The sequence below is a fragment of the Vulpes vulpes genome, chromosome 11 (assembly GCF_048418805.1).
Source record: "Vulpes vulpes isolate BD-2025 chromosome 11, VulVul3, whole genome shotgun sequence".
Taxonomy (NCBI): Eukaryota; Metazoa; Chordata; class Mammalia; order Carnivora; family Canidae; genus Vulpes; species Vulpes vulpes.
Genome location: NC_132790.1, coordinates 20829620 through 20899160, shown reverse-complemented (window position 1 = coordinate 20899160; position 69541 = coordinate 20829620). Strand labels below are relative to the sequence as shown.

At 37.4% G+C, this 69541-nt stretch overlaps 6 protein-coding genes across 6 annotated transcripts; 3 read left to right on the top strand and 3 right to left on the bottom strand.

Moving 5' to 3' along the window:
• Positions 1 to 10580: 10580 nt before the first annotated feature.
• Positions 10581 to 11534, bottom strand: LOC112910892 (olfactory receptor 52E8-like). Its single transcript, XM_025987211.2, has one exon. It carries the CDS (start codon positions 11532 to 11534, stop codon positions 10581 to 10583), a length of 954 nt encoding a protein of 317 aa, XP_025842996.2.
• Positions 11535 to 23578: 12044 nt separating this feature from the next.
• On the bottom strand, positions 23579 to 24523 carry LOC112910895 (olfactory receptor 52E8). Its single transcript, XM_025987214.2, has one exon. The coding sequence runs from the start codon at positions 24518 to 24520 to the stop codon at positions 23579 to 23581; it is 942 nt and encodes a 313-aa protein (XP_025842999.2). The 5' UTR covers positions 24521 to 24523.
• A 6481-nt stretch (positions 24524 to 31004) lies between these two features.
• LOC112910920 (olfactory receptor 52E4-like) lies at positions 31005 to 32065 on the bottom strand. Its single transcript, XM_072725315.1, has 2 exons — positions 31704 to 32065; positions 31005 to 31644 (listed from the first exon to the last, which is right to left on the bottom strand). The coding sequence occupies exons 1-2, from the start codon at positions 32063 to 32065 to the stop codon at positions 31005 to 31007; spliced, it is 1002 nt and encodes a 333-aa protein (XP_072581416.1).
• A 4667-nt stretch (positions 32066 to 36732) lies between these two features.
• Positions 36733 to 37677, top strand: LOC112910919 (olfactory receptor 52E8-like). The gene has a single exon (XM_025987233.1). It carries the CDS (start codon positions 36733 to 36735, stop codon positions 37675 to 37677), a length of 945 nt encoding a protein of 314 aa, XP_025843018.1.
• A 6681-nt stretch (positions 37678 to 44358) lies between these two features.
• LOC112910941 (olfactory receptor 52E4) lies at positions 44359 to 45294 on the top strand. Its single transcript, XM_025987254.2, has one exon. The coding sequence runs from the start codon at positions 44359 to 44361 to the stop codon at positions 45292 to 45294; it is 936 nt and encodes a 311-aa protein (XP_025843039.2).
• Positions 45295 to 57016: 11722 nt separating this feature from the next.
• On the top strand, positions 57017 to 57958 carry LOC112910944 (olfactory receptor 52E5). Its single transcript, XM_025987258.2, has one exon. The coding sequence runs from the start codon at positions 57017 to 57019 to the stop codon at positions 57956 to 57958; it is 942 nt and encodes a 313-aa protein (XP_025843043.2).
• Positions 57959 to 69541: the final 11583 nt, after the last annotated feature.

Genomic DNA, 69541 nt, shown 5'->3' with positions numbered 1-69541 from the left:
ATTTGCTTCAACGTGGGTGGAACTGGAGGGTATTATGCTGAGTGAAATGAGTCAATCAGAGAAGGAAAAACATTATATGTTCTCATTATTTGGGGAATATAAATAATAGTGAAAAGAAATAGAAGGGAAGAGAGAAGAAATGGGTAGGAAATATCAGAAAGGGAGACAGAACATGAAGACTCCTAACTCTAGGAAATGAACTAGGGGTGGTGGAAGGGGAGGAGGGCGTGGGGTGGGGGTGACTGGGTGACGGGCACTGAGGGGGGCACTTGACGGGATGAGCACTGGGTGTTATTCTGTATGTTGACAAATTGAACACCAATAAAAAATAAATTTATTCTTAAAAAAATATGTGAACATAATAAAATATATATCTGTTGCCTGTATACCATTAAGTTTCAGGATGATATATACAAAAGAATAGAAAACCAGAAGAAACTTGGCTACCTTAAACCTAGTTCCATCTTATTAAAACCTAAAACATGTGTCATTGATTTGAGAGCTGTGCATAGAGATGAAGAAGGATGGGCCTTAATAGGACTGCCAATGGGGGCAGAAGAAAGGTGAGGAAGACAGAATTGCAAGCTTAGGTAAAAAGGATCTTTTCTATATAGAGATATAAAATTTGGCCAAGCTATTGCATTCAATAACTGGAAAAAAAAATACTTATAATGAACTGGTGGATTTGGCCAAAGAGATTTCCAGGCAGGGTGTCAGAAGTACAAGGTAGTTTCTTTTAGCTATGTATAATAAAATTTGGAAAGATAAAGAAGAGTTAAAGATGAGATTATTTGGCTTTCAAACAAAATTTAGAGAAAATAGAGATGTACTGCTTTTTTTTTAAATTTTTTTATTTATTTATGATAGTCATACAGAGAGAGAGAGGCAGAGACACAGGCAGAGGGAGAAGCAGGCTCCATGCACCGGGAGCCTGATGTGGGATTCGATCCCGGGTCTCCAGGATCGCGCCCTGGTCCAAAGGCAGGCGCCAAACCGCTGCGCCACCCAGGGATCCCCGATGTACTGCTTTTTAAAATCAAGTCTATTTCCATTCTCATCTTCTCTTCACGGCAAACCATTCTCAAAACAAGAAACAGCTCCAAGGCTAAGATCATACCAAGAGTGTGACTATAAAATCTTTAAGATCTCAAAGACTTAAGGTACTTTCTCATACATCATGTCTGACAGAAAGTTAAGGGCATGCCTCACAAACTCTATTAATCTAAAGCTACTAGGAATCTTTTTTAAAATAAATTAATTTTTATTGGTGTTCAATTTACCAACATACAGAATAACACCCAGTGCTCATCCTGTCAAGTGTCCCCCTCAGTGCCCGTCACCAGTTCCCCCCCCACCCACCGCCCTCCTCCCCTTCCACCACCCCTAGTTCGTTTCCCAGAGTTAGGAGTCTTCATGTTCTGTCTCCCTTGCTGATATTTACCAGACATGTATTCTCCCTTCCTTTATATTCCCTTTCACTATTATTTATATTCCCCAAATGAATGAGAACATACACTGTTTGTCCTTCTCTGATAGACTTACTGCACTCAGCATAATACCCTCCAGTTCCATCCACGTTGAAGCAAATGGTGGGTATTTGTCGTCTCTAATTGCTGAGTAATATTCCATTGTATACATAAACCACATCTTCTTTATCCATTCATCTTTTGATGGACACCAAGGCTCCTTCCACAGTTTGGCTATTGTGGCCATTGCTGATAGAAACATCGGGGTGCAGGTGTCCCGGCGTTTCATTGCATCTGAATCTTTGGGGTAAATCCCCAACAGTGCAATTGCTGGGTCATAGGGCAGGTCTATTTTTAACTCTTTGAGAAACCTCCACACAGTTTTCCAGAGTGGCTGCACCATTTCACATTCTCACCAACAGTGTAAGAGGGTTCCCTTTTCTCCGCATCCTCTCCAACATTTGTGGATTACTGCCTTGTTAATTTTCCCCATTCTCACTGGTGTGAGGTGGTAACTCATTGTGGTTTTGATTTGTATTTCCCTGATGGCAAGTGATGCAGAGCATTTTCTCATGTGCATGTTGGCCATGTCCATGTCTTCCTCTGTGAGATTTCTGTTCATGTCTTTTGCCCATTTCATGATTGGATTGTTTGTTTCTTGGGTGTTGAGTTTAATAAGTTCTTTATAGATTTTGGAAACTAGCCCTTTATCTGATATGTCATTTGCAAATATCTTCTCCCATTCTGTAGGTTGTCTTTTAGTTTTGTTGACTGTATCCTTTGCTGTGCAAAAGCTTCTTATCTTGATGAAGTCCCAATAGTTCATTTTTGCTTTTGTTTCTTTTGCCTTTGTGGATGTATCTTGCAAGAAGTTACTGTGGCCGAGTTCAAAGAGGGTGTTTGTTACCTGTGTTCTCTTCTATGATTTTGATGGACTCTTGTCTCACATTTAGATCTCTCATTCATTTTGAGTTTATCGTTGTGTATGGTGAAAGAGAATGGTCCGTTTCATTCTTTTGCATGTGGATGTCCTATTTTCCCAGCACCATTTATTGAAGAGACTATCTTTCTTCCAGTGGATAGTCTTTCCTCCTTTATCAAATATTAGTTGACCATAAAGTTGAGGGTCCACTTCTGGATTCTCTATTCTGTTCCATTGATCTATGTGTCTGTTTTTGTGCCAGTAGCACACTCTCTTGGTGACCACAGCTTTGTACTACAACCTGAAATCTGGCATTGTGATGCCCCCAACTATGGTTTTCTTTTTTAAAATTCCCCTGGCTATTCGGAGTCTTTTCTGATTCCACACAAATCTTAAAATAATTTGTTCTAACTCTCTGAAGAAAGTCCATGGTATATTGATAGGGATTGCATTAAACGTGTAAATTGCCCTGGGTAACATTGACATTTTCACAATATTAATTCTGCCAATCCATGAGCATGGAATAGTTTTCCATCTCTTTGTGTCTTCCTCAATTTCTTTCAGAAGTGTAATATAGCTTTTAGGGTATAGATCCTTTACCTCTTTGGTTAGGTTTATTCCTAGGTATCTTATGCTTTGGGGTGCAATTGTAAATGGGATTGACTCCTTAATTTCTCTTTCTTCAGTCTCATTGTTAGTGTATAGAAATGCCATTGATTTCTGGGCATTGATTTTGTATCCTGCCACGCTACCAAATTGCTGTATGAGTTCTTTCAACCTTGGGGTGGAGGCTTTTGGGTTTTCTATGTAGAGTATCATGTCATCGGCAAAGAGGGAGAGTTTGACTTCTTCTTTGCCAATTTGAATGCCTTTAATGTCTTTTTGTTGTCTGAATGCTGAGGCGAGGACTTCCAGAACTATGTTGAATAGCAGTGGTGAGAGTGGACATCCCTGTCATGTTCCTAATCTTAGGGGAAAGGCTCCCAGTGCTTCCCCATTGAGAATGATATTTGCTGTGGGCTTTTCGTAAATGGCTTTTAAGATGTCGAGGAAAGTTCCCTTTATCCGAACACTCTGAAGAGTTTTGATTCAGAATGGATGCTGTATTTTGTCAAATGCTTTCTCTGCATCTAATGAGAGGATCATACGGTTCTTGGTTTTTCTCTTGCTGATATGATGAATCACACTGATTGTTTTACGAGTGTTGAACCAGACTTGTGTCCCGGGGATAAATCCTACTTGGTCATGGTGAATAATTTTCTTAAGGTACTGTTGGATGCTATTGGCTAGTATCTTGTTGAGAATTTTTGCATCCATGTTCATCAGGGATATTGGTCTGCAATTCTCCTTTTTGGTGGGGTCTTTGTCTGGTTTCAGAAATAAGGTGATGCTGGCCTCATAGAATGAATTTGGAAGTACTCCATCTCTTTCTATCTTTCCAAACAGCTTTAGTAGAATAGGTATGATTTCTTCTTTAAATGTTTGATAGAATTCCCCTGAGAAGCCATCGGGCCCTGGACTCTTGTGTCTTGGGAGGTTTTTGATGACTGCTTCAATTTCCTCCCTGGTTATTGGCCTGTTCAGGTTTTCTATTTCTTCCTGCTCCAGTTTTGGTAGTTTGTGGCTTTCCAGGAATGTGTCCATTTCTTCTAGATTGCCTAATTTATTGGCGTATAGCTGTTCATAATATGTTTTTAAAGTATTTTGTATTTCCTTGGTGTTGGGAGTGATGTCTTCTTACTCATTCATGATTTTATTAACTTGAGTCTTCTCTCTCTTCTCTTTAATAAGGTTGGCTAATGGTTTATCTATCTTATTAATTCTTTCAAAGAACCAACTCCTGGTTCTGTTGATCTGTTCACAGTTCTTCTGGTCTCGATTTCATTTATTTCTGCTCGAATTTTAATTAACTCTCTTCTTCGGCTGGGCGTGGGGTCCATTTGCTGCTTTTTCTCTAGCTCCTTTATGTGTAAGTTGAGCTTTTGTATTTGAGTTCTTTCCATTTTTTGAATGGATGCTTGTATTGCGATGTATTTCCCCCTCAGGACTGCTTTTGCTGCATCCCCAAGATTTTGAACGGTTGTATCTTCATTCTCATTAGTTTCCATGAATCTTTTTAATTCTTCCTTAATTTCCTGGTTGACCTTTTCATCTTTTAGCAGGATGGTCCTTAACCTCCAAGTGTTTGTGGTCCTTAAACTTCTTGTTGTGGCTTAGTTCTAATTTCAAGGCATTATCGTCTGAGAATATACAGGGGACTATCCTGATCTTTTGGTATCGGTTCAGACCCGATTTGTGACCCAATATGTGGTCTATTCTGGAGAAAGTTCCATGTGCACTTGAGAAGAATGTGTATTCAGTTGAGTTTGGATGTAAAGTTCTGTAGATATCTGTGAAATCCATCTGGTCCAGTGTATCATTTAAAGCTCTCGTTTCTTTGGAGATGTTGTGCTTAGAAGACCTATCTAGTATAGAAAGAGCTAGATTGAAGTCACCAAGTATAAGTGTATTATTATCAAAGTATTTCTTCAGTTTGGTTATTAATTGGTTTAAATATTTGGCAGCTCCCACATTCGGGGCATATATATTGAGGACTGTTAAGTCCTCTTGTTGGATAGATCCTTTGAGTATGATATAGTGTCCCTCTTCAGCTCTCAGTATAGCCTTCGGGGTAAATTTTAGTTTATCTGATATGAGGATGGCTACCCCTGCTTTCTTTTGAGGACCATTTGAAAGGTAAATGGTTCTCCAACCTTTTATTTTCAGGCTGTAGGTGTCCTTCTGTCTATAATGAGTCTCTTGTAGACAGCAAATAGATGGGTCCTGCTTTTTTTTTTTTATGATAGTCACAGAGAGAGACAGAGGCAGAGACATAGGCAGAGGGAGAAGCAGGCTCCATGCACCGGGAGCCCGATGTGGGATTTGATCCCGGGTCTCCAGGATCGCGCCCTGGGCCAAAGGCAGGCGCCAAACCACTGCGCCACCCAGGGATCCCGGGTCCTGCTTTTTTATCCAGTCTGAAACCCTGCGCCTTTTGATGGGGTCATTAAGCCCATTCACGTTCAGAGTTACTATTGACAGATATGAGTTTAGTGTCATCATGATATCTATTCAGTCCTTGTTTTTGTGGATTGTTCCACTGAACTTCTTCTTAAAGGGGAATTTTAAGAGTCCCCCTTAAAACTTCTTGCACAGCTGGTTTGGAGGTCACATATTCTTTCAGTTGCTGCCTGTCTTGGAAGCTCTTTATCTCTCCTTCCATTTTGAATGAGAGCCTTGCTGGATAAAGTATTCTTGGTTGCATGTTCTTCTCATTTAGGACCCTGAATATATCCTGCCAGCCCTTTCTGGCCTGCCAGTTCTCTGTGGAGAGGTCTGCTGTTACCCTAATATTCCTCCCCATAAAAGTCAGGTACTTTTTTTCTCTTGCTGCTTTAAGGATCTTCTCCTTATCTTTGGAATTTGCAAGCTTCACTATTAAATGGTTAGGTGTTGAAGGGTTTTTATTGATTTTAGGGGGGGATCTCTCTATTTCCTGGATCTGAATGCCTGTTTCCCTTCCCAGATTAGGAAAGTTTTCAGCTAGGATTTGTTCAAATACATATTCTGGCCCTCTGGCCCTTTCGGCGCCCTTGGGAACCCCAATTAAACGTAGTTTTTTCTTCCTCAGGCTGTCGTTTATTTCCCTTAATCTGTCTTCATGGTCTCTTAATTGTCTGTCTCTTTTTCCTCAGTTTCCCTCTTTGCCATCAACTTGTCTTCTATGTCACTCACTCGTTCTTCCACCTCGTTAACCCTCGTCGTTAGGACTTCTAGTTTGGATTGCATCTCATTCAATTGATATTTAATTTCTGCCTGATTGGATCTAAATTCTGCAGTCATGAAGTCTCTTGAGTCCTTTATGCTTTTTCCTAGAGCCACCAGTAGCTGTATAATAGTGCTTCTGAATTGGCTTTCTGACATTGAATTGTAATCCAGATTTTGTAACTCTGTGGGAGAGAGGACTGTTTCTGATTCTTTCTTTTGAGGTGAGGTTTTCCTTCTAGTCATTTTGCTCAGTGCAGAGTGGCCAAAAACAAGTTGTATTGGGAAAAGGAGAAAAAGAGAGAGAGAGAAGGAAGGAAAAGAGAAAGAAGAAAAAAAGGGAAAAAAGAGTAGAAAAAGAAAGAGAGGTGGAAAAAAGGGGGTGGGGGAAGCAATCAGAAATCAAAAAGAAAGAAAAACACACACGCACACGCACAAAATACGTGGGAGTATCTTCTGATTCTGTATACTTTAAGTCCCTTGACTTCCCCTGGAACTGGTCCGTCTCCTTGTTCTTCTGGGGGAGGGGCCTGCTGTGCTGATTCTCAGGTGTTAGCCCTTGGGGGAGCTGCTCTGCCCCTGCCTGGTGCAGGGTTCAGTGGGGGTTGTTCACCCCGTGAGGCCCCAGGAGGAACAACCCCAGTGGCGGGGGCAGCTCTGGAGCCCTGGAGTCAGCTCCCGCAGTAACTCCGGGGCTCTCCGTCTGCAGGGCCTGGAGGCTCCGGGGCAAGGCCGCTGATCTGCTCAGCTCGGGGCAGGAGCGTCCTCACTGTCCTGGGCCCTCGAGGCCTCTGTCTGTCCCGGGGGGAGGCCGCATCCTGGGCTGTGTCCCCGCGCCCTGTGCTCCGGGGCCTGCGCTGTTGGATTCCTGCTCCCGCCCCGCAGCCCCTTCAGCAGAGCCGCCGCCCGAGCCCCTCCGAGCTGCTCCGGGGTCAATGGGTGCGCGCTGCAGCCCTTAAGGAGCTCCGCCGTGGGGTGTGGCGCTCTCCCCAAGGGGCAGGTGCCTGTTAGTGTCCCAGGGAGCCCAAGGGTTCCACGCCCTCCGGGGTCCTGCTCCAACTCCCTGCGAGCCCCTTTCCGCCCGGGAAGGTTGGTGCAGCTCCTGCAAGATCTAGGTTTCTATTTCTGCAAAGTCTATTGAAATTTTAATAACAATTGCATTAAATCTATAGAATGCCATGGAGAATATTGCCATTTTAGCAATATTAAGTCTTCAATCTATGGACAAAGGATGTATTTTCATTTACTTAGTTCTTTCAAAATATCATCAATGTTTTATAATTTTTGTTGTGCAAATTTTGTTTAAATGTGTTTCTGAGTATGTTATTCATTTAAGATAGTATAAAGAGAATTGTTTTAACTTACTTTTCATATTTTCATTGAGAGTTTATAGAAATATATTGTTGTTGTGTGTTTCCTTTTTTCCCTGCAACTTTGCTGAATATTTTATTATAAATAAATATGAAAATATTAATATGTTCATTAACTCCAATAGTTTGTTTATGTGTATTGCTAATTCCTCTGGTTAGAACTTTCAATACTGTGTTGAATACCAAGAATGAGAACAGGAAGTATTGTCCTATTCCTTATTTTAGGGGAAAACTGTTCAGTCTTTTATCATTAAATATAATGTTAGTGTGGATTTTTCAAAAATGTCCTTTGTGGTGAGAAGTTCTCTTCCATTCCTAATTTGCTGAGTGTTTTATTTTGAAAACTCTTTCAAAGAGTTGTAGCTTGTATTCTTTAAAAAGTATTGACACTTCACTCATCAAAAAGTGTGGTTTTTCTGTGTGTTTGAGGAGGCAAGTGGCTATTTAAAACAGGACAGTATGGTCAAAGTAGTGCTATATAATTTCCAAGAATTGGTTTTAATAGACCATGCAACTCCCATCTTATACTGCTGGGATGAATATTTGTTAGGGCCTTTGTAAGAAGCTTGATCCTAAGACCACCATACTGGAAAAATCACATGCAGATTCCAGATAAGGGTCAGAGGTCAGTCCTTCAGCTATGCCTAGAAACTAGACATGAAAGTAGAAATTAGTTAAATGCCCACTAGTTACAGCCACCAGTCATACGGGTCACTCTCAGCAATTTGAATGATTATACCTCAGATCTTAAACATTATGAAGCAGAGAAAAGTAGTTTTTGCTTAACCTTTCTAAATTTCCAGTCAATAAAATTTATGAGATGAATTAGTTTGTTTTATGCCTTCATGCCCCTAAACAACAAGTTGACAAAACAGTAATAAATAATCAAGCCACTTACATTTAACTAGAATTTAACATGAGCAAGGAGATAGAAAATGACATAGAAGCAATATTTTAAAGGATTTCTGCTCTTTATATTTTTTATAAAACTGCAGAAAGACATAATTTCATCTAAAAAGAAATACATTTCACTATATAAGAGCTTTTTATTTTGATGCAGCATTTTGTTTTTGCTTTTGTTTCTCTTCTCTTAAGAGACATACCTAGAAAAATGCTGCTATAGCCAATGTCAAAAAAATTATTGCATATGTTATGGTTTCAAGTCTCACATTTACGTGTTTATCTATTTTGAGTTCAAAAGAAACCATGAACAAAACAAAAGGCAACCTACTGGATGGGAGAATATATTTGCAAATGACATATCCAATAAGGAGTTAATATCCAAAATATAAAGAATTTATGCAATTCAACACCAAAAATAATCCAATTAAAAATGGATAGAAGACACAAGTACATTTCTTCAAAGAGGAAGATATACAAATGGCCAAGCACCACGTGAAAAGATGCTCACTATAACTAATCATCAGAAAAATTCAAAGGAAAACCACAAGGAGATGTCACCTCACACCTGTCACAATGGTTAGAATAAAAAAGACAAGAAATACAAGTGTTAGCAAGGATGTAAGGAAAAAGAAACCTTCATGCATTGTTGATGGGAATGTAAATTGGTGCAGCCATGTGGAAAACAGCACAGAGTTTTCTCAAAAAATTAAAAATAGAAATAGCATATGATGCAATAATTCCACTACTGAGTATTTGCCCAAAGAAAATGAAAACATTAATTTGAAAATATATATGTATCCCTATGTTTATTGAGTATTATTTACAATAACCAAGATATGGAAGTGTTAAATCACTATATTGTATACCTGAAACTAATATTAGACTGTATGTTAACTAATATAATTTAAGTAAAAACATATAAACATATAAATAAAATAACTTTACCAAAAAAATGATACGAGGTTTTGTAAACTTTTGTGTAGTAACATGTGGGAGTAGCCTTATGCTTACCTCTGTAAAACTGCAGTGTGTATTAAAAAAGAAGAAAAAAGGACACCTGGGTGACTCAGTGGTTGAGCCCCTGCCTTCAACTCAGGTTGTGATCCCAGGGTCCTGTGATTGAGTCTCGCATTGGGCTCTCTACAGGGAGCCCACTTCTCCCTTTGCCTATTTTTCTGTCTCTTTCTGTGTCTCTCATGAATAAACAAATAAAATCTTTTAAAAAATAAAAAAGTCCAGAAACAAACAAACAAAAAACCTTAAAGTAAAAATATAAAGCATGACACAAAAATGGTGAAAATACATCATAAAGAGAGGAAACCATTGTCAACTTTGTTCTATAGAAATAGTTTCTGAGATAGAGAGGTTCATGTAGAAGATAAACTGAGAAGTATTCTCAGTAAGTAGACATTTAAGGAAGTTTGTACTGGACAGAGAGAGGGGCTGACATTCAACACTATAGTTTTAATATGCGTATCCATAGTGATGAATTATAAAGATCATTTATATGCTCCTAATGACTAGTTATTTAGGTTTTAACAAATGTATGTATGTTACTTTTCTATTTTAATTAATTTGACTCTTCATAATTGTATTACAAGAATTCTTTATTTTTTATATAACCCCTTTATTGTACACATGAGGTATATTTTCTCTCAGATTATGACTTCCTTTTTCATTTTATTACTAGTATCTCCTGAAGAAAAAATATATATATTAATTTTAGTGAAGTCCAATCAATCATTTAAATATATTTCTTGCTATTATTGTCATAAATATAAAATTTTATGTGAGAAATATTACAAATAATCTTAATACTGGGTTTTATACTTTACCAGAGATCTAGTCCATTGCAGGTTAATTTTTTCTATGATGTGAAGTAAGGATCTAAATTAACTTATTTTGCAAGTGGATATCAAATTCTCCCAATCTGATATCATCAATGATACATAACTTTAAATATAAAACTCCACTCAAAGATAATTAATATTACTGGTCACAATATTCCCCCTCTCAATTCTTCCTCTTTTCTTTTGGGTTAGATATAAGGTAACTCTACCTTTCATAATGCAGGGAACATAAAATCTAGCATAGACTTCCAAGACCTCTGACTGATTAGCTATCTGTCCTAAAGAAAACCCTCAGGACTCGCTCCCTGATCTGCTTGGTCCTGACCCCATAAATTACAGGATTGAAAGCTGGTGGAACAACTACATACAGATTAGCCAAGAAAATGTGGATATATTGAGGAATATTGTGGCCAAATCGATGTGTCAAGAAAGAGAAAAAGGCTGGAGTGAAAAAGGCTAAGATAACACCAATGTGGGAGCCACAGGTGTTGAGAGCCTTGAGTCGAGCCTCCTTGGAGGGCAAACAGAAGACAGCATGGAGGATCCTGACATAGGAGAGAATTATAAGAAGCACATCCAATAATAAGAGAGAAATGTTGCCAAGGCCAAATAGAATGTTGACTTTGATGCTGGCACAAGCCAGACGGGCAATGCCCATGTGTTCACAATAGGTATGAGGGATGATATGGTGCCCACAGAAGGGCAGCCTCAGGAGGAGAAACACCAGTGGGATCACCATGCAAAGACTCCTCAGAATAGCAATGCCTGCAATGATGATGATAATTTTGCTGGTGAGGATCATGGTGTACCGAAGAGGTTTACAAATGGCAATGTAGCGGTCAAAGGCCATGGCCACCAACACAATGCTCTCCATGACAGTGAAGAAATGGATGAAGAACATCTGGGAAAGACAGCTTTCAAAAGATATATCTCTGAGGCTGAACCAGAAGATGCCCAACATTTTTGGGATGGTGGCTGTGGACAAGCCCAGGTCAATGCAGTCCAACATGGCCAGAAAGTAGTACATGGGCTCATGGAGATTATGCTCAGTCTGGATCACAAACAGGACAGCAGTATTCCCCAGGAGTGCAACAAGATACACAAATAAAAAGGGAAATCCGATCCAGAACTGCACATCTTCTAGCCCTGGAATACCCAGGAGGAGGAACGAAGAGGGATGGAACTGGGTGTCATTAGGTGTAGCCATTCTTTCTGGCATAACTTTTGCACAATTCTGTTGTGCATATAATCATTGACTTCTCATTGGTGAATTCTTCTCCTCTTTTCCCTTTATTCAGATTCCTGGTAAAATGTAAAATAGCAAGGTAACCTTTCTTTGTTTCTACTCAGAATTAACATAAACTATTTTCCTCATATTCTGCTAGCCCTGCTTAAGTGTAAAACAGCCTCAGAATCAAACTGACTCTGCAGCCACTTCCCGTACTAGAAAATGTTAGACATGAAGAAGGAATAGGAGAAAACCATCTCTCTGCTATACAGAAGTTCATAATCAGAAATTTATATAAAATCAGGTTGGAAAATAAAGTTCCAGGCTCTGCATATCTGGTACTTTTAAACACACTTAAAGTGCATGGTGATTTTTTTTAGTATTTATAATCTCAACTATTCCCTTATTAGGTACAGGCAAACAATAAAGGTAAAATGTTTAACTGTGTATATACATGTACGTAAGCATTTTCGCATATGCTAGTGAAACTAGTGTCTGATTTTGAGAACAAAAACAAAGATCCATGCTTCTTTATTCACATGTATTATAAATGGTCAGCCACATAAAATTCTTAATTATAAAAGTTCTTTAAATGAAGAAATTAAATAAGAAGCAGACCAGCAACTAATTTCAATAGTGTTTCAGAAAACACCCTCCCATTCAATCATAATTGGTTTTGAAATAAAAGAAATTGTAACAATCACTTTGAAAAATGAGAAAGAAATAATTGTCAGAGTATTTTCACTTATATTTAAATGAATTCAAAAAATACATTAATATAAAGTTATTATTTGGAGAGTCCAAACAATGAAACTCATTAAATAAATTCTATAAGGATGGGCCACCTGGAGACTGGACAGTTTGTGTTAGACAATTTTCAAATATTATATCAAACTTACATAGAAAGGGAGAACTCAGAAAAACTTTACCAATTTATCTGGGATATTAGTGTCTTTATAGATGCTTCCCTGTTCATTGCACAGAAGAATTTCAAGGGACTTTGTTTTGAGTACTCTTAACTATGGGAAAGCTATAAACTCATTTATAATAAATTAAAGATTTGGAGCAATCAGTATAAGAAACAGTTATTGGGATACCTGGTTGGCTCAACGGTTGAACATCTGCCTCAGCTCAGTGTGTGATCCTGCAGTCCTGGGATCGAGTCCCACATCAGGCTCCCTGCATGGAGCCTGCTTTTCCCTCTGCCTGTGTCTCTGCCTCTCTTTCTCTCTCTTTTTCATCTCTCATGAATAAACAAATAAAATCTTTTTTTTAAAAAAAAACAATTATTACTGAGCAAATTAAGTGATTGACTGTGATGTGTACAATGCACAGAAAAATTCCATTTAAATTTAGGGAAGATGTGGGCACTGAGGGAATTCAGAGCTGAATGGCACTCATCAGAGATAAATACATATGAAAGTTAGTACACTCTGCTTTAAACCCAAAACAAAACAAGTACCTGGAAAACAACTGCAGCCATTTGAAGATAATCACATTTAGCAAAATAAAATAATTTGGGAAATCCTTTCTGGAAAGAGAATATATATGTAAATTTGGCTTACTGAGGCTGAGGAAGGATATCTTCGAAATTCTCAGTTGGTTAATGAGAGAGTCAAAGATAAAAATGTAATTCTGTTTTTCACTGGAGAATACACAAGGGAGGTGGAAGAGTACATTTCACAATTTATCCCATCAAATACCTCACAGGTCAAATATATGTCAGCCATGATTAGGCAATTAAAATGGTAATTTGAATAAGACCTGTCACATACTCTCAAGAAGACCACGGGGTATCTAGATGGCTCAGTCAGTTAAGCATCTGACTCTTGATTTCAGTTCGGGTCATGATCTTAGGGTCATGAGATCAAGCCTTGTGTAAGACTCCACACTCAGCACAGAGTCTGCTTGTCCCTCTCCCTCTGCTCTTCCCCCCTGATGGTGCGCTTTCTCTCTCTCTCTCTCTCTCTCTCTCTCTCTCTCTCTCTCTCTCTCATATAAATATATACATACATAAAATATTCAAAGAAAAAAGAAGACCCCCATGTAATGAGGAAGATACATTTCCAAAGAAAAAAATTGAAAATTGCATGGCTAATGTTATGACAGGAAAATAGGTACACTGGTGAATCACTGACCTCTTCTTTTGAAACTAATAATGCATTATATGTTAATTAGTTGAATGTAAATTTTTTAAAAAAGGAATATGGGTACAGTGCTGTAAGTTTAGTGATGGGTCAATAAAAGCTCCATAGAGAGGTTAGAGTATGCTAAGACTTGCACAACCATTTAAGACAAAGGGGAAGGAAAAAGAGAAGAGGGAGGGGAAAAGGGAGGAGGAAGAGGGAAAAGAAGAAATTTTCTTCAAAATGGAAAGAACGGGAACACATGGGTGGCTCAGCAGTTGAGTGTCTGCTTTCGGTTCTGGGCATGATCCTGGAGTTCCAGGATGGGGATTGAGTCCCACATCGGGCTCCCTGAAGAGGGTCTGCTCTCCTTCTGCCTATGTCTCTGCCTCTCTCTCTCTCTGTCTCTCACGAATGAATAAATAAAGTCTTTTTTGTTTTTTTAAAAAGGAAAGAAAGCATAGTGGCCTGCCAGAACATAATCCTATAATCTTTGTCCTCTTTATGACTTTTTACAGAGATTAAGTAGATTTATAGGGGTGTATGTGATGGGGAACAGAGGGCTAGCTGAGGACAAAGGACAAGCTGATATCCCACTAACTACCCCACCCAGGGTGGGATATTTGTGACATTATTTAGGAAGTTTCCAATTGTCTAAATGTTAATGCCTTGCTAGAGAGAAAAGCAAGCTTTAACTTGATAATAGCAAGGCCTCCAGTACCTTGTAAATCCTTCCTAGCATATGAAAATCCTTTTGAAATCTCCCTTTCCCTTATCTCCCCCATCTCCCAGGTATATAATCAGCCACTTCTAACAAGCCCAGGGCAGCAGCTCTTCCAGCCCATGGGTCCTGTCGCCATGCTTTAGTAAAACCACTATTTTTCACCAAAGACGTCTCAAGAATTCTTTCTTGGTCATTATTGGCTCCAGACCTCACCTATATTCCCAAACTTCATCATATGGACTCTTCAGTGCTCATTATCTCTTAGTTACTTTTAGAGCTGCATAAAATACAAACAAAAAATAAATTATACCATATCCCAGATCCCTAGAAAATCAATTTATTCCACTTACAATTGTGGATTTTCCAAAAGATTTTTTAAATATTTATATGAGAGAGAGAGAGAGGGAGGCGCAGAGGAAGAGAATCCTCAAGCAGACTCCTGCTGAGTGCAGAGCCTGATGACTTGGGCTTGATCTTATAACCGTGAGAGATCATGATCTGAGCCAAAACCAAGAGTCAGATGTTTAACCAACTGAGCCCCCCAAAAGATTCCTTGTAAATGGACCTTCTTTTCTTCAGAGAAAACATAATTTCTAAGTCTACAAATATTTCTGAAAGCACCCAGTCACTTAATTCTACAACTGTGTACAGATCTATTATTTCAACGTTTATTTATATAACCTACAGCCTGGATTATGTTCAGAAAGAAGACTAGATTCCAGTCCTTCCTCTCCTATTTTTTTTTAATCATGAGAGATACACAGAGAGAGAGGCAGAGACACAGACAGAGGGAGAAGGAGGCCCCATGAAGGAAGCCGGACGTGGGACTCTATCCCTGGGTCTCAGAATCATGCCCTGGGCCAAAGGCGGTGCTAAACCGCTGAGCCACCAAGGCTGCCCTTCCTCTATAAATTCTTAATTCTAAGGCCCTCCCTGGAATTCTCCAGCAGTCATTTCCTCAACCTTAAATCTTCTTTCTCTGCCATATTCCAGTTATCTCCACCACAGTCCACATAAACGGCTCATTCCTTGTCACGTATCTGAAGAGGGTGAGAAGAGATAATATGGATGCTCTCATTTAATCTCTACTAAACCCTTAATCTCATGGTTTTTACAAAAGTACCCCTTAAGTCCATGCTTCATAAATAACTTCACAAATTTTTGCATTCAAAAATATATTTGATATTCTTTAGTTACTTAGTACTTTTTAGAAGAAATATAGTCATCCCTTTCCCTTTTGCTATCATATTTGACATTTATAGATGGATTCAGAAACAATAGCTAAATGGACACAGGATATATCAGTTCATTTTATTCCTCATTGGCTTTGCAGTCGTATTGGTTTTGCCTATGAGACTTTAGTTGGTCATAGGTATACACATATTTAGGAAAACTATTTTATTTATTTAGAAAATCATGAGCGTAGTCCTGGGAAGTCATGAGTGTGATTGTGCTTTACCTCTTCATACTTTGACCTGACTTCCATCTATCTATACAGATTTGGCATAGCCCTTTACCCATCTCTTCCACTGTATTCCACACTTTAATCTTGATATGACTTACCTTGATGTCTAAATCTCTAAGAAGCAACACTTTGTAACACCACATGGTGTCTTTGTGGAGCACACTACTTAATATGCTGAAGAGAAAGTATTTATGTTTTTTTAAAGCCCTGCTTCCCTCGTGATAGCTATTATTGTATCTTTGAGACTTTAACATGGTTTAATTAATAGCCACTAGGGAATCTCTTTTGCAAACTCTTTATCCCTACATTGAGACTACAGGACAAGGTTTTTCCATTGATTCTGTATTTTCCTAACTAATCAATCCTTTTGCCAAGATGATATAATTGTATGATTTCTTCTTTCAAAATTACATTTTCTGCTGAGTGAAATAAGTCAATTGGAGAAGGACAAACATTATATGGTCTCATTCATTTGGGGAATATAAAAAATAGTGAAAGGGAATAAAGGGAAAAGGAGAAAAAATGAGTGAGAAATATCAGAAAGGGAGACAGAACATGAAAGACTCCTAACTCTGGGAAACTAACTAGGGGTGGTGGAAGGGGAGGTGGGCGGGGGTGGGGGTGACTGGGTGATGGGCACTGAGGTGGGCACTTGATGGGATGAGCACTGGGTGTTATTCTATATGTTGGAAAATTGAACACCAATAAAAAATAAATTTATTAAAAAAAAGAAAAAAAATTACATTTTCAGAGCCACTATTAGAAATCTAGTTTATTAGCCTTGATCTTTTCTTATATTTTTCATTATCATGTCCACCAATCCTTTCTCTCTCTCCTCCTCAGTTCATCAGTCTCTCTCTTTCCTTTGCTCTCTCACTCCTCCTTATAATAATATTCATGTTTTTACCATTTAAACAATCTTCCTGATACAGTTACTCCATTGGATGAAACTCTGCTAATCTATTCATCCTCTTCCTTCTTTATTCACATAACCCAATTTAGACTTCTTCAGATGGCCAGTTGGCCTTTGAAGTGTTCTTCAAAGCCACCTCCCACCACTCACTCCTTCCTTCATTTCATTCTAGCCACAGGATACTTGGTACCTTTTCTCAAATATTATTAGGTCATTTTCATCCCAGTTTTTTTTTTCTTTTCTGTTTACACAACCTGGAACACCCTTTTCTAATGCTTTCAAAAGTCTTATTCTCTCTTTTCATTCCATTTTTCCTCAAATACACCTGCCTCAAAGAAGCCCTTCATGAAATTTGTATTTAGAACTCTATTTCTTTACTTAGCCTGCTAATTTTGCTAGAATACATTTGTACCTATGTAAGACTATATTTTATTCATTCCTTTTTTTCTCATTCTCACAAGGTTATTGGTTCCTAGAAGGCAGAGACCATGAATATCATCATAGTTGTATGCTCAGTCACTAGAGGAGTATCTGGAACATAGTGATTACAAAATAATATTCCTCAATGAATAAATAATAAAACAATGCCAAAGAGGGGAATGTTAACATATTGGAATATACTCTTACTACTTGCTGTCTTCTCAATGTCTTAATGGGCCACCTATTCTCATAACTGAGTATGAAGTGATCCTTTATTCTTCTCACTCTTTTTCATGACTTCTCTTGCATGTCACAATATTGATCACTCTCTCCTTCATAATATTACATCCTCACCAAATTTCTGAAAGGAAATTTTATAAGATGGACAGTGTTAAGGAGATAGATGGTGGTGTTGGTTGCAAAACATTAAAAATGTATTTAGTAACACTAAATTGTACACTTAAAAATGGTTATGTGCATTTTGCCAAAATAAAAATGAAGGGATAAAAGGTAAGAAGTATGAGATAGTGAGAGCCATAGTCATCTCAGTGTTCATTGGGGGACACACACCACAAAGAAGCCACATGGCCATTGAAAAGCCTCATGCACTCTCAAGCTATTGGTCCATATGTACTTTCCTTTCCTTGTGGGTATATCTAGGAAACAGCTCATTGTTAGCCCCTCTCAGGGGGAGTGGACTAGAGGGAGCAAAATAAGTTGCTCAAAATAAAAGCTGTCACATTAATAAACAAACTTGGATTTTATAAGAAGCAGATAACCATGTCCAGAATCAGGTGCAGCTAAAATGAGCTTTACAAAGAAGTCACACTGTCACTTTATCATTAATCAAATCTATCATCATTAATAAGGGAATAATGAAATTTTCTGTATATCCTAATGTGACTCAATATTGAGCTCAGAGCACCACTTATAGAGTATTCTTAATAAGAGGTCCTTAATCCATATATAATAAAAAATATAAAAATATGATTTAATACATAGAAAACTACCTAGTGCCTTCAACAATTTCACATAGATACACAAAGACACATACATATACAGAGGCACATATAGAGGAATAATAGCTATATTGCAAAAATACGTTTTATAGATAAGTCTACCAAAGTATTTAGGGGTGCAGTATCATAATATTATTTACTTTAAAAAGTTTCAGAAATTACATGAATATTTACATGTGCATGTGTGAAACATACATGTGAAAATACTAATAACTCTTGAATGTGGGTATATGGTTGTTTGACTCCCTATTTTTCAACTCTGTATGTATGACAAATGTTTTATAAAACATTTTTATTTAAAACAATTTTTAATTATTTATTCATGAGAGACACATAGAGAGAAAGGCAAAGACACAAGCAGAGGGAGAAGCAAGTTCCCTGTGGGGAGCCTAATATGGGACTTGATACCAGGACCTTGGGATCATGACCTGAGCCAAAGGCAGATGCTCAACCACTGAGCCACCCAAGTGCCCTTTTTTTCTTTTTAAAGATTTTGTTTATTTATTCATGAGAGACATACACAGAGAGAAGCAGAGACATAGGCAGAGGGAGATATAAAACATTTTTAAATGACAAAGCACTACTAATTTTTTTTGAGATACTGAGAAAATAAAATAAGAAAAATTGTGTATTAGTAGACCTGTTATGAAACAACGGAATCAAGTTAACAATTATTAAAAGGAAGAGACATAAGATACATACAAATCAAGAATATCCACTTCAAAATATAACTTCAAAAACATTTGAAGCAAAAAGTAATCAACAGGCAGAATGACTAAAACAAGTGTGGATAAGGATGCTGAGAAAGGGGAACACTCTTGCAGTGTGGTGGGAATGCAAACTGGTTCAACCACTCTGGAAAACAGTATGGTGGTTCCTTAAAATGTTAAAAATAGAGAGCACCGGAATGGCAGAGTCGGTTGAGCATCTGACTCTTGGTTTTTGGCTCAGGTCTTGATTTGAGGGTCATGAGATCCTGCCCTAGATTAGATCTTAAGACTTTTCCTCTTTCTCTGCCCCTCCCTCTGGGCATGTGCTCTCTCTCTCTTTCCCTCTTGCTCTAAAATAAATAAATAAATAAATCTTTTTTAAAAATTGAAACTTGGACTACCTTACAATCCAGCAATTGCACTACTGGGTATTTAACCTAAAGAATACAAAAATACAAAAAATAAATTAATTTAAAAAAATAATACAAAAATACTAATTCAAAGGGATACATACATCCTGATGTTTATAGCAGCATTATCAACAATAGTCAAATTGTGGAAAGAGCACAAGTGTCCCTTAACAAATGAATGGATACAATGGAATATAACCCATAAAAAAGAATGAAATCTTGCATTTACAACAACATGGATGGAGCTAGAGAACATAATGCTAAGTTAAATAAGAGAGACAAACACCATATGATTTCACTTATATGTGGAATTTAAGAAATAAAACAAACAAAGGGGAAAAAGAGAGGCAAACCAAGAAATGGACTTTCAACTACAGAGAACAGATCGATGGTTAACAGAGAGGAGGTAGGTGAGGGAGTTGGGTTAAATAGGTGATGGAGATTAAGGAGTGCACTTGTGATGAGTACCGGTTGATGTATGGAATTGCTGAATCTCTATATTGTACACCTGAAAGTAGTACTATTACACTGTATGGTAAATAATGAATTTAAATAAAAACTTAAAATAAATCAATAAATAACAAATTTAAAACAAAATAGATGAAAAATAATAAATATGAAATTCACCTTAATGAAATCGAAAATACAAAATAATCTGTGGATTGAGATTAAATATACAAAGTATTATAAAAAATGAAGATCTCAGAAATATGTTTTTCTTTCTTCCACCCATTTCTATACAACTAATCTCTTCTTGCACTCTAAAATTCACTTGAAGATATAAAATAATGTCAATTTCTGAGGAAGAAGAGTTTTATGTTCATCTTCAGAGACACTGTAGTGAGGAGACAGATGATTGTTTCAGATGAAAGCACAAAATGCAAAGGATAAGGTACCTGATCTCACATAAATAAATGAATAATTAAGGAATTTCTTCACAGTCAGGGGTTTCCCAAATAGAAAAACACTGCCAGAATTCTGGAACTGACAGTAGTAATTCAGGCTCAAGTATCTGAGTATCAATCCCTCTCTAGCCCATTCGTTACGATGCCAAAATAATTTTCTAAAATTTAGGTCAAATTACCTTTGCTCTCTGCTTAAAGGGATAGTTAGGTCTATATCATCCACAGGGATAGGTACAGTTCAAATTTATCAGCTTTGCTTGTAAAGGTATCTATCCTTTGGCCAATGCCAGCATCTAAAAACTCACCTGAGAGAATCTATCTTTACATCAATCAATCCATCAGAAAAATCCTTGAACCTGCAGTGTTATTTCATATTTCCTCAGCCTGGAGCACCCCTCTCCTGCCAAATTTTCTCTGTTCCTCATTACCACCATTAGAATGTTTAGTGACCATTTATTTATAATTTTACCAGAATGGTCATAATGTCCAAGAATGCTTCTCAATGATTCCTAATAAACTCTGCATACCACACCTAGCCTGACACATATTCTATTTATATTTCTGGTTAATATATGTTATTTGCCTCTTCCCCATTAATAAATGTTGTGCCCCAATAAATCCCATGGGTTTAGAATTATTTTGGAGAAATAATTCATTCAGAGAAAAATCTTGTCGTCACAATTGAGATGTGCTGGTTGAATGGCTGAGACATAATTAATATACATTCAATCCACACCAATTTAAACACCATCTGCTCTTTCTATGAACACATCAACAGAATCATACTTAAAGACACACATAAGCACTCATACATGTACAGCGAACACACATTTTTAAACTGTTATAACTAGCAATTCTGAGACAGAAAGACAAAACAAAACCAGAGGAAGATACAGAGACAAAAACAATAATGAAAATGTATTTGGGATCTCTGGGACTTTTCTCTGAATGTGATTCAGAAAGAACATGTATCTACCAATTCATTCTTGCAATCCTTTTTATTTATCCATTTTACTTTTCACCAGGTGATTTCTTTCTCTTTTTTAATAATAAATTTATTTTTTATTGGTGTTCAATTTGCCAACATACAGAATAACACCCAGCGCTCATCCCGTCAAGTGCCCCCCTCAGTGCCCGCCACCCAGTCACCCCCACCCCCCACCCACCTCCCCTTCCACCACCCCTAGTTCGTTTCCCAGAGTTAGGAATCTCTCATGTTCTGTCTCCATTTCTGATATTTCCCACCCATTTCTTCTCCCTTCCCCTCTATTCCCTTTCACTATTATTTATATTCCCCAATGAATGAGACCATATAATGTTTGTCCTTCTCTGATTGACTTATTTCACTCAGCATAATACCCTCCAGTTCCATCCACTTCGAAGCAAATGGTGGGTATTTGTCATTTCTAATGGCTGAGTAATATTCCATTGTATACATAAACCACATCTTCTTTATCCATTTACTATCCACATGCCTTGATAACCCTTCTCCCTGTACCCTCCCCGACCAGGCTGAGCTCTATCTTTCTCCAAATTCTTCTGTAGCTGCCACTTCCACATAGGTTCTTTTAGAGTAGACTCAGTCACATTACCATGGTCTGAGAATATTCTCTAAGAATGGAACCATCAAGTACTTCCACAATCTCCCAGCCTAAACTTCATCAATAACTGCCTGTTCTGTGTCACTGATCCAGCTCTAAGGAGAGAAGATTCACATAACACTTAGAGCCAAAGGAGTGAGATGTTCCATGTCATCGCTCCCTGAAACCTACCACAGGAAAAGGACAGAAACTGAGCCTAAATACTCACAAGTATTTGGACAGAGGACAGGGATGCAATGATCTAAAAATGCCTTCTAGTCCCCCTGTTCCTCACACTAGCCTCAGCATTGGTCTCTGCCAATTCCATTAGTGTTTATCTTACTTCCCCCTCAGGTAGCCAATTTGTGATTTGGAATTTTTGACAACTGTACCAAGTCTGGTTTGGCACACATTCCTATTAAGGACACTCAAAAGCAAAGAGACATAAATGAAGCTGTTTTCAACTTCCCATTTGTGAATTAAAGCCTTGTGGCTTCTGTGTTTCCAGGGCAGAGAGTGCTCTACTATTTTATAGTGTCTATGGTTAAAAGGCATAGATATTTCTGCACAGTGCATCCTGCTTTCATCTGGTCATCTAATAATTTACATAATGACTGACTGCTTCAGGAGATCACTGAATCATAGTTGAATTAAGTATTTTACTTTATATATTCCTCAGCATGCCACCAGTATAGTCTACTGCCTGTTTCTTTATCTTAACTATATAAAAGGCATAGAAAGTAGATATAAAGAGCATTTACTCAAGATATTCTTAAAACAGTCTTCCTCCAAAATCTTACAGCCTTCCATGAATGGAACAGTTAATGGCCACACCTTTCAAAAAGTTTATTCCTCTGAAATTTTTATTTCTCTAAACTAATTCAGAACTAACTTTCCTAATATAAGTACTTAAAGACAATAGATTGTGTCTTTAACTGTTTTAATGGTTTAAAATAGACACATGTAACATTCCAAAATTTAATATAGATGGATAGATTATATTAACTAAATATAATTTATAGAAATAGTTCAATAAATTAAATATATTAATTTCAGAATGCATAAGCCAGTCTAAGTCTCCATTATTTTCTTTTTCTTTTATTTAATTTCTAAGTTCATGATTATGCTGGCTTCTCTATATACATGAGGAGAATGATATAACTACTGAGGATTGTAGTGAGCACTATATGCATATACGTTTATAAAATAATGTATTGACATCTACCTCTATATATACTGCATTCACAATGCATAGGTATGTTATATTAGTGTAAGATATTATTTTTATACTTCTAGCTACCACATTACTTCTTTATAACCTATTAGATATTATCAATGGTAACCTACATTTTGTTCAATTAATAAACCCCTTGGAATATAGGAGGGTTGAAACTTGAAAACATCTCTTTGGCTTATATGACAACTTCCTACTAATGATGGAATGCATTTGAATAAATCATTTATGGTTTTTAAACATAAATATATCCATCTCAAAAGTGGAGGAAGTGCTATATATTTTAAAGTAGTATCTTGAGAATCCAAAAAATATAAATGGAAATACTTATAAACTAGATTTGTATAAATTTTAATATCATCACCAACATTCTATTATTTCTATTAAAGTTTCAGTTTCTGGGTAAATAATATTATTGGTCTTAATATTCCCCTATATCTCTTTCCTACTGGGTTAGACATAAGGTAACTCTACTTTTTATAATGCAGGACACATGAAATATAACAGACCTTCCAAGATCTCTGACTGATTAGCTATCTGTCCTAAAGAAAACCCTCAGGACTCGCTCCCTGATCTGCTTGGTCCTGACTCCATAAATTACAGGATTGAAAGCTGGTGGAACAACTACATACAGATTAGCCAAGAAAATGTGGATATATTGAGGAATATTGTGGCCAAATCGATGTGTCAAGAAAGAGAAAAAGGCTGGAGTGAAAAAGGCTAAGATAACACCAATGTGGGAGCCACAGGTGCTGAGAGCCTTGAGTCGAGCCTCCTTGGAGGGCAAACAGAAGACAGCATGGAGGATCCTGACATAGGAGAGAATTATAAGGAGCACATCCAATAATAAGAGAGAAATGTTGCCAAGGCCAAATAGAATGTTGACTTTGATGCTGGCACAAGCCAGACGGGCAATGCCCATGTGTTCACAATAGGTGTGAGGGATGATATGGTGCCCACAGAAGGGCAGCCTCAGGAGGAGAAACACCAGTGGGATCACCATGCAAAGACTCCTCAGAATAGCAATGCCTGCAATGATGATGATAATTTTGCTGGTGAGGATCATGGTGTACTGAAGAGGTTTACAAATGGCAATGTAGCGGTCAAAGGCCATGGCCACCAACACAATGCTCTCCATGGCAGTGAAGAAATGGATGAAGAACATCTGGGAAAGGCAGCTTTCAAAAGATATATCTCTGAGGCTGAACCAGAAGATGCCCAACATTTTGGGGATGGTAGCTGTGGACAAGCCCAAGTCAATGGAGTCCAACATGGCCAGAAAGTAGTACATGGGCTCATGGAGATTATGCTCAGTCTGGATCACAAACAGGACAGCAGTATTCCCCAGGAGCGCAACAAGATACACAAAGAAAAAGGGAAATCCGATCCAGAAATGCACATCTTCTAGCCCTGGAATACCCAGGAGAAGGAACGAAGAGGGATGGAACTGGGTGTCATTAGGTGTAGCCATTCTTTCTGGTGAACTTTTGCACAATTCTGTTGTACATATAATTATTGACTTCTCATTAGTGAATTATTCTCCTCTTATTCCTTTGACTAGATTATGGCAAAATGCAAAAGAACATTTTGATCTTCTCCCATTCTAATTCAGAAAGGAATTAAGTAATTATTTTAGTCAATGATACCATATTATATACTTCAAAATTGCTTAAAGACTATATCTTAAATGTTCTCACCAAAACAAGCAATTGATAATTAAGTGATATGATAGAAGTGATAGCTAAATCTATGGTTGTAATCATACTGCAATATATAAATCCATTGAATCAACACACTATGCACCTTGAATTTAGTTTTTTTATGTCAGTTATATTTCAATTCTTTTAAGAATGAAAGGAGATTAAAGACACTCTTCACTTTGTGCTCTTCTCTCCTGAGCATCACACATTACCAGGAACAAAATGAGTCTTAATCTGCTGCCCCTATCCCTAATAAGAAAAGCAACATAAAGACAAGAGGGCAGAAGAACATCCTCTGTACAGTTGAAATTCAAACTCTGGAGTGTAACCAGAAATAAACAGGAAAGGTTAAATTCCATAGATTATGTATTTGATTGAGTCCACATATTTTTACTTAATGTAGATAGTGCTTTCTTTGGTAATTATAATCCCAATCATTCCCCTATTTGGGAATCTAAAAACCCGAAAATGTAGTGTACATGATTCTGTGTTTATGTGTGCATATGTGTGTTTATACATTTTATGGGTGCTTGTGAATATTAGGTGGTCTGGTTTTTAGAGCATAAGAAACCATTTGTTTATTCATATGCTTGAAAAAATTCTACCACATAAAAGTTCTTAATTTAAGAAATTCATAAAAGAGGAACTAATTAAGAAGAGACAGGACAAAAAAAGAAGAGACAGGACAGCAAATAATTTCAATGTCATATTTTAGAAAACAACTCAGTTCCCATCATAATTTGTTGTTGAAAAAAAAGTTACCTATTGGATTTAAAACATAAACAATGACTAAGAGGAGATATTTGACAAAAAGTGTTTTGTAATGATGATGAAACTAAATTGGGAGATTATTTTGATCTAGAAAAACTTATCATAAGTAAAAGTATTCAATAAATAACATGTCTAGATATAAGCCATCTGGGGGAAGGAAGATGAAATATTCTGGGCTGGAGAACTTTCAAATTATCTCTCCCATATATCCATGGGGGGAGAGCAGGAGCATCTTAGACATCCTAAAATTCAGTTTCTACCAAGATTCTACCCTGCCACTCATGTCTTTACAGATGTCTCCCTTAAAGTAACATTGAAAGAGGAAGTATCAAGTGATTTTGTTTTATAGCACTCATTCAGAATATGTGGGAATTCTGAATTTATTTATAGTAAATTAAAAATTTTAAACAAACAAGGAAGAGTTTCATTACTTCACAGTTTATTTGGGAAAAACTAGTCATATAGAAAATTTAGAACTGATTGTGACGTGTCTAACTGTGCAGAAAGCTTTGATTCAACTTTAGGATTACTTGGGTGTTGGTATAGGTCAGAAATGACAGACATCCATTACAGACAAATGCATATAAAAGTCAGTACATTCTATTTTAAACCCATGCCAAGATAAATACCTTTCTAACTGCGCCTAATTGAAATCTATGAAGAGTAGTAAAGAAAGAGAGAGAGAGAGAGAATTTCAAAACTGGGGAAGTTTTCTCAGGAAATAGATATTTGTATGTGCATACATGTGTAAGTAAACATAGGGCTAGGGAGGAGATAATTGAAGTTCTCAATTTTGTAATGTGTAACTATCAGAAGCAATTTTCTGTCTTTCATTAGTGGAGAATATACAGGTTAAGTGAAGAAGCGTTCTTCACAGTTTATTCCAACAAATATTTAGGAGATCCTTTATGCACCAGCATTGATTAGGAAACTTGTCACAAGCCCTCAAGGAGGCCATTAAGTGGTAAGGGAGATAAAATTCTAAAGATGAAATTTAAAAATTGGATAGCAAGTGCTATGTTAGAAGTGTGTACAGAATGTTGTGGGTGTGGAGGTGGACCAAGAAAAATTCCATAAAGAAGATTAGACTAATGCTAAGACTCACAGAACAATTATTCAGCTAACAAAGAACATAAATTTTGTTCTAGATGGGGTGAAGATCAAGGAAAAAGTGAAAATACAACCAGAGTGGCCAGTGGGGGCACAAAAAAAGGAATCTGTTATCATCTTGATGACCTTTTCCAGAAATTCAGTAGGTTGATGAGCAAACTCTGAATTGTCTGTTGTCTCTATCAGTCCTGGGGCTCCCTACAACAGAAACTAAGAATATAAAATAGGGCTACATCCCTAGGAAAACCTATCCCAAGTATTTCGTTAGATTTTCTAGGAAAGCTTGAAAATTAGTCCTTCTGAGAAAACCTCATTTTCAGTCAGTAAACATTGATCAAAGCAATCAATCACTTATCATTCTGTAACTATTTCATTATCTATCCATATATCTTCCAATTTCTCCTGGATTTAGAAATAAGACTCCATTTCAGTCCCTCATTTAACCTCTTAACTCTAAGGTGCTACATGGCATTATATCCACCTAACCAGCAGCCATTTCCTCCATGTGTCATCTTCTTACTTGATGTTATTCCATCAAGCTCCACCACATCCTAGTACCCACATTACCATTTCCTGGAATTGTCAGCAGAAGGAGAAGAGATGGTGGACACCTGCTTCCCTATCCTTGCCTAATCTTGCAGTCTCGTGGCCATCCTGCTTTCCTGCACCTTATCCTTCTTTCCTTAGACACTTCATATTCCTAGGTGTTATTTTCAAAAAAAAAAAAAAGTCTATCCTTCAGGGCCATTCTTCATTATTCACTTATTCACAAATTTATTAATTCAAAAACACTTATTAGTCACCTTTACTATACCTGACAGAGCTTTAGAAATAGAGAAAGCAAGTCCTCAACCTCTTTATACTTGAGGTATAAATAATTAAGGCATATTTCTGCACCTGTATGAAGATTCAAAAATGACAAGTAAATTGATATAGGATACATTTATGCATCTACTTCCACATTTCACCCTTTAGAATGTGAGATTTTGCAGACTCATAAATACAAACATATGCAGGTAAAAGCATAGCCGCAGGAGGTCGAGAGTATGAGTGTGCACTCTCTTGTTTTCATTTTCACCTCTCCTCCATCTCCCTATACTACCTTGTCACAAGCTCTTTCCCCATCCCTCTTGCAGTTTCTCTCAATTTAATCATGATATTACTTACATTGGTCTTTAAATCTCTAAGTAACATTCCAAGGTATCTTCTTAGGACATGTCTCTTATTATGCTGAATAGAAGATATTTATATTTTTCTTACAGCCCTACTTCCTCTGGGGAGGGGATAAATAATATCCTGGAGATCTACTCCCAGAGGACTGTAATTATTTGACCAGCCTGGTAGTTGCAGGAAGCATCCCCTTAGAGGGTGCATATTTATTTGACCTGAATTGAAGCTCTTTTCCTATGAACAGTCTTTTCCCCGGGCTATTAGTCAAAAAGAAGAAATAGAAATTATTTAACACTGCAGCTTCCTGAAGCAAAAATATTAGTTTGAGCTAAAAGGAGACTGACTTAAAAGGAAAAGGTGGGGAATGAATTGACCTACAGAGTTTTTTCAAAGTTCTGAAATATTCCTAAACAATAAAGCCACGAACATGTACATGACTATGCACATGCCCAGGAAGAAATCCCTAATCTGTCATCTTTGGGTGACTGAGGAAATAATATTAAAATGCAGAATGCAGTTCATTACAATAGAAAATATCTGGTATACTCAAGAAGTCATTTCTCTCTCTCTCTCTCTCTCTCTCTCTCTCTCTCTCTCTCAGACACACACACACACACACACACACACACGATGGGTGAGGTTGTTGTTACTTTGCAGATTGTACATATTTTTAATTTAAAAAATTATAGAAAAATATCCCTATGAATATAGATTTTAAAATCTGGGGATCCCTGGGTGGCGCAGCGGTTTGGCGCCTGCCTTTGGCCCAGGGCGCGATCTTGGAGACCCGGGATCGAATCCCACGTCGGGCTCCCGGTGCATGGAGCCTGCTTCTCCCTCTGCCTGTGTCTCTGCCTCTCTCTCTCTCTCTGTGACTATCATAAATAAATAAATTTAAAAAAATAAAATAAAATCTTCAACAAACTACAGCAAACCAAATGCAACAGCATAATAAAAGGATAACCTAGCTTGGTTTATCACAAAAATGCAAGGTGATTCAAGATAAGAGAAGCAATAAATATATTACCTAACATTAATGGTATAAAGGAAAAAGAAACATGACTCTCTCAATGATGCAGAAAGAACATTTGATAAAATCTAGAAACCTTTCATAATAAAATTCCTCAGCAAACTAAGAATATAAGGAAATTCCTCGTCATGAAAAAGGGTATTCATGGGGAGGAAAAAACCAGAAAACTATAGTTTGTATCATACTCAATGGTGAAAGACTAAAAACATTCTCCCTAAGTTCATACACAGGACAAGAATGCTTCCTTTCAACATTGCTATCTAAAAATGTTCTGGGAGTTCTAACTACAGCAATTAGGCAAGAAAAACTCATTAAAATATAAAAGGAAAGAGTAAACTATCTCTACTCGTGATATAATCTTATGTAAAGGATTTTATTAAAGCTAATAAATGAATTCAGCAAAGTTACACAATACAATTTCAACATACAGGAATCAGATATATTTCCATATACTAGCAATGAATAATCTAAAAAAAGATATTGAGAATAAAATTCCATTTACAACAGCAATTAAAAATAATAACATACATACTTAGGAAAATTGAAACCAAGGAAGTATAATATGTTTTTTGGTCTGGGTTTTTTTTAAGATTTTATTTACTTATTCATGGCAGACACACAGAGAGAGGCAGAGACATAGGCAGAGGAAGAAGCAGGCTGCCTACAAGGAGAATGATGAGGGACTCCATCCCAGGACCCAGATCACTCCCTGAGCCCAAGGCAGATGCTCAACCACTGAGCCATCCAGATATTGTGTATGTATGATATTTATATATTAAAAGCTATAAAACCCTGCTAAAGGAGGAAACTGTATTCTCTAGCTATATCCAGAGTTTAGGAATAGGACTACAATTTGGAAATCTACAGGATTAATATTACACTGAGATTATTCTGAGTTTAATATCAAGACTGCCTTTGTGTTTAAACCATGTAATGATCCTAATTTCCTTTTCCAAACTTTCCAAAATCTTGAATATAAATTGGAATATAAATTGTGGCAAACAAGGGAAATTTCAGGTAGAATTCAATTGGAACTAGACACAGAACTCATACAATTATTCAAATTTAAAATGACCTAGCTTCAAGTGAGAAAATAATATTATGTATCCTTAATCCTAAACTGTAGTCTCTTACATTCCTTGATCCAAAAGGCTGAATATATTGGATAGAGTGAGGAAAAGAAAGAAAGAAAGAAGAAGAAAGAAGAAAGAAAAGAAAAAGAAAGAAAGAAAGAAAGAAAGAAAGAAAGAAAGAAAGAAAAAGAAAGAAGAAAGAAAGAAAGAAAGAAAGAAAGAAAGAAAGAAAGAAAGAAGAAAGAAAGAAAGAAGAAGGAAAGAAAGAAAGAAAGACAGAAAGAAAGAAAGAAGAGAAAGAAAGAAAGAAGAAAGAAAGAAAGAAAGAAAGAAAGAAAGAAAGAAAGAGGGAGAAAAAGACAGAGAAAGAGGAAAATTGGAAGAATCATATTACGAAGAAAAAAGGGAGCAAGAATGCCAATAAGAACAAGATGGGAGCATTTAAATAAAAATGAGGAATGATATTTTTAAAAATTAGTAATGACTAAAGAAGACAAAAATTGAGGACTAATATACAGAATATAAATCTATGGAACAGATGCTCTAATTTAAATATCGTCACTGAGCCAAGGCTTACACTTTATTTTTTTTTTTCACCTACAAAATGACATTATTAGATCAGGTTTTCTTCAGGGTCTAAACTTACCTGAAGAAGAGACACATGGTGAAATGGGAGAGTTCTCACCCTTTCTCACCAGTCATTCTACTCCCAAACCTCTGCTGCCTCCAGGACATCTTCTCTTCCCATCAGTGCTTGCCTTTGTCTGGTTTCATGGGGTTTCATGGGAGCAGAGTGGGCAGCAGAGGTAGCTTTGGCTTATCTCCTTTTTTTTTTAATTTTTTTTTAATTTATTTATTTATGATAGTCACAGAGAGAGAGAGAGAGAGAGAGAGGCAGAGACATAGGCAGAGGGAGAAGCAGGCTCCATGCACTGGGAGCCCGACGTGGGATTCGATCCTGGGTCTCCAGGATCGCGCCCTGGGCCAAAGGCAGGCGCTAAACCGCTGCGCCACCCAGGGATCCCTTTATCTCCTAACTCTAAATGAATTTCCAATAAAAAATAAAAAATCTGGCTGCCACTGTCTACTCTAATAGGAAATCTAAAACAGGGGTGAGGTGAGACTATTAAAATGTGGGTGGTAGGTGGCTATGCTTTCCAATGTTGACACAGAGCTCTTATTTCTGTACAAATATGTCTCTCGGATCTGCTTGGTCCTGACTCCATAGATGACTGGGTTGAGGGCAGGTGGGACAACCACATATAGATTAGCTAAAAGGATATGGATATAGCAGGGGATGTTTCGACCAAAACGGTGTGTCATGAAAGAAAAAAATGCCGGTGTGTAAAAGCACAGCATGACACAGACATGAGAACCACAGGTATTGAGAGCCTTTAGTCGGGCATCCCGAGAAGGAAGGCGGAAAACAGCTTGAAGGATAAGCACATAGGAGGAAGCAATCAGGATCACATCCACAATGATATTGGAAATCACCATGAGCCCATAGATAATGTTGACCTTGATGGGTGCACAGGCCAACCGGGCAAGACCCATGTGCTCACAGTACGTATGAGGGATGACGTGATGCCCACAGAAGGGCAGCCTCAGAATGAGAAACACAAATGGAGTCACCAGAATTAAATTTCTTCCAACAACAACAGAGGCTAGGATGCCGATTGTTTTATTGGTGAGGATCATGGTGTACTGGAGAGGGTTGCAGATGGCAACAAAGCGGTCATAAAAAAAACAAAAACAAAAACAAAAACAAAAAACAAAAAAAAAAAAACAAAGCGGTCATAAGCCATGGCCACCAGGAGAACAGTCTCCATGCCTGTGAACATGTGGATGAAGAACATCTGAGTAAGGCAGCCCCTGAAGCTGATCTCTTGGAGGTTGAACCAGAAGATGCTCAGCATTTTGGGGATGGTGCACGTGGACAGACCCAGATCGATCATAGACAACATGGCCAGGAAGTAGAACATGGGCTGGTGGAGACTGTGTTCAGTCTTGATTGCAAACAGGATGGTGATGTTCCCCATGAGGGCAATCAGATACACGATACAGAATGGGAAAGCAATCCAGATGTGGACAGTTTCCAGTCCTGGGATTCCTAGCAGGTGAAAGAAGGGGGGATGGAACTGAGTGTCATTGATGGAAGTCATTCTTCTAGCAAGTGTCACTGAATCCCCGTTAAGGTGTAGGGATCTCAGTCTCTTTATGGTCTTTTCTTATCAAGGTCCTAGAAAGTGAAAAAAAAATTTTAATTGGTATGCTAGAGGTAATGGCGGGAGTGGTTGATTACAAACATTAGAGAGTCTCTTCTTTCCAGAAGGTAATTGAATAACTTTCTTAATACACATTATTGTTCTGAGATTCTTCATGGTGATATTATCTGTACCTTAGACTTATCATAATATGAGATCTTTGAAGGAACTGAGAGTATTTCACATTGTAGTACATACCTACTTTCATTCAATTTGATGTCCTCCATGATGGTCTTCTGCATGAAATATTCAGTTATGATCTCTACATCTCTTGTATTTTCGTATTAGTGTGCACTGCTATCATATAATACACATTTTTTCTTTCATTTAATCTTTCCTATCTTTTCATTTTTCCCAATTTTTTTCTAATTTTATTGTGATAGAATATACATAACATAAAATTTACTATCTTAACCATTTTTTAATTTAAATGGAATTAATAAAAATATAATGTATATTTGTTTCAGAGGTAGAGATCAGTGATTCATCAGATTTATATAATATCTAATGCTCATTACATATCTTAACCATTTTTAAGTAGAAGTTTCAGTAATATTAGGGACATTCATATTGTTGTACAACTGATACCACTATCTACAGAACTTTTTCATTTGGCAAAAGCTGAAAATCTTTACCCATTTACAATAATTTCTCACCATCTCTAGTCACTATCATTCTACTCTTTTTTTTTAATCTCCTCTTTTGACTCATGTGCCAGGCTCTGGTAACCAGCATTCTACTTCCTATTACTATGAGTTTGGCTTTTTTTTTTTAATATTTCATAAAAACTGAGATCTTCAAATACTTGTCTTTATGTGACGTATTTAACTTTAGTATGATGTCTTTACGTTCATCTATATTGTTACAATGGCAAGATTTCCTTCTTTTTAAAGGCTGGTTAATATTCCGTTGTGTATGTAGACCACATTTTGAAAATTTCTATCCCTAAGTAGGAATTTAAGATAAGTTGGTAAAAGTGGATGTTAATCTGTGAAGTTTACCATATGAAGTTCTTTTTCAATAACTTTTGACTTCTGTAACTGTTAAGAGAAATGTGATAGTAGATCTGATCTGGTGCCTAGAGCTGGAAGAATGAGAATTAATTTCTTAATGGACACAGGATTTCCTTCTGAAGTGATGAAATTTTATAGAAATAGATAGTGGTAACAGTTGTACAGTGATATAAATGTACTAAGTGCCACTGAATTTTAAACTTTAAAATGGCTAAAATGGTAACTTTTATGCATATTTTACGATAAAGAAAGAACTGCTGGTTATATATATACATAGATGATAGATAGATGATAGATGATGATGATAGATAGATAGATAGATAGATAGATGATAGATAGATAGATAGATGATAACCAACAAAGTCCAAAGAATTAGTCTAAGCATTTCATAGAATAAAATCAGAGAATAAGGAAGAAGGAAGGAGAAAAAGAGAAAATACTATCTATCATAAATATATATTTTTTTAAGATTTTATTTATTTACTTATTCATGAGAGACACAGAGAGAAAGGCGAGACACAGGCAGAGAGAGAAGCGGGTTCCATGAAGGGAGCCTGATATGGGATTCATTTCTGGGACTCCAGGATCATGCCCTGGGCCAAAGGCAGGCACTCAACAGCTGAGCCACACAGGCACCCCTATCTACCATAATTATGTGAAATAACAAGAACTGGCAGTTGACTGAGTAGCAGACAGCAAGGTTCACTGAGATTTCCCTAGACTGTCTCAGCTGGTGTCATGACCAAAGGGAATTCCTACTAATTTTCATTTCAATTTCTCAGACTCTCTGGAACCTGGAGATTTCATTATAAATTCCCTTAACACACACAACAACATTTTGTTAATACATCTTACTGCATATTGAAAGTATATATATATACATATGTAAATTTCAGTAACTGAATTGAGTTGCCAAATGACTCCCTAAGATAGAAGATAGGGAACTTGGTAAGTGTTTGTGATCAGTGAGTTTGCAATGTGTGCTTAAAATAGTGAAAGGGAATAAAGGGGAAAAGAGAAAAAGTGAGTGGGAAATATAAGAAAGGGAGACAGAACATGAGAGACTCCTAACTCTGGGAAACGAACAAGGGGTTGTAGAAAGGGAGGTGGGCGGGGGGTAGGGGTGACTGGGTGATGGGCAGTGAGGGGGGCACTTGATGGGATGAGCACTGGGTGTTATTCTATATGTTGGCAAATTGAACACCAATAAAAAATAAATTAAAAAAAAGATTGGAATTGGTTTCACAGAAATTGAGTTAACACCTAGAGAATTGGGGTAGGGAATAAAGTGGCACAGATCAGTGGTCTGGGCAGAGATAGGAAGAAGACTAAAATAGCAAAAAGTTGGAGAGGAAATATCTGCTAGCACCTACATTGTTTCAGGCACATTAAACCTCATCTAGCAAGAACAGAATCAGGATTACATTCCATGCCACAACGCCAGTGATATTCAATGCTATCTACTTTTGCCTCTTTTTTCTATCCATATTGCCTTGATAGTGACTGAGACGTAGAGAAAAAAAAAAAAAAAACAAGCCAGAGTAGGCAAGTAAGGATAGAGTAATGAGCTTGAATTCCTTTATAGTTAGACTGACTCTACACATTAATATAAAAAAGGATAAAATATGGTTATCAGCTGTTGATCTCTCTCTATGCTTTGTATTTCAAAAAGATTAAAATGAATTCAAACTTCATTATTGGGAGACCTGACTTTATGACTGTTACCATGACCCAAGATAAGCCAGGAGATAGAAAGCATAGCTACAGCAAAACCAAAAAATCTTTGGAACTAAATGAGTAGATGTAGAGTAAGGAATTTTGCCTTATTCAAAGAGGGGTCTGGCTTTTGTTCTTGGCTTCTAGGAATAATCTTGTCATATCTGATAGGAATTTAGGTGGGGGGTGGTCAAACCAGATCTTTTTTTTTTTTAAAAGATTGATTGATTGATTGATTGATTGATTGATTTATGATAGACAGAGAGAGAGAGGCAGAGACATAGGCAGAGGGAGAAGCAGGCTCCATGCCGAGAGCCTGAGGCGGGACCCCAAACCAGATCTTAATGCAAGAGCTAGCCATTCCATAAATACTAACAATATAACTTTAGGTGAGGACTTTGGGTCATGTGGTATCATTTAATATGAAGACTAAGTTCAACCATCTGTGCAATCAATCAATCATGTATGCATAATGAAGCTCCAGTAAAACTCTGGACACCAAAGCTCAGGTGAGCTTCCTGGTTGGCAGTATGACTCTATACATATTGTCACACATTAATGCCAAGAGGTAACTCATCCTGATTCCATGGGGGAGGACAATGGATGCTTCATATTTATAAACTTCACACTCTGTACTCAGTATCTCTTCCTTTGTTTGATTTTAATCTTTCCCTAGAATAAACTGTAACCATGAGTATAACAGCTGTCAGTGAGTTCTGTGACTCCTTTTAGTAGATTATTGAACTTGGGGGTAGTTTGGGAACCTTCCTGAACTTGCAGTTATAAACTCACTTATCAGAAATAAGGACAGTATCAAGAACTATGCCCTCACACTGCTGTGTAACCAGGTCCAGGCAGCAGATGAGATCTGATATCACATCTACCTCTCAATAGTTATAGAGGCCAACAGGTTCTTCAGAAAGAATTTCATCTGAGGAAGATTATCATTCCTCCTTGACAATTTATCTTAACTTCCTACCTGGAAATACCTTAATTTTAGATATCTGGACCCTAAGAATTGTGCCACTAGATTCTAAGTTCTGTTCCATTGTCTCTTTTTTCTTTTTCTTATTTTTTTAACAGTAACACAGTCATAATCATCGTAGTTTTATAGACAATCTCAATAGTTGATATTGCAAATATTCCAAATTCTTCTTTGAAGTAGTTTGGTTATTCTAAGTCCTTTATTTCCCTTCTTATTTTTCTTTCTCCCACTTTTCACTACTTCCACTAACAAATTTGCAAAGGCAGGTGCACATCAGTGTTACAAAGCTTAGTTTAACCTAATTTCACATCTTGATTCTGCTGCTTAATAGCTTAGTAAGCAATAGGAAGTTAAAGGACTTATAAAAACCTCTCTCTTCCATAAACCAGATACCAGCAGAACTTGTGCCATGGAACTGTGGGGGAGAACTAAATGAGATAATATATACAAATAATGACAACAATGTCTGAAAAATCATTGGTACACAATTAATGATAGCCATGATTATTGTGGTGGTTATTATTATTTTCAATTTTTTATCTCCTAGTAGTTTTTATTTAGTGCACTTAATTCTTCTAGACCTATAATTTCATGAAAGACACAATGTTAGCTTCTACATGACACATTAGGCTCTTATGGTGCTGGTCAGGAGTGATACTGGGATTATTTATGAAGTGCTGAAAAGGGGAAAAGAATCAAAGGCCTTTAGAAAAACTTATTCCCAAAATCAATCCTTTGTTAGGAAATATTTTCATTTCAATTTTTATAGATCTCAGTTCAACGTGGATGAATTGTCCAATGGGAAACAGCGACTACTTTTAAAAATCATTCCATCATCAGCTCACAAAAGAATGTCTTCTCTCAATGTCACTGAATTCCACCCTTCTTCATTCCTATTGTTGGGGATTCCAGGGTTGGAAATTGCACAAATCTGGCTTGGATTTCCCTTCTGTGCTGTGTATCTGATTGCCCTTATTGGAAATGTTATCATTCTGTTTGTTATCTGGACTGATCATAGCCTTCACCAACCCATGTTCTACTTTCTGGCCATGCTGTCAGTGATTGACCTAAGTCTCTCTACAACTACCATCCCCAAGATGCTGGGTATCTTCTGGTTCAACCTTCAGGAGCTATGCTTTGGGTGCTGTGTTGCTCAAGTCTTTTTTGTCCACTTTTTTACAGTCATGGAGAGCATTGTACTTCTTGCCATGGGTTTTGATCGCTATGTGGCTATTTGCAACCCCCTCAGGTACAACATGATCCTCACCAACAGAGTCATTGGTGTGATTGCTGTGGTGGTGGTTCTAAGAAGCATATTCATGATTGCTCCCATCATTTTTCTCCTCCTGAGGCTGCCTTACTGTGGACATAGAATCATCCCTCATACCTATTGTGAGCACATGGGAGTGGCACGTCTAGCTTGTGCTAGCATTAATGCCAATGTCTACTATGGTCTTGGGAATATTTCTATCTTGTTTCTGGATGTGTTTCTCATCCTTATCTCTTATTCTAAGATCTTATATGCGGTCTTCCACCTCTCCTCCCAAGATGCTCGCCTGAAGGCTCTGAATACCTGTAGTTCCCATATTTGTGTCATCTTTGCCTTCTTTGGTCCAGCTCTCTTCTCCTTTCTTACTCACCGCTTTGGTCATAATGTCCCCCAGTATATCCACATACTCCTGGCTAATCTCTATGTAGTCATACCCCCTGCCCTTAACCCAGTCATTTATGGCATCAGGACCAAGCAGATCCAGGAGCGGGTACAGAGTTTCTTTGTTGTAAAAAAGATTGAATGAGGGGTAATTCATTCGGGTTATGAAGGTACAAGGTCTGAAAAGACTAACATTCATAATAAAATTAATATACATTTCTTTCACCAAAATTCATTTTGTGAAAAGCATATTGTCTGTAGTTGTTGGAGGCATGTATGTTTCTGTGTGTCTGAATGTGTACTTGGAATGATATCCTTCATTGACCACTGACATAGAATACTACATACAAGAGTAAATTTCAAGAACTTTGATTCATTCACTGAAATAACCTTCTGTTAAAACTGTATGGTGGTCTAGATCTCTTACAATTAATAATAAGATTCTTTCGTAGAGGTGTTCAACTAGAGATCACATAGCCAATGACAAGTATTGAGTGAAATGCAAAAAGTTTCTATAAATAATAAAGTACTGCCTAAAAATAAGTAATACAATTTTTACTAAATCTTCTGCAAGAAAAAGATGGAAAACTAGATCTTTTGGTGTTTTTTTCCCCTTTCTCTGCTCTCAAATTCCTGATTCTATGAAGTTCCTTATGACCCTAATCCCTATATTATACACACTGATTCTTGAACTGACAAATTTAATACTGTGTCATTTGGATAGCTCTTCTTGGAGTTAAAAAATGCTTATAGAACAAATGAAAATTGTAAATGGGAATATTTTTCAACAACTGATAAAGCCACTTAGTTAAAAATATGGACGATAAAAAGAGATAATGTTACTTAACAATTGGAGCCATATTTTGGAAAGTTTAAAAGATGCATTCAGTGGCCTGAATTTATTGTATAGAAAATAGCACGGAGTCTATGAAGTGGTGAGTAAAATGATTGTGTGGAATTTTAGAACATCTTATCTCACACTAGATATAGGAATGATAAGATATCAACAATTAGTGAAACACAAAGTTAATTTTTAGATATTTTTATGATTCAGGAAGAACTAGCATTTGGATAGTGGTAGTGCAAACAAAGAGGAGGTATCTGGTGTGAAAAAGGAGAGATACAGAGGGTATACTTTAGCTACAAAGTAGCAAGAGACAGCAAGGATGAATACCTATTAATCTGTTCTTAATGGGATGGCTTTGGTTGAGCATTGAAATATGTAAGAAGAAAAAAGAAAATTATTCATGAACATCAAAAATGCAAATATAAGAAAGGGGATGGAAAAAGAAATTGAATTGTAAAGAATCTCAGAAAATTTGTAATGGTAAAAAGTGAATACAATAGGCTTCTAAAATGGATGAAGTCAGTAGAAACAGTGCATTCTTGGTTTTCAAAAATGGCAACAGAAAAAAAGAATGGTAAATAAGATAAAATAAAGTCAAATTTAACTTCAAAAGTTACCATATAATCACTTCACCAAATTCTATGACATTCTTAGTGATTTTTGTTAATTTAATATATAAAACAAATGTTTCTAAAGTATATTATTAATGATGATCATTCAATCTCAGTGTGAAGAGTTAATATTGAGGTATCAGTAGAAGTCATAAGAACTAACACATCCACAAGTTTTTATAATCATCCATTTAATTACACATGTATGATTTAGTTTCATATTCTTTATTCCTTAAAGTAATGAGGTGCCAAATATCCCTTGACATAGAACTGGAAACTCTCTGGTCACTCCCTAGTATAAAACTAATGGAATATTATCCTGCCTTAAAAAAAAGAAGGAAATCCTAATTCTGCTGCTGAAACCAATATTGCACTGCATATTAAATAAAATTTAATTTTAAAAAATAAGGTAATCCTGCCATTACAAGAACATGGGTGAACCTGAAGACATCAAGCCAAAGTGAAATAAGCCAGTGAGATAAAAATAAATATTACATGATCTCAGGTTTATGTGGAATGTTTTCAATCCAAACTCATAGTAACAGAGTAAGAGGGTGGTTACCAGAGGCTGGGACATTGGGGAAAAGAAGAGATAAAAAAATTAAAAGTAGAATGGTAGTTGACAAAGGATGGAGTGAGGGAGCTATGGAGAATTATTGTTGAATGGATACAGAGTTTTAGTCTTTGTAAAATGAAAAAGTTCTGGAGATAAGTGGTGGTTATAGATGCACAAAAATATAAATGTACTTAATACTACTGAACTGTGCACTTAAAAATGGTTGAGATAGTAAATTTTATGTTATGTGTATTCAACCACAAAAAAAAAGTGGAAAAAAAATGGGAAAGGGATGGAACACAAAACCCAAGGGGAAAAATGTGTACATTATAATAGCAGTACACACTGGTATAAAAATAAGAGACCTAGCAATAGTATCTGGATGGTTTATATAGAAGGCCATTGTGGGAATCGGGAGAAAGTTGAAGAAGAGTGGAAATGAGCAGTAGTTATTTCCTAAGTAGGATTTTTGGTCACCTAAGACAGTGTAATGTTTTGGAGAGTCATGAAGTAGAATTATTGTTTGGTTGGACATTCACTGAAGTACTTTGGCAACAATGGTGTCTATACTTTATCATATAAAGCCCAGAGTATATAATGGAGAAGCAGAGAGCATAAAAATAAAGTAGAAATTAGATTTGATCCAGAAAGATAAACGTTGATACAGAGGGGAGGATGGATACCATGAGCGAGTGACCAGAAAGAGGCTAGGGAGTAAGCTTTTCATTCATCAAAAAGAGAAGCAATGCAAGGGAGAAGATATCAGATCTAACCAGAATTCTTTTGGATCACAGATATTATCTTCCCTCTTAATCACTCAGAATTATCTGAACTTCAAAGATAAAAAACTAGTTTTCTAATATATTCAATTGCAAATCAGTCTTTTCCTGTCTATATTCAGAAAATTCCTGAGATATGGCATGCCCTGGTACTAGCAAGTCTATTCCATCACCACCCAGGGCAGGAGACTTCAAGAAAACTAGACTTTGAGCTCTAGTTAAATTCTGTTTTCTCAGGATAATATGGAGTTTCCTTCACCTCCTGCCAAAAGAACTAAAACACATGAAAGCCCCTCTCCAAAGTTTACAATTAGTTATAGGTCACCAGGAGATTCTTGTCAAATTGGAAGAAAGTTGAAACTATTGCCTACAGGTATGACCTCTTTAAAAATAATAATAATAAGAGTTGCTGCCACAGAGTGTAATGTATCTATTTTAGGGGCTCTCATCTTTTGATACAACAATTATAACCCCAGACTGCAGGGATTCACACATTTATGTTAAAAAAGCAGAAGAGTCACTACTGACAATTTCCTAAGAAGTCACACTTTGAAGACTTAATGGTGTAAACTTAATATTTTCATGGCTTCTGAGAGGAACAGAAACAATATTATCTCCCATACAGACTCCTCTTCAGAATATTTCCCTTCCTAACAGCTCAGGAGACATAATCTACCCTGAGCTAGGAGTTATTTCTGGTCTGGTGATCTATCTCTGCAGATGCAGTAGGGAGGAACAAAGAGTTAGGTGGGCTTAATGACCCATGAGTCCAAGTTTATGCCCAGAGGACTCTGAAGGAAAAGCTCAGGGATTCTGGGACATGCCTAGACTTAAGGATATCCTTCTCATTATAAAGATTTTCTCCATGTGACAGGATGGAGACCCTGAGCCTTGAAGGGGCTCAGGTCACCATGTGTAAGCACCTGGGATCATGCTGTGATACTGCTTCAAGCAAAGGCTGAAAGAGGAAATATTAGAAAGGTAAGGATACATGGACAGGGGAGATGAGATACTATAGTCAGGAGGAGCAGAGGTAAATGAGGATAGAAGGGGAGAACGACCTCTCCCCTACTTAGGCATTACCAAAGCCCCATGGTCTATTCTCTTCACAAAAGAACACTACAGAGGACATGGGGTTGATTGGAATAAACATCATAAATTGAGAACAGAGATGCACCAATAGGTAATATGCAGAATTTCTCTCTCGTCTCTGTCTCCCTATCTCTCTTTCTCTCTGTTTCTCTCACCCACACATAGTACACCCCTCACAGCTAGAAAGCCACATATAGTTTTACAGTAGCATTACCACATCTTCTATCACCAAAGAATGAAGATTGCTCTGGCTACCAAATTGTTGGCAGGGAAGCAGATCCAACAACTAGGCTTGCTGTGGTTCATAGGAGGCAGAAGGAGGCTATTGCAGGCCACTATCATATGTTTGAGTTTAGATGTAGAGGTGTAACTGATGTCACAGCCAAATAAATGATATAGACATTATGCACTTGGTCTGCATTATCATCTCATTTTTTCTTCCTGGTTTAGAGATTGTCAGTTCTAATTTGGCTACCTCATGGACCTCCTACTTTAGGGTAGCATATCCAAGCCCTTTTTTATTGGAGCCCAGTGCATCTGTTAGCTCAGCCATATCCAATGCTTCTCTCTAATTTTCTGCCAAGTTGCCCATTCATTTATCACAGTGCCTAAAAGAAGGTATCCACTCCCATCCACTGCTTGATTCCACCCAGCTCGAAAAATCTGTAAGAATGAGAGAGAAAACAGTTTGCTTTCAAACTGAACTTCATCAGTTTATGTGTGCATAAAGTTTATGTGTGTATAAAGAATTCTAGAAATAAGTCTAAATATGAAACCCTGTGCTACTCATTCACTTTGGGATATCCTGTACATTCCTTTCCTCCATTCATCTTTCATCTTACCTTATAACCACCATGAGTTATCTATAAATAATAAATTCTTTACAATTAAGTAAGTTACTTGTGCTAATAGGTGACATTTTTAGCTGTTTAGAGTTAAAAGAAAAAATTGGGGAAGGATTAATAATTTAAATAACTACTATTATTTAATATATCCTAAAAGCTGGTCATTTACATGCTTTGGTCTTATTTGTGCTTAAAGCAAATCACATTAGATAGAACTTATTCACCCAATTTTACAGAAAAAAGTCTGATCTAGAGAGTAAAGGAATTTGTCCAAGGATCTCCAGTTAGTAGATGGTATAGCAAGATTTCAAGACATGTTTTAATGAATCTAAACTCCATATAAGTCATCTATAATATTGTAGTATTAGAGTCAAAGAAAAGAAGAACCAGTAGGATAAAAGAAAAATCACAATTTCAATAAACTGAGAGTTTGTGGGCACTAAAAGGGAAAGATCTCTAACATTATCAATTGGGCTTTTAAAGTTGGCTCTGGGTCTGGGCTTTTTGTCAATGTGCACATCTAGAAAAAGATGAACTTATTTCCGTGTTCACCAGGAATAATCCTTGAGCTTATTGGCCCCACATTATCTACCATTATTTGTGGCACATAGCTGCAACAGAAAGAGGGTAAGTTTTCTGATCAAAATTGTGAGAGGGTAGATGTCCTGTTGAACTCTATTGTCAGAAGAGTCCCCTCTGTCACTCCCCTGGAGACCTCCCCCTCAGCTGGCAAAGAGTTCCTGTAAAACAGCCACCCTGAAGATGGGGCTAACTGTAGACTGTATCCCATGATATGTCCTTCTAGCTACTCCCTCAGACTTTTCTAAGCTCCAGCAACCACAGCCCTCTGATTTCTCAATCTTGCATCCTCCTCTAAACACTAGCAAACATTGTTTTCTCCCTATATACAAACAATTTTCTGCCCATCATCTTTGGGGACAAGAAATGCTCCTCTTACTCACATAGAACAGGGGGTTATTAACTACTTGTTACTATTCTGCAATAACTAGCCGGCAGAGTTCTGCCGGCTATATATGAAATAATTAGTTTTAGTAACTCTCCTGCTCTCTCTCTTCTCTCTCTTCTCTCTCTCTCTCTCTCTCTCTCTCTCTCTCTCTCTCTCTCACACACACACACACACACACTCACACCCATGCTTTCCCACATACATACAATAAACATACACAAATCCTGATTCTATTCAACAGCTGAATTCTGAAAAACTTGGAACCATACCCTCCTGTGGCACTGTTGGAGATATTTTCATAACATCTTCATTTAATTTGTCATTGAAATTTGATCTTATTAAATTATTACACTTATTTGATCTATTCATACCTGAAGCTAAGTGCAACTTTAGGACAAGGTGTAATTTTTATGTTCCTTATTCGTGTTATATGTTGTAAGGAAGATGAACATAATTTACCTGATAAGCAAATGGCCATTTATTAGAAGAATATCAGGGAACAGCAGAGTAAACTAGAGCCTGAAAGTGTACAATGGCAAACCAAGCCATTCTACAAGAATAGGAAGCATCAAAAACAACAATGGTCTTATAGTAGAGATAGAATGAGGGAAATTCAAAGAAAGACCATCATATTATCCTCCCTTATGTCACATAACTGTATAGGAACCATGATGCAAATCCCTACATATATTAGATTAAAAGACAGACAACGGTGTAAGTCAGTCACTCTCATTTCGACTTTGGATTCTTTAACAATTTATATAGCAATGTCCCAAAAATAACATTAGACTATTTTGAAAAGAAATGGAAGAGAATAGCAAAACAGATAAGCACACACAACTGTGTGAAATACTCTCGGTTCCTTCAAAGATCTCATATTATGATAAATCTAAGGTACAGATAATATCACCATGAAGAATCTCAGAACAATAATGTGTATTAAGAAAGTTATTCAATTACCTTCTGGAAAGAAGAGACTCTCTAATGTTTGTAATCAACCACTCCTGCCATTACCTCTAGCATACCAATTAATTTTTTTTTTCACTTTCCAGGACCTTGATAAGAAAAGACCATAAAGAGACTGAGATCCCTACACCTTAATGGGGATTCAGTGACACTTGCTAGGAGAATGACTTCCATCAATGACACTCAGTTCCATCCCCCCTTCTTTCACCTGCTAGGAATCCCAGGACTGGAAACTGTCCACATCTGGATTGCTTTCCCATTCTTTATTGTGTATCTGATTGCCCTTGTGGGGAACATCACCATCCTGTTTGCAATCAAGACTGAACACAGTCTCCACCAGCCCATGTTCTACTTCCTGGCCATGTTGTCTGTGATCGATCTGGGTCTGTCCACGTCCACCATCCCCAAAATGCTGAGCATCTTCTGGTTCAACCTCCAAGAGATCAGCTTCAGGGGCTGCCTTACTCAGATGTTCTTCATCCACATGTTCACAGGCATGGAGACTGTTCTTCTGGTGGCCATGGCTTATGACCGCTTTGTTGCCATCTGCAACCCTCTCCAGTACACCATGATCCTCACCAATAAAACAATCGGCATCCTAGCCTCTGTTGTTGTTGGAAGAAATTTAATTCTGGTGACTCCATTTGTGTTTCTCATTCTGAGGCTGCCCTTCTGTGGGCATCACGTCATCCCTCATACGTACTGTGAGCACATGGGTCTTGCCCGGTTGGCCTGTGCACCCATCAAGGTCAACATTATCTATGGGCTCATGGTGATTTCCAATATCATTGTGGATGTGATCCTGATTGCTTCCTCCTATGTGCTTATCCTTCAAGCTGTTTTCCGCCTTCCTTCTCGGGATGCCCGACTAAAGGCTCTCAATACCTGTGGTTCTCATGTCTGTGTCATGCTGTGCTTTTACACACCGGCATTTTTTTCTTTCATGACACACCGTTTTGGTCAAAACATCCCCCGCTATATCCATATCCTTTTAGCTAATCTATATGTGGTTGTCCCACCTGCCCTCAACCCAGTCATCTATGGAGTCAGGACCAAGCAGATCCGAGAGACAGTTGTGAAGATATTTGTACAGAAATAAGAGCTCTGTGTCAACATTGGAAAGCATAGCCACCTACCACCCACATTTTAATAGTCTCACCTCATCCCTGTTTTAGATTTCCTATTAGAGTAGACAGTGGCAGCCAGATTTTTATTTTTTATTGGAAATTCATTTAGAGTTAGGAGATAAGCCAAAGCTACCTCTGCTGCCCACTCTGCTCCCATGAAACCCCATGAAAACAGACAAAGGCAAAGCACTGATGGGTAGGGAAGATGTCCTGGAGGCAGCAGAGGTTTGGGAGTAGAATGACTGGTGAGAAAGGGTGAGAACTCTCCCATTTCTCCATGTGTCTCTTCTTCAGGTAAGTTTAGACCCTGAAGAAAACCTGATCTAATAATGTCATTTTGCAGGTGAAAAAAAATAATAAAGTGTAAGCCTTGGCTCAGTGACAATGTTTAATTTAAATTAGAGCATCTGTTCTATAGATTTGTATTCTGTATATTAGTCCTCAAGTTTTGTCTTCTTTCTTTAGAGTCATTACTCATTTTTAAAAATGTCATTTATTTTTATTTAAATGTTTCCATCTTGTTCTTACTTTCATTCTTGCTCCCTTTTTCTTTCTAATATGATTCGTCCCATCTCCTTCCTTTTCTCCTCTTTCTCCCTTTCTTCCTGCTTTTTATCCTTCTTTTTTCTCTCCCTTTCTCTTTATCTCTATATCTCTCTACCTTGTCTTCACTATTTCTCCAATAAACTAAGCATCTATGAATGTGGAATGTGAGAGACTACAGCTTAGGCATTAAGGATACGTGGTATTATTTTCTCACTTGAAGCAGGCATTTTAGATGTGAATAATTGTATGAATTCTGCGTCTAGTTCCAATTGAATTATACCTAAAATTTCCATTCTATGCTACATTATTTACCTTCAGATATACAAAATTTCTTAAAATTTGGAAATCAGCATTATTCTGTGGTTTAGGAACAAAAGCAATCTTCCTATTAAGGTCATGTGGCTTGCTTCAAACTACATCAAAGAAACACTGAACTTTAATGTATGACTGACCAGGGTGATCTCTCTAAGAAATCAGAAGTCTCCTTCATATCCTCTGTTTTAGAACCACTCTCTACTTTTTCATGATGATAAATAAAATAGTCAAAAACACCCCAGGGTAAAATCAGAAAATCAGGGTAGATAGAACCAAGAATACAAAGAAAGCAACAATCAGATTGTTGCAATCTGTAAATTGGACAATTTCTCTGAATCTGGGTAGCTTTTGGCCTGAAATTTGACACTGGCAAAGCAAAATTCTCGTATTCTATAGCACCCTATATATGAATAAGTTGAGTCCTGTGAGTATGAATAAGTTGTTTGTTTTTTAGCCTATCTCATGGCTCTAAAATTTTATAGGAACAAAGTGTTTTAAAGTCAGAAAGAGGTTAAAATTCTTCTGATCTTTCCCCTTTATTTTACAAATAAGAAAACCAAGGTCCAAAGAATGGCAGGAACTAGTGTGCATAAAATATATGCATATTTAGCATTATTTTGATGTAACAAGAGTAGATTACTGATATAGAACTATTTGACAACAAACTCTTAGCTCTTGTAAGACTTTTTTTTTTTAGATTTTATTTATTTATTCATGAGAGACACACACACACAGAGAGAGGCAGATACACAGGCAGAGGGAGAAGCAGGCTCCACGCAAGGAGCCTGATGTGGGACTCAATCCTAGGTTTCCAGGATCACACCCTGAGCTGCAGGCGGCACTAAACCGCTACAGCCACTGGAGCTGCCCTTGTAAGACATTTAAGTCAAAAACATTTTATGTATGTACTTGAGGCTCCACCATTGGTCTCATGTGGAGATATGCAGAAAAGTGAGAGAGAGAAAGCAAGTAGCCTAGCACTGGTGTGGGTGATGAGAAAAAGGAGACTACAGAAACTCTAAGCACCGGAGCAAGTAGAAGAGTAACAGTGACTAAAGGTGGTTTAATCCTCATTGGTGTGGTCCATCAGTGGTAAGTGGTAAGGACTGGCCAGTTCCCTGGTCATCCATATCCGTATCACATATAAGCATGCTAAAGACAGTGTTTTCTTCTGTCAATGATATGAAAGGCATGTATAAAGTAACTTTCTGGTTGAATCCATATATGATATTTAGAAAATTCAATGTAAAAGTAATAGTGCACACAATGTGGATTGGGATTCTCAATAATGCTGGCCCTGAGATGGATCATGAGCAAACTACTTAGACCTTATTCAGCAGAGTCCCTGTCTTAGGCTCCCTTTCCAGGGGACTTCTGTGCTTTGGAGTAGCATCCTCAAAACTTTCTAAGTCTGCTCCTGGTACATAGAGGCTGTCTGGGAACAGCAATGCTGTCTGGGCAGGGTGTTCTGAGCCTAGACAAGACACATATGGACCTAATCCTCAATTCTCCTCTTTGGAGAATTCTAGGATTCTCTTTTTCCTATATCCACCAGCTTATGAAATCAGCCATTTGCCCTAAGGAGCTTTGTGACCCACATCTACAGGATTGTCCTGAGATCTCATGGCTCAAACCTGGCTTGGTAAACAGCTGAGATTTTCCAGAGACCAAAGTTTTTCTTTTATGGAATTACATGAGATGGAGGCACCACAATAGTGCTGACATGATGACTACCAGTCATCACTTATGTCAGACATAAGAGAAGTTCAGGGCTCTGGTTTAACCAATGGTCTTCTCCTGAATGTTGGGATGGAGATACATGTTAAAGCTGCTCACTGACTCCCACTCATCTGTGTTCAACCTTTCATGCTGCCTCCCAGAACAAGCACCAGAGGATATCTGTGGGAGCAACAGATATCCTCTACCTCACTGCCTCCCCTACCTTGGTATTGGTACCCAGAATGATAATCCCGTTTGCTCCACAGGCTCTATACCACCCATCAGGTATTCCTCCAGAATTGGTTGCATCTATCTATTCCAGAGACTTTTGAGACCATTGTTCTGCAATGCCACCAAGTACTTTCAATCTATGTCCTATTTTATCTCCAATTGATATGATGACATGTTTTCCTGGGTCAATGTTAGGTAATGTCAGATGAGATAGAGGTATTCCTTGTATGAATGGGAATGTTCTTCTCACTCGGCCCACATGCTTCACCCACACTCCAAGTTGGTGACACTGTGAAAGGCAACAATGCAATCAAAACTGAAAAAGATCACGTTCTACAGAGAAGTGATTAAGGCATAAATACTTCAGGTGGCTGAAAGGTGCACTTTTCTACATGTTATAAAATAAAAAAAAAAAAACAAATTTAACACAAAAATATTACCATTCACATTTTCCTGAATGATCTGGTTAAGCCTAACATTTATGGTCATCATCAATGAAGGACCAAAAGAACCTTCAAGAGAGTCATTGGAAGTTGTTACTCACAAGTAATACAATGGATGATGTAGCATCTTAAGTAATGATGCAAACAATTAAATAAATGGAATTTGAAAATGCTAGAGGCAAAATAATCTATGGTTCTGAAGAGCCATGGCACTGTAAGTAATAATAGAGTTAGTACCTTCCTTCTGTGTCAGGGAAAATGAAATGGCCAGAAATGGCCTATTTGGGATTAAAAAAAAAAAAAAAAAAAGATAGTTCATGGAATTGAAGAGAAAGAAGAAATTACCTGGAAACTAAAAAGAATCCTCATTTTCAGTATTGGACTACTACCAAATATGTAATTAATTCTTTACCTATTATCCTAAATCTTCACTGATAAATTATTATATATTACATAAGATCGATGATTATTATAATACATTCATGGTCAGATTGTTAATATATTCAAGAACCCCACAAAATAGTTTGTCCAGGCACTGCATACAGGGTAAGGCAGGCCTTGCATACATTTTTACATCCAGCCTCAGTGTGTCCAATTTATTTTTTTTTCCAATTTCTAACTTCCCTTCTCACTCTCGTGATCTATGTCAAAGTTATACTGTGCTGGACTTGAAGCATGGCCCCAGTTTTCTGAGAATAACATGTATGCAGTTTGAATATTGGTTTGTGTATGAAGCTGTGTATATGTATATATATGCACACATGCTTATTTTTGTGTTAAATATGGTATAAATTTACTAATATTTGTGAATATTAAATGCATTTACACACAGGCTTAATAGTAAATATTTATGATATAAGAAGAAAAAATACACAAAAGATAAAAATAATTGAGGAAATGATGAGAAAAATACAATTTCATATTTAATTATATTTTATTAGATTAAATGTTCCAAGACAATGCCATTTTCTATAAACTTTGACTGCCCTCCTAGACACTCCACCCTCCTAGAGACTCCTCCTTGGGAATGCTTTATGCATCACTAGGTACTTTACAGAATACAGAAGCCAGTCTAGTTCATTAAATATTAATGCTGCTTATCTCTAACCCTGTTATCCACCAGCACCTTAGGAGAATACATAACCTCATATAGAGAAGTAAACTTTCATGAAATTTAGTCCAGATATACTATCTTCTTAAATCTGTTCTAACAGTGGCCTACTAAGTGGTTTATCAATTTAAAACTCATAATACTTAGAGCCTTGATATTATCCTGGTCAAAAAAAAAAAAAAAAACAAAAACAAAACAAACAAAATAAACATTGTAAAAATGCCAGATGCCTGGAGACCCTTCCATATTCCACATGTCAAGTTTTAAGAAAATTCCCAACAGTTTTCCCAAGTAGTTTTGTGATTTTTATACTTCCACCAACAAATATGAGTTATATAAGGGCTCCGCCCCACATCCTTAACATATGGTCTTTTGGGTCTTTGAACTTAGCTACTATAGTGAGTGAGAATCAATAGCTCCTTGGAGTTTCAACTTTCTCTTTTCCATGACTAATAATGTTGTTCAGATGTTCATCACTTATTGATCATTTTTAAATCTTTTATGAATTATGCCTTATTATTTTCCAACAACTACAAAGTTAACTACTTTGAGACATATTTGAGTATAATTCAAAAATCTTTCAGAAATGAGTTTAAAGGAAAAACTACTTATGTCAAAAGTAAAGCAATAAGACCAGTAAAATTCATATATATATATATATATGCTAAATATCATATATTATATATATGCTGAATATCATATATATATGATATTTATATAAATATATATAAATATAATATATATATAAATAGCATATATATATATATGCTAAATATCATATATTATCTTTGGTATATTATTACTTAAAGTGAAATTAAGTTTAAGTAGAGGAATCTTCAGGAAAAGATAGGGCTGCTTATTGGTTATTAATTAGAGTTTGGGAAAAAATAGTTGGCAAACTTGGTCTGGGCCCTTTATATTATGGCAAACTTTTTGGCACGATGTAGGGAAATTATAAGGAACAATAGGGATAGTACAAGTGTGGGATATTTACAACTTATTCACCTGAAGACAAGAAGTGGTTCCTGGAATTTAGAGGCTCAGAGAGCATTATGAAGAATGCTACCTGATAGGAGGGATTTATTTTGAGGAGTTCACTCAGCCCATAATGGCCAACAGGTCACCTGCAAGGAAAGAACAGGTGGAACCCAGAATATACTGACTTTACTTCTGTCCTATTCTCTGATGGTACTTTCTGTTTTTCTTTTTTAACCCAACTAGATGCCAAAGGGCAAGGGATGATGTTGATGCAGTGCATACTTGTGAGTCCTCCATGATACAGAGTATGCATGGTCCTAGAAAGGCAAAGAGAAGACATCCAACACATTGGTCCACATAAATCAAGAGCTGGGGGAAAATTCTGAACAAAATCTTGAGAGCCTGCATTCTTATATATTGCCCTTTCAATTACTAACCTATATTTTTTTCATTATTATATCTGTGATATTAGATACGGTCTCTTTTTCTTCCCAGGGTCCCCTTAAAAGAGATTTGAATTTCCTTTTAACCTTTTAATAAAACCAAGAGTTATCCAAAGTAATCCCGATTTTTAAAAAATATTGTGGCCTAATACTCTTTGAAATCAAATCTAATATGTTTGCCTTGAGGGTTAGAATTTAAAAAAATAAGAATGAAATAATCATGTAATTGCCGCCCACATGCTATGTTTGTGTTCCTAGGTATTCTTACATGATTTGAGAACCACAGTGAAATTTAAAGTACAAGTAGAAAGCCATTAAGCCTCTGACTGGCTAGTAATCTGGGACCTGTTTGATGATGGCATTTGCTAGAGGATGTAGTTTGCAGATCATCCGTAACCAGAAGGTATCTCTAACCGGAAAACATAAAGCTCTATCCTCAGGGATATGGAAATTTTCTATCCCATACTTTAGGTCCAGAGACATGGCTCACTGAGAGAGGCCTTTCCCTGGAGACTAGTTCTTGTATAACTCCTTGGCTCTGGCTATTGGGAACTCAATCACAAGCAGCTTGCAGTCTGTGGCATCCAGTTCTTGGCAAACAATTTCTCAGATGCTGAGCAGAAGTAGGTGAGTTAGTCCCTGTTTATGCTGGAAAAGGGTTCACAATGGCAGTAACAAAGTGGTCCATGGGACAAGAGAGCTCTGGTGGCTCAGTCACAGTCTCTGTAGCTGGGGCCATCTCCAAGTGGTACAGCAAGAGAGAGAGAGAGGAGGTGTGTTGAAAACAACTTGGATTCATAGCTGCACATCAGTCACTCACACAAAAATACACAGCAAAACTCTCACAGTGATGAATAACAAACTGACATCTATGAACCCAAGAACCTATATCTAGATACAAACATATAACAAAGAATGTCACATGCAAACACAAAGGAAAATACCAATGATAACTCTCATTATCTGGCCCAAATGAAGCCTTTTCTTCTCTACGTCCTTCTATTTTGTTATCTCAGAGGGGAACCTCTTATACTGGCAACAGACATCCTAGCCAGAAGAGGTTACAACACATCTGAGAAAAAGGAGAAAAACAGCCTATAAGATTTTAGAACCTTGATACACGAACTTAGTCTTTTATTACAAGAATAATAAAACAAACACAACCCAGCTTGGTGAAATAATCATCGCCCTGCCCACTGTAGGTGCCACCAAGAAGAGTGAACAGAAGACTTCTCAAACTGTAAAGGAGCTCTCAATCCCTCTGCCATAGCCCTGCATAGAGCCCCTTTTAGGATGTGAATCACTGCTTCTCAATCACATTTTATTTAACAGGACTATATTGTTGAGATACACGTTTTTCAAAAGGAAAAATATTGACAGCCATTGGTGAAGAGATAAATTATAGAAAAAGTTAAGATAAAAGAGGATGGAAGTTTTAATCTACTCAGTTGCTGCAAAGGGGAAGAAAAATAAATTTGACAGCTGTTTCTGAAGATTAACCTTATTAAACAGTTATAAAGTTGATCAATTGCAATCTATCTCCATCACTAACAACATGGTACAGAATACCATCATTTCTAACCTGGATGTCTGTGATAAATTTCTAATTGACCTGGCTACAAATGTACTTGCTGCCTTTTATTATATACTTTTGACAGTGAACCAGAGTGATTTTTTGAAATGCAAATCAGGTCATGTTACACTGTACTTTATAATCCTACAGTTTCTTCTCATTGTTTCTATTTTTATTTTTAATATTTTATTTATTTATTCATGAGAGACACACAGAGAGAGGCAGAGAGACATAGCCAAAGGGAGAAGCAGGCTCACTGCAGGGAGCCTGATGTGGGACTCAATCCCCCGACCAGGGATCACGACCTGAGCCAAAGATAGACATTCAACCACTAAACCACCCAGGTGCCCCTCTTCTCATTGCTTCTAGAATGAAAAGAAAAACTCCTTAAAATTAACCACAAGGGCTTACATGATTACTCAGTTTTTGCACCAGCTGTTCCCATTAACTAGAAATATTTTTCTGTACTCATTCCTCACTTCCACTTACTATTACTGGACTCTTAGACTTCAGCTATCAATTAGCACTTCCTCAGGAAAACATTCTCCATGAACCCTGGCCAGGTTAAATAAGCTCTTAGTCTATAGTGACTCTTCTTGGAGCCTGACTGATACTTTGCACTTATTAAGTATATATGATAATATTTGTCTGTCTCAACAGACTACGTGAACCATGAGAGCAGAGCCTGGATTTGATTTTCACCACCCAATATTTTAAACACTAATACTAGGCACCTACTGGTTGCCCAATTATAGTTAACTGTGTTCAAATGGAGAATTGCCAGGAATTGATGACTAGATGTGAAGCAGGCAGGAATATGGAAAAGAGAAAGTATTAAAAATATCTTCAAGATTTCTTGCCTGGGATGTTGTGTACATAGCATCACTACCTAAAATTGAGGAAAATGGAACAGAAAAGTTTTCAGAAGTAGAGAACTACAGAACCTGTTGGATAAGAAGGGCCTCAGTTATCCTGTAAAGTACTTGGAGATACATAGAGAATTGGGGAAGAAAATTTCTAGAAACATATTTTTGAGAATCACAAGGAAAAAATATGTTACTTGCAGTTAGGAAAGTGAATGGAATCATCCTTAAAAGGCACCTGGATGAGGAGAGACTACAGACAAGGACAGAATACTATTGAAAAGAAAGATGAAGAAAAGAAGTAAACACATTTCAAAGAGTATTCTGAGATTTAGAAAGAAAACAGAAGAGGTGTTCAAAATCCAAGAGAGAAGAGCATTTTATGAAGATGAGAAATATATTAGTAAATGAAGAATTTATCACTCCCTGTTTGTAGCCATGCCCTAACCAGTTATTATATTTAGTTATATCTAGTCTCCATGCAATGGGAACGTTGAGGTTATAAGGACTGCATAAGATTCAGTATCAAGTCCAGAAAAAAAAAAACAAAATCAGAACGTGCATTCTCAAAGAACAGTTAATTGCAGTGCATGAGATTTGTAAGACTTTCTGCAGTATGCTAAAATGTGTGTGTGTGTGTACATGTGCCTGCATTGGCAGTGGGGATTATGTCTGGTGAGACTCCGAAGGATTGTTTTGTTGATCTAGGAATAAACATGAATTTTTTTTGGAATAAACATGAATTTTATTCCAAGCCTCAGATAGTAGCAAATTAAAGTTTTGTTTCAACCACAGAAATATAGAGAATATTTGCAAAGGAAGAAAGAAGACAAAGTGAGATGTGAAGTTCAAATGCAGAAAAATAATTAGGAAAAGACTATGTTTCCCAAGGCTAAAGGATAAGATAAGGCCAAGGGAAAACAAAGGCACAATTCCATCTGTAATATCTACTATGGCATCTCTCCTGGGTTTGCTTTTTTAGGACCTATCCACCTATTCCTCAGTTGCTGGAGATATCAGATGCTGAGAATTCACATCTACATTCCTCCCTAGAAGGAAAATCTCCTCCAAAATTGTGCCCCATCACACAGGGTGGCCCATGGCTAGTGACTAGACACCACAGGAACACAAATAACTAGCTTCCTTGCCTCCTTGTGGAATAACTTAGAAGGGCTACTCCAGCTCCAGAGCTTCCCATTGTATCACTGGAAGTATCGGATGCAATCTCATGAAAGGTCAGTTTCTCCTTTGAACTGATCCTACCTTATTGACTTTTTTATAAGTATATTTCCTAGAGAACTCAAAATTCCTTCTGCACACCATGTTATATCTCAGTTCAGTTTCAATAGAATCAAATTAAAACACTATATATGATCATAGGAAAGATTGTCATTTCTACTCAATTTTAATTTGCTCATTAGGGCCTGTCACCAATTCATGATCACTACCTATCACTATATAAAGTATCATGATATGGGACGCCTGGGTGGCTCAGTGGTTGAGCATCTGCCTTTGGCTCAGGGCATGATCCTGGACTGGGATCAAGTCCCACATCAGGCTCCCTGTGAGGAGACTGCTTCTCCCTCTGCCTGTGTCTCTGCCTCTCTCTCTCTTTCTCTGTCTCTCATGAATAAATAAATACAATCTTTAAAAAAATAAAAATTAAAAAAATAAAGTATCATGATATCATGGAGATAAATCTGACACTGGTTTTGACCTCAAGGAAATTATACCCTAGTAGCTCATGTCTACCATTTTTTCAAGCTGGAGTGAGATCAGAATCACCTGGAGGGTTTATTAGCAAATTATTGGGCCCCATCCACCCCCAGAGTTATTGGTTTAGTGACTGTGGAGTAGCGTCTAAGAATTTGCATTTATAACAAATTACGAGATGATGCTCATACTCCTGGCCTAGGAAACATTTTGAGAACTACTTATAACCAATGATAACTAACATAACAGAGAGATAAATAGACCTGCAAAAATAATAAATAATCCTGAAATAAGCCACTTAGAGAAAGCGCTGATGATGGTATGTCATTAAATCTGGGCTAAGAACTATTTTGTTGATTGGAGCTGGTAGGGAAGATTTCCTCATCAGAAGAAATAAGAAGAATGACATGGAGAAGAAAGTATGCAGAAAGTCTGAAGTTCGGTTTGACCGAAGCATAGAGGTAAGATTACATAAATAGGTCAGAATTGGTGTTTAAGAGTCTTTGGTGCCATTTTATAAAATATTGGCTTTTTTCACATAGGTAGGGCACTCTTGCTAGTTTTATTCTTATGAATCAGAGTTGGCAAACTACTCTACAGGGAGAGAGAATACAAATTTTTAGCTTTGCTGGCCAGAAGGTCTTGAATACAGCTGCTCAGTTCTGCCATTGTAAAATGGAAACAGCCATAGAAAATATGCCAATTAATGGGAATGCTTGTGTTAAAATAAAAAAATCTTCATTTACACTCAAAGGAACATCAAGGGAAAACATACAGCACTGTCTTAGATGTAGCACTACCTAAACTCAACAAGCCCAGTCACTGTAGGTATTCCACCCACGGACCAGAGCAACCCATAGAATACATCCTATAACAGCAAGGCTTGTAATGGTTGCACTAATTTGAAAATCACACAGGCTCCACCATGTCACAGACTGCATGCACTGCACAAGGCCAGTTACAACCCAGACTCAATCACAAGGCACACCAGACAGATGCCACTATTATAGTAAAAAAAGTCTGCTGCTAACTTCAACACATTAGCTTCTATCATTCTTATCAGGGAAACTAACTACAGCACTAATATAGCCTACACTCCTCCTAAATTGAGGTAAGTATCTGGCCTTGGTAATTCTCTAAATTTAAGAAAGATAGACATATTGTCAGTATTCAGGCAGCATGAAGGATTATCCATTAATATTATGCAGCATGAAGAAGGCAGGAAAGAAGGTTAAAAATCACCAAAGGCTCTTAACAATATCTAAGAACAATCATGTTAAACTGCCTAGGAATGGGAACGTAATATAAGCTAGTAAGTGATAAGACTTGGTAGTTCTAGGAGTGATATTACTTTGGTAGAATCACATAATGGTCTCCCAATGTGTCTAAATTTCTTAATTCCGTTACTTAGCTCAGACCAAAACACCAGGTATCCAGTCTTCCACCCTTATGGTAAATATACTTTATCTATTCCTTAGATACTGAATGGGAGAAAGATGTGAGACATGTAGGAATTTGCTATATTTGAAAATGTTCTAAGTGGTTTTCTATGTAGATGAGGCAAATACTTTGAAGTGAGTGTCTTTTTAATTGTGCCTCATATTGTCTCTCTAGGTTTCCACTGCTATATTATGGAATTAAAGAATGGATTTTCTGTTTCCTCAGAAAACAGACAACATGCTATAAAAAAGATTAGGGTCTTTCCCTGGAAGCCAGAAAACTCCTGCAAGAAATGTGTCTATAACCAATTCCTAGCAATATGCTGCATTCCAACAATACACAGTTCCATCCTCCCTCCTTCCTTCTGGTGGGGATTCCAGGGCTAGAAGATGTGCACATCTGGATTGGCTTCCCCTTTTTTGCAGTGTATCTGATAGCCCTTCTGGGGAACATCACTATCCTGTTTGTGATCCAGATGGAACATAGCCTCCACCAACCCATGTTTTACTTCCTGGCCATGTTGGCCTGCACTGACCTTGGCTTGTCCACAGCCACCATCCCCAAGATGCTGGGCATTTTCTGGTTCAATCTCAGGGAGATTGGGTTTGGTGCTTGCATCACACAGATGTACACTATCCATATATGTACTGGCCTGGAGTCTGTGGTGCTGACAGTTATGGCCATAGATCGATATATTGCCATCTGCAACCCCTTGAGATATAGCATGATCCTTACCAATAAGGTGATAGCTATCCTGAGCATAGTCATCATAGTCAGGACTTTGGTGTTTGTGACTCCATTCATATTTCTCATCCTGAGATTACCTTTCTGTGGTGTCCGGGTTATCCTTCATACCTACTGTGAACATATGGGCTTGGCAAAGTTGGCTTGTGCCAATATTAGGGTCAATGTTGTCTATGGATTGATTGCTTTCTCAGTGGGATACATTGATCTATCTGTGATTGGATTCTCCTACGTCCAAATCCTCCGAGCAGTCTTCCACCTCCCCTCCTGGGATGCCCGGCTCAAGGCACTCAACACATGTGGCTCGCATGTCTGTGTCATGTTAGCTTTCTACCTGCCAGCCCTCTTCTCCTTCATGACACATCGCTTTGGCCACAACATTCCTCATTACATCCACATTCTTCTGGCCAATCTGTACGTGGTTGTTCCCCCTGCTCTTAACCCTGTTATCTATGGGGTCAGGACAAAACAGATAAGAGAGCGTGTACTAAGGATACTTATCCCTAAAGCCTATTGACATTTAGATCTAGGAGGATTTTCCATGACAGTTAAGGGAAATAATAATATAAAAGTAGAAGTAAACATTGGAAATATTTTTGTAAGACTTCAGCACTCCCACACAGGCCAATCACACTATATTTCCCCCACTCTTCCTATTTGTACACCCACTAGAAAGCATAGTTCAAAGCTTCCCAAACTATTTCTCTACTTTACCAAAAGAAAAACACAAAACAAAACAAAACACTCACATTTAAACCACATTGATATTACAAAATTTTTAAAGAGAGAAAAAGGTTGGCAAAAAAGTGTGACTCCAGTAAAAAGCCTTGAATAATTTCCTTTATATGGAGTTTCTCTTCATTCACATGTCAGAAGGGAAAGTTCATGTCTTAAAATGATGTGGGATTTCATCAATATCAAGCAAGATACAGTGGCAAGAGAAATTAACTGGAAGTCGTAAGATCTACATTTAAATTCAAGACCTGGCCCTGATTAGAAGATATGCCTGAAAATTTCATTTAGAGCTCTTTGAACTTCAGTATTCTTGCCAATAAAATGCTGTAAAGCAATACTAGTCTGGCACTGTGAACTCAAAAAAAAAAAAAAACCTGTTGAAAAAAATCTTTGCAGTTTGTCAAACATGAAGAGATTTGTAAAAAAATAAACAAATGTATTTCTAGCATGGTTGTTACTTCTACCATATGTAGGTTTAGCCTACTAAAACCCATTCTAATATATAATCTCTGTTATGAAGTGAGGGCACCAGCTCCAGATTACCCCAATGCTTGATGTTCTTTACAACCCTCAACCCTTACCTTAGTAAGACGGTCTGTTCATCAGGAGGCTAGAAAGCCCAAAGAATTAAAAAGGCCCAATCTAGAATCCTCTTACACTATTAGTGGTAATGAGAACTGGTGGTCACTCTGGAAAGCAGTATGTCAGGTTCCTCAAAAAGCTAAAAGTAGAACTACCCTACCCAACAATTGCACTGCTAGGCACTTACACAAAGGACACAAAAATACTGATAAGAAGGAGCACATGTGCCCCAATAGTTACAGCAGCATTATCAACAACAGCCAAATTGTGGAATGAGCCCAAATGTCCATCAACTGATGAATGGATAAAGATGTGGTGTTCAAATATATATACAGACACACACACACACACACACACACATATAAAATATGGAATATTACTCAGCAATTAAAAAGAATGAGATCTTGCCATTTGCAATGACATGGATGGAGCTAGAGTGTATTACACTAAGCAAAATAAGTCAAAGAAAGACAAATACTGTATTATTTCACTCCTATGTGGAATTTAAGAAACAAAACAGATGAGCATACAGGAAAGGAAAAAAAGAGAGAGGGAAGCAAATCATAAGAGACTCTTAACTATAGAGAACAAACTGAGAATTGATGGAGGGAGGTGGGTGGGGGATGCCCTAAATGGGTGATAGGTGCTAAGGAGGGCACTTGTGTAATATGTGTTACATGCAAGTGATGAATCACTAAAGTCTACTCCAGAAATCAATATTACACTATATGTTAATAGAATTTAAATAAAAACTGATAAGTAAAAAAACAAACAATTTTGGTAAATAATAACAATAATAAAAGAGGGCTCTATCTGGACTTGAGGCCTCAGGGAAATCCCATCGCCTACAGTTCTTATTAGAGTGAGCTTTAGGACAGCTATAATAGAGCCACACTCAGTAAGAGCAGAAAAGGAAAAATGACATCCGCTTGCCTACAAGAAGGGGCTCTCAGTACCCTCATGCTTGGCTCTCATTTCCTCAAGCCAAAGCCATAGGTGCGACTCAGCATTTGTCATTTTCCACAAAAGAATTTTCTCACAGGCTCCCCTCCATCTCACAGTTGCTGGAAGAGTATATCTACCACCACCTTCCTCCTGTCCCTCAGAAGACAGAAGGACCAACTTCAACACTGATGACCTAAATGATAGTAATAATCTCAATGTCCTTACATACTGGTAACAGTGATAGTAGTGACAAAGAAAACAAAAGCTCACATGTTTTGAACACTTGCAGTATAATAGTAACTGGGCATAAGACCCTTGTGTGAATGATTATAAAAATTAATTTTAGGGGATCCCTGGGTGGCGCAGCGGTTTGGCGCCTGCCTTTGGCCCAGGGCGCGATCCTGGAGACCCGGGATCGAGTCCCACATCAGGCTCCCGGTGCATGGAGCCTGCTTCTCCCTCTGCCTGTGTCTCTGCCTCTCTCTCTCTCTCTCTCTGTGACTATCATAAATAAATAAAAAAAATTAATTTTAAAAACATCTAACAGAAAGGATGCAATTCATAGGAATAAGATACATATTGTTAGGTGATATTGCCCAGCATTTCGTCTACTCCATTGGTCTCTCAAGGAGTGCTTTTCCTACCTCTGCTATGCTTCTCCCAGGTGCAAATCCAGAAGGGACTCAAAGAAGAATTTCTGTTAGTCATATTCAGACCTTAATTCCTCCACCAGATTTCTCTAGATCAGTGCAAATGGCTACTATAATTATGAGAAGCTTGATTCAAACTACAGGTACATGGTTATAGAAACTACAGCTTGTTACTGGGGTTTTATAAGAGATGTAGGGTCCAGTACACCTTTTGTCATTCTCCGTAGTGATGAACACAGCTTCTGGCACATCAGGGGGCTCAGCAAACATCCCCTTGTTTATGATATTGAAGTGGCTAAGAGAAGAGTTAACCAAATGCATCTACAAAGCATCTTTAGTTCCAAGTAGTAGATCCCTAAATAAAGAATGGACAAAACATATACTCGAGTTTCAGGTTAAGAGGATACAGTTTCACAGAATTGTCAAGCCCAGTGCAGGTGGCTCAAGGAACTGGACACAGTGGTCCTAAGATAGGCTTTAGGGTGAGTCCTCTTACACATAAAGGGGAGAGAGGAACAGAATTACCCAAAGAACCAGCTCATGAGGGACAGACACAATTTTGCCATGAAGTTCTTAAAGCAAACAAAACAAAACAAAACAAAACAAAAAAAAAGAAAAAAACAAAGCAAAACAAAAGTCCTTTTTGTACAGTCTTTGGACATACCTTGTTAGTAGAATGAAGTAGTATAAACTAAAGCCATTTCAAATTGGTAGAGTACAGATGTTTTGTCAGTTTAATGGAGAAACTCTGTGGAGTCATTTTGCTACCACAGGCTGACTATGGTCCAGTTGTACTGGAAGGGAGTGTATTAAAAACATGAAAAGGAGGAAGAGGAAGGTCAACCACCAGCCACTCACCTCACTGCCTGGTTTGCAGGTTCGTCACATTAGAAGGGGAATCTGCATAAGGAACACAGCCTTTTGAGAAAGAGATCTATACCATTTGAACCAAAAACTACTATTGAACACTGCCACTCAGGATCAGTGAAGATTTAAATCAAGATCCAGTAGCAAGAGAGAGCAAAGATTAAATATCTGGAGGAAAAGGGGAGTCTATGCTGGTGACCAATGCTCAAAACAAAGACCTAAATATTGTTGAAAAAACAAAACTATATTTTACATAGAGAATAAAGTAGAGTTTGGGAGCCTCTTAATACATAGTCATCCTGATATGCTAATTCTAAACCTTTTAGTGTTAACAATGAGAGCTGTGACCTCAGAGGCCCAGTGTGGGACATCAAAATTCTGTAACCTTGGAGTCTACACAGCCTAGAGTTACAGTCAAGAGAAAAAAAAAAAAAGAAAAAGAAAAAAACCTTCCTAGCTACAAGTCAACACTGCTCTCTTGTGGCTACTAACAGGAATAGAAATACTGGGATGAATTCAGTTCTCAATCTCTTCATGGTGTTTGAAGGGGGACTAACAACTCTGTGTTACAAAAATTCCTGGGACCTCCAACACTTAGGGGAAGTTTAGTGAGTGGCTTCAGGAAGAAGACATTTTGCTTCCAGGTCATTAGGCACGTGGGGATTTGAATGATTAATTTAAAACTTAAAAAAGATATAACAATTCTGTGATTTTCTCTTTGTCAATAATATCTAAGATCAATATCAAACCAATGACATGGGCCAGGTATTCATATCTACCCATATATCTATATTTAATAAGATTTTACATTAGCACTATTTGTAATAATAACATTTACTAATATCTTTATCTACTCAACCAAAATTATCAAGTGCTTTACTCATGATCAGCACAGAATGAATGAGCATACATAATTACCAAGAGGTAAACTACTTTTAGAATGATTATAGTCAAAACAGACCATGAATTATTATTATTTTTGCAAATTGGGCAACTGAGGAAAAAGATGAATTACTAATGGTTATTCAGCTACCAGGGACCAGAGACTGGAAAGAAAAATCAGGCATGTTTGCTGATTTAATCCATTTTTCCTAGCACATTGTCTAAGGATTGAGCTACATTTTTGTACTTCACCTGAGCAGCTTTGTAGCTTTCTGAAGTTTTTCATACTCCAGATTATAGATAGCAGAGGTAGTGCACATCAAAATCCATCATACACTGAATTACTCAATGCAAGTAAAGTTAGTTACTATAACAAAGATACCACAGTAACTTAACGTAATAAAAGTTTACAACTGCTTCATATCCTATTCCAGTGCATGGGGGTTTTGCTTCATGTCAACACTTAGGGGTGCAAGCCTCTTCCATATGTGGATCCTCCATGTATTAAGCCCTTATGGATCTCCACAGATATTTCTGAATCTGGCTGTCATGAGATGGAGGGGAGACAATGTTCAGGATCTTGTAGGAGGTTTTAGTGGCTCAGTCGGGAAGAGATTTACATCACTCTTTCTATCATTCCTTTGGCCACACTGCTCACATAGATCCAGCTTCCTGTAAGTGAGGCTGAGTCACTGAATGTTCATTTCTTAAGAGAAATGATATGAGAGACTCTCACATGTAAAATATACTTAAACTCTTCTTAAGGGAGACCAGCCAGGCTCTCATGTAGTCACTGTATGAAGCACAAAGCCGAAGATATCAAGCAGTGAGTGTCTTCTGCATCAGGTTCCGACGTGATTCCTCGTGGTCCAAACCTTTTTCTCCTCACTGCATAGATAATGGTGGAACAGATACTGCTACAGGTCATTAGAATTCCCATTTGGAAATAAGGCATAGAATTCATTCAGTAGGAACTTGTCCATGGTAAGGCTGGAATACTTTGGGAGCAGGTGCTACCACATTTTTATCCACTGAAGTGGTGGAAGTTCTCTGACTAGACATTGGTTATGTTCTCTGGGAGGAACTTGCCATTGTTTCTATAACCTCTTGTGCTGCCTTTGCAGGATTGTGTCTTCTTCATTGTCCCTCATGACATTATGCCATGCATGTGGCTTCTTTTGCATTACTGCATTTGGATTGGGCTTCCAGCTGATAAAATATTAAAATCAATAATTGTTTTAATTCTTTGTTTAAGGATCTATTTATTATTTTTATTTGAGAGAGAAAGAGAGAGTTGTAGAGGGGCCGGGCAGTGGAAGAGGGATAGAGAAACTAAAGCAGACTATGCACCAAGACAGGGGCCCACGTAGGGCTCAATTCCATGACTCCGAGATCACAACCTGATCCAAAATCAAGGGTTGGTTCCTCAACCAACTGTGCCACCCACATGCCCCAATAATTGTTTTAATTATTAATCAAAAAACTTCTTTAAAAGCGAGGCTCAAGTGTTTTTGGCAATACACAGTCTCAAAAACCATATTTCTGACCTGTTTGTATCAGGGCATTTCCAAGCACTAGTAATTACAAGCACATATTTTCTTAAACATAATTTTAAATTTTTCTTTCATTTCTCTTGTCTTTTCCAGTTCACCATGCCACTCCTTTTCAGGTAATGGTGTCTATCTAAGTCAGTGGATTTGAGTAAGACAACTATACACATAATCTGCTCTTATCAGTGCTGGTTGCTATGAGTCTGTGTTTTTCAAAAATAATGTAAAATATTCTCTTAAACTTTGACCTCCCAAGCGGTAGGATAAGTCTTCAAAACTCTGTATATATGGATTTTCTCTACTACATTAATTTCTACTTGAACACCTGCCAACTTTATGCTAAGCTCATCTATTTATCATAATAACTTTGTTTTTGTTTGTTTAATTTTTTTCATAATAACTTGTTAATGAAATCAATAATTGCAAACACACACAATTACTTTAAATTGTACCAGCCTTTTCCTCTAGATTTACTATTTAGTAGACATATCAGATCTCCTTGTGCTGTGATTTTTCTAACATTGTTATCAATTTTCTCAGTGTCTGTGGTGTTAGGATACCTTGCTGGCTGTTGAAACAAACAATTCCAATTTGTCAGTGGTTAATATGTACAATTTAATTTTTTGACGACATCCATCCAGTGCATTTAGAAGGAGAGGCTGTCCTCCATGCTGTCTTTCAGGGACCTAGCTTCTTCAATTGTGTGGTTCCACCATTTCTAGGGCTTCATATCTTCAGTGGATTAAGTGCAACTGGCCAAAGTAGAGGGGGAGACAGTATAGAGGACTTCAAGTAGACTGTAAATATTGTACCTAGAAGGGGTGTGTGTCATCTCCTTGGCCAGACTCCGTCTTATAGCTCCACCTAACTATAGGTAAGCCTGGAAAATGTAAATTTATCTATGCATCTAAGATAGGAGAGAACTCTGTTTAGTAAACTTAACCTTGCCTGTGTCATTTGTACATATTTATTGTCAGCTGAACTCCAGGCTATATAGGGGGAAGAGTGAGAAGTGGCAGGAGACCTCTGGTAATTTTATGGTTCTCATATCTCTGAGACACTGTCAACTAGAGCCTGAACTGCTGCTTGTTTGCCTCCTCCAGGTGAACATTAAGAGGATCATCAGGTTTTATTTTAGATTCCTAAGAGAGAAGAAAAGGGCCCTTTGTGTCCCTTCCATGTTTTCCAACCATTCTTGTATCAATGTTAATAATGGAGAGGGATACTGGTACACTGCATCTCAAGACTAGAAGCTCAGTGAATAGGTGCAGGGATTTGAACCCAGACCTGCTCCCTAGCCCAAGACTGTTTAAACATATTCTTAGAATCCTCTTTGACACTTGCTAGGATGACATCAGGAACCTGACATGGGACTTAAATGAGTAGTGCACTCTCTGCTCAGTCCTTGAGTTTGTGCAGAGTTCTTCTGGTCTGTCAAGAGACACTGCTGTTGGGACACAGCAGGAAGAGGACCTGACGAGTTAATATTCCAGAGAAAGACTGACCTTGGTGGATTTCCTCCACAAAGTCACTGATATTATTGCCTTTACTTGGATGTTTATAATAGAATTAAGAACTGTGTCCTGTTTGAGAAAGAGGCTATGACTTTCCTCAGACCCATTCTTGCTCCTGAAAAAGTAAATATTGATTTGTCTGTAGGTGGAGCCAAAAGAGGTCTGTTTATGGATCCATGTTCTGTGCTTCCTCAGAGCTAGGTGAGAGTGCTTTCCTCGACTTTCCCGGTATGTTGCTGCCTTTGGAGGAGTCTAAAGAAGTTTGTATGCTATGTTTATCTAACCAACTACCCTCTACTATAACATATTTCTAAGACTGTAAGATTACATTTCTCAACATGTCTTTTTCCTGTTGCGGGGCAAATACTGCCTTGCTTAATATTACCACTTTCACTTTCCTTCTGCACCATGTTGTAATGATCATTGTACCTCATTCTTCCTGGTCCCCACACAGTGAAGGAATGATCCATGTGCCCAAACGCTCACGAGAAAAAAACCTCTGATACTCACTTTTAGCATAAATCATCTTGGATTTCAGCTGTGAAAGTCAGATTTAGGGCTTGACAAGGCTGCTCAGCTGTTTGCATTGTGTATATATTTTTCAGTTTCACTGCTCTACAAATATAAGACAATTATTTCACTGTGAGTTTTTACTCAATCATATACATAAAAACATTAACCATAGTCACTCAATATCTTTGTTCTTTTTCCTTCCTTATCTTTTGCCTACCTCTTTGCCTTTTACCCCTTTTTCCTTCCTTCTTTCCTTCCTTCCTTCCTTCCTTCCTTCCTTCCTTCCTTCCTTCCTTCCTTCCCCTTCCTTCCTTCCTTCCTTCCTTCCTTCGTTCTTTCCTTCCATCCTTCCTTTTTTCCTCTGCTCCTTTCTTTCTCTTTCCCATCTATGTTCTCCTCCATTCTCTCCTTCCTTCTATTCTTTTCACAAGAAGCTCAGGTAAGCTATTCTGCTCTAGACTGTGACACCAGGGCTTTAATCTGCCTTTTCATAATTTTTTCCTCCAAAGTGGGTCACCAATATAACAATTCAGGATCAATGATTGTTTCAGATAATCTCAGTACATGTTTTGAACTCAGGTAGATAAAGAACAGGTAACCAGCTTTATTACCTGTCCAGCTGGATCCAGAAGGAGAGAAGATAATTACACAAACAGAACTAACAAAGTTACAGAATTCAAAGACTTGTTTTTTTATAAAATTTTCTCATGTTCCACACTGAAGGTTTACTCCATATACAACATGAATAATTTAGTCTTGTTCTCTCTGTAAAAAACATTTCTGACTTCCATTTCATGGTAGACCATGTAGCCTAAAAAAAAATCCTTACATTGCTAAATAACAAAGTAAAATACAATAAACTTCCTCTCAAATGCATATGTTTAAAAGAAAGTAAGAAAATTTGAAAGTAGATGAAAAGCAATTGGAGATGAAAAAAGACTGTTAAATAGGCCTGAATCTATGGCTGTAATGGGAACATTTATCAGTTTTTACAACAAAGGGCTTTGCATTTTAAATGATCATACAAATTAAGAACATAAAAGTTGTATACTCACAAGAGTAGGAGCAGAATTAAGACACACAGATCCCACAGCACCAGGAATCTTGAGGGGACATAACTTTAGTAAAGGAGTAGATAAGAAACACATACACGTGTGTGTGTGCACGCGCATGTACACACCCCCCCACACACACACACACATATTTTGTCCTGAACTAGATTTAGGAAGACTAAAACAAGTTTCCTTTATGTAGGTTTAATTTGGAACTTACAATATGTGCTGTGGGGAATGTGCAAGTGGATAAATTAATATAAAGTTTTGTTAGGATGGCCTTCAAGAATCCCACAAAAATAGCTCTGTTGATCATGAGTTCACAATCAAAAATGATTAAACATGAGGAGAATCAACAGAATTATATATAAGAATTTTGAAAAATGAGGTTTTCAGATATAAATTACAATGATTACGCTTAAAATGGTTAAAGAAACAAAAATAGGAGTTAACAATACATGTAAAAAGAGCATTAACCTATCATGTTTATTTGAATGAAACAAAACCATAGCTTTAAGAAATTTTAAAAGTATAGTAACTAATTAAAAAAAATAGATTACACAAGATTGACACAACTGAGTTGACAATTTATAAAATGAAGCTGAAGTGGCAGAGCTTAACCTGAAAGCAGTCCAATTTGAAAGACAATAGAATATAAAATGGGTGAAAAATAAAGGCAATTGAATAAGGAAAGTCCAATATACACCAAACTGGATTTGCATAAAAAATATAGAAAATGGGGAAAGGGAAAAAAATACTCAAAGTGATCATGTCTGAATTATCTTCAGATTCAAAATGCTGAAATAATCATAAACAGAATAACCTTTCAAAAAAAATCTATACACTTTTGTTAACACTCCAACACTCCAAGGAAAAAAAAGAGTAACGGTATAATTCTCAACAACAACAATAGGTGGGGCAGCCCGGGTGGCTCAGTGGTTTAGCGCCGCCGCCAGCTATCACCTGGGCCTGATCCTGGAGACCTGGGATCGAGTCCCGCCTTGGGATCCCTGTATGGAGCCTGCTTCTCCCTCTGCCTGTGTCTCTGCCTCTCTCTCTCTCTTTCTCTCTCTCTGTGTCTCTCATGAATAAATAAATAAAATCTTAAAAAGAAAACCAATAGATAACAGAAAGTTGTGGAAATATACATATATATGTATATAGTGTTCTTTGTTTTTTTAATACATTTATTTTTTATTGGTGTTCAATTTGCCAACATATAGAATAACATCCAGTGCTCATCCTGTCAAGTGCTCACCTCAGTGCCCGTCACCCAGTCACCCCCACCCCCCACCCACCTAACCCTTCCACCACCCCTAGTTCGTTTCCCAGAGTTAGGAGTCTTTCATGTTCTGTCTCTCTTTCTGATATTTCAGTGTTCTTTATTTGTATGATCATTTAAAATGCAAAAAATATTATATGTTGTACATATTATATGTTAATGCATACTTATTATATGTTATATATAATGTATAATTATATACATTATAATGTATATAATGTATATATACATTATAATGTATATATTATATATAACATTCAATTACTATATGTAAAAAACACTTGTTGATATTCAAATCTTACCCAGCTAAATTTTCACTAATAAAAACCTGTTTGGAATAATAAAATAAATATTTATATTTTAAAGCACGAATGAGTTAAGGAGGAAGAGTCAAAATCTAAGAGAAGGTTAAAAAAAAAGAAAGGAAAACCCAGAATTTAAAGCTTCTTCTACTCTGAGGACTTTGCCAATCCTGAAAAAAAGTCAACCGGAGAAGGACAAACAGTGTATGTTCTCATTCATTTGGGGAATATGAATAATAGTGAAAGGGAATATAAAGGAAGGGAAAAGAAATTTTGGGAAATATCAGGAAGGGAGACAGAACATAAAGACTCCTAACTCGGGGAAACGAACTAAGGGTGGTGGAAGGGGAGGAAGGCGGGTGTTGGAGGGGAATGGGTGACGGGCACTGAGGTGAACACTTGACGGGATGAGCACTGGGTGTTTTTCTGTATGTTGGTAAATTGAACACCAATAAAAATTAATTAAAAAAAAAAAGAAGTAAAACTCCATGAAGGGGGAAAAAAAAAAAGTCAGTAGGAAATGGAGTAAAAATTTGGCAATTTCTTGACAAGAGAACATAAAAATTAAAGATCCATGATCCTTTGATGGCTGGGGGTCTTCCTCTGTGACCTCCTCCACAGAGTTATAGGGTTGAGGATAGTTTAGTCAGTTCTTCCCCACAGATGCATCCATATAAATTTCACCAAAGAAGATTCTCCTCACACAGTTTTCTTAACCTTCTTTTCCTAGACTTTCTTTATTTAGATTCCCCAAGAGCCTTTGATCTCTCCTGCCCTTACATTACAGACAATGCTGCAGTAAGCCTTTTACAATATATTCTCTTGGGAAATAGACCATAGGGCCTCTTGGGCCCAAGTGCTTAACAAGGACACCAACTCCTGTGATGGGGAGTGGGGACCATGGTGGAGTCAGAGTTCATAAAACCAGCCTCAGAGATGCCAGTTCAGTGCTTTCTCCAGCAGCCAGAAACAGCAGCAGTGCAGCCTTCTAAAACTGGTGAGTTTCAAGCTGGATGATTGTGAGGAAGGAGATAATGAGGAGGGGAGAAGAGTCCAGGAGCCTAGTATGTAAAGGAAAAGGAACTCTTTCAATAGGGCCTGGTATACATGCTGACGCTGCCAAGATGCTTAGATCAAGTAAAAGGCTGAGTGGCAGGGACCGACCTATGCTGTGATTTCATCAGAGATGGGGCTGAGTCATTTTGTGTCCATCCAGGGTTTGCAAA

Coding starts and splice junctions, on each gene's coding strand:
- LOC112910892 (XM_025987211.2), bottom strand. CDS start 11,534: ATGCCAGAAAGAATGGCTACACCTAATGACACCCAGTTCCATCCCTCT.
- LOC112910895 (XM_025987214.2), bottom strand. CDS start 24,520: ATGGCTACACCTAATGACACCCAGTTCCATCCCTCTTCGTTCCTTCTC.
- LOC112910920 (XM_072725315.1), bottom strand. CDS start 32,065: ATGACTTCCATCAATGACACTCAGTTCCATCCCCCCTTCTTTCACCTG. Junction 31,645..31,703: donor GTTCTCCTGGTGGCCATGGC/TTATGACCGCTT, acceptor TTTTTGTTTTTT/TTATGACCGCTTTGTTGCCA.
- LOC112910919 (XM_025987233.1), top strand. CDS start 36,733: ATGTCTTCTCTCAATGTCACTGAATTCCACCCTTCTTCATTCCTATTG.
- LOC112910941 (XM_025987254.2), top strand. CDS start 44,359: ATGACTTCCATCAATGACACTCAGTTCCATCCCCCCTTCTTTCACCTG.
- LOC112910944 (XM_025987258.2), top strand. CDS start 57,017: ATGCTGCATTCCAACAATACACAGTTCCATCCTCCCTCCTTCCTTCTG.